The sequence below is a fragment of the Elaeis guineensis genome, chromosome 1 (genome assembly GCF_000442705.2).
Source record: "Elaeis guineensis isolate ETL-2024a chromosome 1, EG11, whole genome shotgun sequence".
Lineage (NCBI taxonomy): Eukaryota > Viridiplantae > Streptophyta > Magnoliopsida > Arecales > Arecaceae > Elaeis > Elaeis guineensis.
In genome coordinates, this window is record NC_025993.2 from 40,891,006 (window position 1) to 40,963,094 (window position 72,089).

A 72,089-nucleotide genomic window follows, 5' to 3' on the forward strand; every position below is an offset into this window, starting at 1 on the left:
TATGGAGATAACTGAGTCATTGCCTCCCATTAAGGTGTTTGATAATGAGTCCATTAACTCAATAATCATTGCAGACCCAAAGGCCTGGTGCTTGTTGACTAATGAAATTATCACTTATCATATGACGACTTGAAAGTGTCTCTCTAATGGTGGTTAGGTGAGCCAACCAAAGTTGGGCTTAATCATTCGATTGGTTAGATACACCAAGTATGATCATGTTAATGGTTGGACCTAACTGGATCCTTACAGTGGAGGCCAAAGCCTACTGATTAGGTTTCTGAAGCAAAATTAAAATTACTAGAAATTATTTAGAGAAATAATTGATTATGAACCTACCCTTAGATGCACATAGGTTGGCCAACCAAAGTTGGGCTTGTGTGCAGTCTAAGTGGATTCTAGTACCCACTAAGGAATTAGGGTAATTCCTCGAATTAGAGGTAGAGGCTACCAATTCGAATAAAATAGTGAGAGAAATCTTTTAATTAAAGTCCAAATCTTTAGGTTTAATGAATCAATTACTAATTAGGTTATGATTCTCCTTTGTGCAAATATGGCCACTTCCCTATCGCTCCGATCATTGTTGGACAATGATAAGTTGGTGGGACCCAACTTCGGTAGCTGGTACCGAAAGTTGAAGATAGTCCTGGAGCATGAACGGATCTTATATGTGATATGGATCCTGCACCTGAGGAGCCAGCTGTCAATGCACGTGGAACAGTCAGAGACACTTACCAGAAGTGGCTCAATGATCGAACCACGGTGTGCTGTATCATGCTGGCTGTCATGAGCGACGAGTTCAGTCGTAGATTCGAGATGGCTCAGCCAAAGGACATGCTTCAAGTGTTGGAGGATGCCTTTGGTACACCCGATGATGTGGAGAGGCACAAAACTAGTTGTGCCATCTTCAATGCCAAAATACGAGATGGTGCCTCTATCACTGATCATGTATTGTACATGATCGAGCTGATGGAACGATTGAGCAAGCTCGGCTTTCCCTTGCATGAGCAGCTTGGGAAAGATGCAATACTGAACTCGCTGCCCAAGTCTTATCTCCCATTCCTCACTCATTATAGAATGACAAAGCCTGAAGTAAACTACCATGGGTTACTGGGGTTGCTTTAGAACTTTGAGAAGGATCACTAACTTCACAAGGAGTCGGTGAACTTAGTGGGAGGTTCATCTTCCAGTTCTCGATCTTTTGAGAAAGGGAAGAAGAACAAGAAGAAGAAAGTGAAGAAGGTGCAAGTTCAGGCTGGGACATCAGTGCAGAGCCAGACCAAAAAGATCAAACCTGATAAGAGTCTATTCTACTGGCAAGCACCCTAGATTAGATAGTGTGTCAGATATCTACTTTTGGCACTGTAGGCTAGGTCATATAAACAAGAACAGAATAAACAGATTGACTCAAGAGGAAATCCTCGAAGTCAGTGATTGTGAATCACTTCTAACCTGTGAGTCCTGTCTTCTTGGTAAAATGACCAAGTCACCTTTTACTGAAAAAGGTGAGAGAGCTACTGAGCTCTTGGGCCTAGTACATACTGATGTATGCGGGCCCATGAGCACCAGTGCTAGAGGTGGATATTTCTACTTCATAACTTTCACGGATGACCTATCCCAATATGGATATGTCTATCTGATGAAACATAAGTCGAATTCATTTGAAATTTTCAAAAGATTCCAAAGTGAAGTAGAAAAACAAACTGGGAAGAGTATTAAAACTCTTCGATCTGATCGAGGAGGAGAATACCTTTCTAGTGAATTTCTCACATATCTAGGAGAGAATGGGATTCTCTCCCAATGGACTCCTCCAGGAACACCACAACATAATGGTGTGTCTGAAAGGAGGAATCGGACTCTGTTAGACATGGTCCGATCCATGATGGATTTTGCTAGCTTGCCGATATCCTTCTGGGGATATGCACTCGAATCGGCCTGTTATCTGTTAAATAGGATTCCAAGTAAGTCTGTAATTAAGACTCCATATGAGATATGGACAGGGCGTAAGCCAGTACTTTCACACCTTAGGGTCTGGGGGTGTCCGGCCTATGTCAAACGATTAGTCACAGACAAACTTGGACCTAGGTCTGACAAATGCTCATTCATAGGGTACCCCAAAGAGACAAAAGGATATTTTTTCTACCATGCTGATGAACAAAAGGTGTTCATCAGCCTTAAGGCAATCTTTTTAGAAAAGGAGTTCCTTGGTGAAGGAACCGTGCCTCTAAGGTTGAACTTGATGAAGTTCAATAGGTAGAAGGACCGACACCAATAGCTGAACCTGAGTCGGATATGATTAGATCAGATTCGGAGCCCAATGTACCTGTACTATTAAGGTGATCTGGTAGAGTACCGCATCAGTCGGACAGATACTACGGTTTCTTGGTCCGAGATGGTGATCCTATCGAACTTGATGAGAATAATAAGGATCCGATCACCTATATGGATGCAATGCAGAAACCTGATTCTAAGAAATGGCTTGAAGCCATGAAATCCGAAATGGAGTCCATGAAGGTCAACGATGTATGGATATTGGTTGATCCACCTGAAGGGGTTAAACCCATTGGGTGTAAATGGATCTTCAAAAGGAAGAGGGGTGCAGACGGAAAGGTGGAGACCTATAAAGCCCGTCTGGTCGCCAAGGGGTATCGTCAATGTTATGGTATTGACTATGACGAGATATTTTCTCCTGTGGCAATGCTCAAATCTATTCAGATAATGCTTGCAATAGCTGCCCATCTGGATTATGAGATCTGGCAGATAGATGTAAAGACAGCTTTCCTGAATGGAGAGCTAACTGAAGAGGTGTATATGATACAACCTGAGGAGTTTACATCCACAGATGAGTCCAAGGTGTGCAAGCTTCAGAGATCTATTTATGGACTGAAGCAAGCTTCTCAGAGTTGGAACATGCATTTTGATAAGGTGATCAAAACGTATGGCTTCATTAAGAATGGAGAAGAGCCCTGCATCTATAAATAGAAAAATGGTCCAGTTGTGGTATTTCTTGTCTTGTACGTGGATGACATTCTCTTAATCGAGAATGACATCCCCACACTACAGGGAATAAAAGTTTGGTTGTCATCACAGTTCTCCATGAAGGACTTGGGTGAAGCATCCTACATCCTAGGGATGAAGATCTATAGGGATAGATCTAAAAGGATGCTTGGGTTATCCCAGTCCATGTACATAGACACTGTGCTGAAGAGGTTCAGCATGGAGAATTCCAAGAAGGGCTATCTACCGATAGGCCATAAAATTTCTCTCTCTAAGAAGGATTGTCCGACAACTCCTAAAGAGAAAGAGCGTATGAGTAGAGTCCCATATGCTTCAGCCGTGGGATCTATCATGTACGCCATGACATGTACAAGACCAGATGTGGCATACTCACTAGGAGTAGTGAGTAGATACCAATCTGATCCTGGAGAAAATCACTGGAAAGTGGTTAAAGCCATCCTTAAGTATTTGAGAAATACTAAGGACCAATGGTTGGTTTATGGCGAGTCAGATCTGAAACTTGTGGGGTTCACAGACTCCAGCTTCCAATCTGACCATGATGACAGCAGGAGCGTGTCAGGTTATATCTTTACTCTGAATGATGGAGCCATCTACTGGAAGAGTTTCAAGCAGCATACTGTGGCAGACTCTGTTTGTGAAGCAGAGTACATCGCAGCATCGGATGCCGTGAAGGAAGCTGTGTGACTGAGGAAATTCATCAACGAGCTCGGAGTAGCACCCTCCCTCGATGGTCTGGTACTGCTCTACTGCGATAACACTGTTGCCATAACTCAGATGAAGGAACCCAAAGCACATCAGCGGATGAAGCACATCTTGTGCCGCTTCCACCTGGTCTAAGAGATCGTGGGTCGAGGTGACGTCGACCTTCAGAAGATCGACGGAAAGGAGAACCTGATCGACCCCTTCACTAAAGCCCTGGCAATAAAGGAGTTCGACAACCACAAGTCAAAGATGGGTATTAGATACTGTGCCGAGTGGCTTTAGGACAAGTGGGAGTTGTTGGAAAATATGTCCCAAAAAGCCAATCGTCAAGCTGTTGACGGTTGAGCAACCAAGTATTGTAATTGATTTGTTAATAAATAAAATATATTTGGTATTTTCATCATAAGCTTTCATCTTCTAATGAACTTCATTGTTATGATGAAGTCCTTAGGACTATTTAGATTCGATAAAGAGAGGATTTATCGATTAATCCTTAAAACTATTCACGACCAAATGATAGGCTGTTAATAAGGACGACAGCTTCTATCGAGCATTGGTCGCTATAGGCCATATGGGTTGGTTGTCCTCTTAACCAAAGAGTGTGGAGACACTGGTATGGTATACAGGTGAGATGTAAGGGTATATCATCATTGAACGTGACCAACTCCAGAGTATTCTGCTGTCGAGAATGTCTCTGATGGGATATAGGTATAAGTGTCCCTTAGACCTGAGATCGCCTCAGTGACTTGCAAGCAACTCACTGTGCTTTGGTACTGGACTAACTGAATTTTTAATTCAGAGACGGAAGGCTTCTGGGCACAGTCAAGTACTTGCAAAGTCAGAGTGTGATCGAGATGGGATTGACCACTCCAAGAGTTGGAGAAGAATGAGTCGCTGTATTTCAATTTAGCAAAATCTTGGCCAGGGTAATCCATCAGATGGATTTGATATTTTGAAATACAATGTGGACAACCTGATCAGAGTTGACAGTTGAACTCTGGGGTGTCCTATGATCATTTTGGTCAAGGGGATGAATTATATGAAAACTATATCCGCATGGGTTCTAAGGATGTTGTTCTACACATTCGACCTATCCGGTCGTCGGGTACCATTGCTAGATGATCACTTCGATTGGTACAAAAATTTATTCCTGTGCTACCAGCTTAGGTTCGGACCTATGAGGTCACACACATTAGAGTTCATGATCCGATCGGATGGTTGATCAACGATTAAGAATCGTTCTAGGGTTAAATGATCAATACGATTGACATTTAACCCAGTGCAAGTATTGCAGGAGGATCGATTAGCAATTCGATTGCTAATTGGCTTAATTTGATTAAGCCAATGGGCTGAGATTAATTCTAATTAAATATAATTTAATTAGATTTAGTTTGGGCTTGATTGGATCAAATTCAATTGGTTTATTGGATAAGCCAAGTGCAAGGAAAAACTAGTCCTAGTTCAACTAGGACTTGGGTCAATCTAATTTTTAATTTGATTAGAAAATTAAATCAGATTTAAATCTAATTTAATCTGATTAAATTAGATTCTTAATTGGGTTAAGATCTATTTTAATTAGATTGATCTAATTTTGGTTTGATTTGATTTGGGAAACCAAATTAAAACAAGTCATAAGATAGAATCCTAGTAAGACTAGGATTCCACCTTGCGCCACATAAGCCTTCCCCACGCCCTCTCTCTTATTCAATGCCAATCTCCACTTATTTTGTGCAACAAAAGCCCTCTCCCAGGTCTCTCCCACATTCACAAAAGGTTTCCTCTCTTCTTTCTTACATGGAAGGTGGTTTGGATCAAATAAAAAAGGAATAAGTTTGGATTTCGAATTCTATGAGATAGAGTTTTAGAAATCCAAAACTCTTTCAATTTTGCATCGAATTTATCTAAATTTTTTTTGGAATTTTCATAGCTTTTAGGATACACATTGTGCACCCTTTACTGATGATCCATGCATAAAAATAAGGAGGAGGTGCTCAAGAGTTGGGCGCCCCTTATCTTGCCATGTTTGGATAAGCCTTGACTAGGTATTTAACCTAGACAAGGACTCTATCATATCTCTCTATATAAGATGAGTTTCTTCATGAAATTTTTTATGAAGATAGAGATTTGAGAATTCTTTGTGCCATCCAAAAATTAGAGAGAAAGACCTTTGGGTCGTGGAGATATAAAAGACGCAAGTTAGGATGTCTAGAGAGAAAAACGTGAAGAAGAAGAGGGTCTTCTTCTAGGGTTTTTTGTTTTCATATCTTTCCTCCCTCCATCTTGAGTTTCCTGAGAGCATCTCAGATTTGAAACTCCTCCTTTTACTTTTTATCTTTGAAAGAGTCCAAATCAAGAAGAAGGAGGCACCTGATCAACCATCAAAGAAGGATCAGTGCAGTACTAGCATACTGTGCTGATTTCCTGAAGCAGGACTTCTGATCGAGATTCATGGGCTCGTGTGGACGACTCCTAGAGGCCAGATGCATGTGCGGCTTGTAACATCATCCTTAAGCCCGGATCAGCGTGGTTAGAGCGTCTAACTTGCAAGGTAATAGATCTGAACTATTGTTTAATACATACATTAGATGAGTATAGAAACATGTTGATATGATCAACATATAGTTTTTGCTATATTTATATATTTTAATTTCTGATTTAATGCTATGTAATAATCATGTAATAAGATCTTAGATCTAGGGATTCTCTAGTTTTAAAAAATAAATTTTGATTTATTTTAGTCTTCCGCTGTATGATCTTGAAAAAGTTTCAAGATCTAACCCTGAAACCCTAGATATGGTTCCTTCAACCAATCCAACATAACTCAAGAATACATACTGATACAGATATTCTACCATCAATGTATCCTCCCACTCTTAGGTCTAATCTTTCTCCAAAGATCAAAAATAAATGCTTAGTATTTCTCAAATACTTAAGGATATTTTTCACAGCAATCCAGTACTCTCAGCCTGGATTCGATAATTATTTGCTCGTGACTCTCACAGCAAGATATATGAAATTGAGTACATAGCATGGCATACACTTATGTCCTAGAAGATAACGGATCTCTCTTGGAGGTTTCTATGCTGAACCCTTTCAGTACCTTTTCTATGTACTTGTCTATGAAAAATCAAATATCCTTTAAGATCTATTTTATAGACCTTCATTCCTAGAATATAGGATGTTTGTACTAAGTCTTTGATGAAAATTCTATATGTAACTGCATCATAACCGATGTTAACCTCCCACTGACCTTCATGTAAACACATGATTCCTCCTCACTTTTGATAAAATCAAACAATTTGATTACATCATTAAAACAACTTAATTTGACTCTGAAACTTTTGCTTAAATCCATAAATAAATTTTTACAGTGTGATCTTTATCACTGGAAGTGAAATCCATAGGCCACTGCATATAGATACCTTCTCAAGATATCCATTCAGTCAGACTATTTACACTCCATTTCTCGGGGTCGATGTCCAACATTGTCTCATTGTAGATTTTAGGATCATCTTTATGTTCCCAATCTTTTTTAAGAAACACTTTCTCTTAATCTTCTATAAGAATACCAAGTTCCTTTCAGAAGGATGGAAGATCCTACTAAATCTACAAGGTAGAGGAGGTACTATATGTACTGGCTCATCATGAAAAAATTCTACAGGTCCTATGACTCATTCTTTAGAGACTCTCTCTTTGAGTTCATCCTCTCACTGTTTCTAAGAAAACAGTATGATTGGTCACAATCATATTGTGAACCACTGAAAAGAGTAAGTGGCATCCCAAACTTTTTAGGATATCCCATAAACGAGCTCTCAAGACCTATCCTCTAACTTGTTCACCATACCATATCTCATACGGTGTGATGGAACCAACTTTAGAGGGAATCTAATTTAAACTTTAGAAATTAAAGCTTATTCTTGAAGAAACAAAGGTTAAATCAGTGAAGTTCATAATGGACCGAACCATATTTAATATAGTGTCATTCCTCCTCATAGATACCCCATTGAACTGAGGTGTATTAGGAGGATTTCATTATGAAACTATATCATTTTCTAGAGATCATCGTGAAATTCTCTATTTGGTATTGCATCCTCAATCTGATCGAAATATCTTTAAGATTTTTTTTGATTTACTTCTCTACTTTATATCTAAATTCTTTGAACCTTTCAAAGGCTTCAAATTTATATCTCATATACATACCTATACCATGACTGATCATCAATAAAGATAATGAAATAGATATAACCTTCCTCGTATGACTCATCAAATGTGCCGCACACATCAAAGTATACTAGGATAAGTATCTCAGCAGTCTTATCCTTTTGTCCCATAAAGGATAGCATAGGTATTAATTTTCAAAGAGATGATTTACAGACTAGATATGATTCAATAGTCAATGAGCCCAAAAGCTCATATTTCTCCAATCGGTAAATTATTTCTTCTCCTATATGACCTAACCTGAAGAACCACCTATATACTTCAGGTTATTTGATTTCTAGACTTTTCAAAATTAATGGCATTCATTGTTTGCTCGAATATGTTCATATATGCATCACCATGTAAATATTAGAGAACTAAATTCAAAATGATAATCACCGAGGTTAGGTGCCCACGATCACAATGCAATTTTTGCACCATCGTTGACTCAAAAGAGTCACTTCACCTTCTCTCAGCCCTTTTCCTTTTCTTAGACACTATATTGAAGTGCGTAATATGCACTAGAGTCTGATACTCAACTGGAAGAAGAGGAAATCGTAAGATCAAATTTGAGTAATTCGACATATCTTCTAAAGGTGTCTATATTTCTTTAGGCTTTTCAGATATATACCTATGAACTTTTCAATATTCATTTAGTTACCAACATATTGACCAATTCAGTTAAGGTGCTTTAATGTTTATTCATATAATAGTTTCATAAACTACTCATTTGAATCAAAAATTATAGGATCAAATTTATTAGCAATTCCTTGTGCATGATCATGTCGAGCTTCTCAAGCTCTTCATTGTCTTTGATTATTGTCAAACAATAATTATGGACAAACTATCCATCACGCATCTCATTCACTATGCGATTTTGATTATTTCACAACTATTGCAAATGAATCAACATGTCGTTGGCAGTCTATATGTCCTTATGTACATATTGGAGTTCATCAACTATAGACTCCAATTTATAGCACCTAATCTAGTTGTTAATATCCAACCATTTGTCAAGTATAGCTCGTTGACTATTGCTTGGATAAGTTGATGACATTGAGTTAACCTGGTTAAGAATATGGTTTAATTTTTACAAAGCTAAGAACTATTCTTAGATTTCTGAGCCAGAATATGTAACTAGTTTTAGTTAAGTGGTTGATATCTAAGATTCGAGCTAGAGAATTGGAAGCTGACAGAATTAACTACAGAGAATAAAGATTTAATTAGATGATTGTACTTGTAAAAATTTATTTTAGAGACTTTAAAAATAAACAAAAGCTCCCACTAATTTTTTCAAGTCTCTCACACTCTTCAGGTGGAGAAACAAAAATCCTAACATGATGAATAGTTCTAGTGGATGCTGCGGTCTCATCGATGTACGGTACCTTACCTAACAGTTATTCGTAATATGTACACCAATGCATGGATAACTTTTTATCCAGATACTTCTCCAAGCATGTTGTAGCAACTTGATCTCTAAATCCTGTGGCCTCACCTAACAGTTATTGACATATTTCTTAGTTAAATCCAATTCACCATTCACCAGTGAGCGCAAAGCCACCATTGAGTTCCTCATCTAACAATTATTGAGCCCAACCTCATCTTTATCTCGAGATATCTAATACCATTAGAGTGGTTGTATCTTCCTGATGTAATCGAACCACTATTACCAGCCGAGAATGATCAACGTCGGAAAAGGCATCCGTATCTCTACAATAGTAGAAGACTAGTAGACTTAATATTTAGTGAGAAAATTTAAGTTTAGGTCTCTTCTAATAGTCACATACAACTGATATAGATGACTAATCTGATTTAAGTCAGTACATCATCTCATGTCTGACCAACCTAGTCGACATGAGTGAACTTGAGTCAATAAGTAACCTAATAAAAAATATAATCTTCCAAAATGGTCAGATAAGTGAAGATGAGTGAGAGTCCCCTCGTTGCTTTCCTTAGACATCAACGAATTGATCAAGTCAGACAACGAAACCAATTAAAGAACCACCATCTAAGACTTGCCTTAGACACTAAATTAGTTGATTAAAATCGATCAGATTAACTTATAAACCCAGACTCAAACCATTGAACCAAATTTGGAATTGATTTAATTAATTCACATCACATGTGAATCAATTTGACTAACTACAACTAAACTCAATTTTGAGCCCCTTTGATCTAATCCTAATCAACTTTTGATTAGGTCCGATCAACTGCTCAAAATCAAAAAGGATTTTAATCTGATCTAATCATGGATCCTGTTGGTGCAAAAATCCACCTACGTCAGAGAAGCTGGAGTCGAGGGAGTCACGGTTGCCGTCGGGACCTGCAAAAGAAGTCTAAACTGGATGTGGGGTTACTCCGGCAAGACCCTCCGACGCTCAAGTCAGTTCTCTGCCTCAACAAGAATGGAGTGCTCGAACGGAAATTTTAGCAGAGTTTCTAGGTAAAAATGAGAGCTTAGAGAATAACATATCTGGGGTCCCCTTTTATAGACGGGGGGAGCAGTGGATTGATAGAGACTATTTATGATCGCCTCGTCGTGGGCCGTATGGGGCCAGAAGGAATTTATCATGAAGAGTAATGGGGTGTAGTCATGGCTGTCACCATGGCTCGCCACGTGGAATCAGTTGCGGGAAGTGGAGCGGCGTCCGTTGTCGTGACTCATCAGGGAGTGGTGGAACCACATAGGATCCACCGCAGGGAGTGGAGCAAAATCGTGGCCGTTACTGTGGCCTATCAGGGAGTAATGGAGTCGCGTAGGATCCACCGCAGGGAGTGGAGCAGAGTCGTGGCCATTACTACGGCCTACCAGGGAGTAATGGAGCCACGTAGGATCCACCGCAGGGAGTGAAGCAGAGTCATGGCCATTACTACGGCCTGTCAGGGGGTCCAGACTTGTCGGCTGAAGTTTGGTTGGAGTCTGTAGCTGGAGTCAGAGGTGAAGTCCGGCTCCCGTAGGGGCTTGGACGAGGTCTTCCTGCAGTCGAAGTTGGGGACGAAGTCTGGCTCCCGTAGGAGTCCGGATGAAGTTTGTCTGCAGTCGGGGTTGGAGATAGAGTCTGGCTCCTGTGGAGTTCGGATGAAGTTTACCTGCAGTTGAAATTGGAGACGGAGTCCGGCTCCTGTAGGAGTCCGGATGAAGTTTACCTGTAGTTGAAGTTAGAGGCGAAATCTGGCTCTTGTAGGAGTCCGGACGGAGCTTACCAACGTTCGAAGTTGAGGACGAAGTCTGGCTCCCATAGGAGTCCGGACGGAGTCTTCTTTCGATCAAAGTCAAGGGCGAAGTCCGGCTCCCGTAGGAGTCCGGACGAAGTTTGCCTGCAGTCGAAGTTGGAGATGGAGTCTGGCTCCCGTAGGAGTCCAGACGAAGCTTGTCTGCAGTTGAAGTTGGAGACGGAGTTCGGCTCTCGTAGGAGTCCGGACGGAGCTTACCAGCATTCGAAGTCGAGGACGAAGTCTGGCTCCCGTAGGAGTCCGGACGGAGTCTTCTTTCGATCAAAGTCGAGGGCGAAGTCCGACTCCCGTAGGAGTCCGAACGAAGTTTGCCTACAGCCAAAGTTGGAGATGGAGTCTGGCTCCCGTAGGAGTCCGGATGAAGCTTGTCTGCAGTTGAAGTTGGAGATGGAGTCCGAATCCCATAGGAGTCCGGACGGAGCTTACCAGCGTTCGAAGTCGAGGATGAAGTCCGGCTCCCATAGGAGTCCGAACGGAGTCTTCTTTCGATCAAAATCGAGGGCGAAGTCCGGCTCCCGTAGGAGTCCGGACGAAGTTTGCCTGCAGCCGAAGTTGGAGATGGAGTCCAGCTCCTGTAGGAGTCCGGACGAAGCTTGCCTGCAGCCGAAGTTGGAGACGAAGTCTGGCTCCCGTAGGAGTCTGGATGAAGCTTTCCTGTAGAATCCCCGAGGGGTCACTCCGGACACGAACTTCGGCTGGGGGGGTTTTACACCCAACAGATCCTATTGTAATTTAATCTCTAGATCTAATTGGTTCAACCCATACCCAAGCTCATATTTTATGCAATAAAAATTTAGATCTTAAATTCATAATTTTTAGATCCTTTAATTTTAAATCTTAATTCTCAATGAAGTACATCATGGATATAGGTTCAGTTTAGATGTCAAAATAATTTTTAATCTAAACCAATTAATATTGTATCACATACAATTTTACTATCCGTAGACATGAGTCGACTCACCCTGGATCTCGAGTCAGCTCATCTAAGATCAACAGGAATTGTAAGCCTTGGCCTGCAGATTTGAGTCAACTCCAACAAGAATGAGTCAACTTTCTAGGGACTCGAGTCAACTCGAATAGAAATCGAGTCAGCTCGACAGACATGCCAGCTACAATTTCATATTTTGATATTTTTCTTACATCATTTAAAATTTTAATTTAGATGAGAAATAATTTTCAAATCTAAACAACTTTACCATGCAACAAAAAATAAAGATACTATGGTTTTAGATCTAGGGTTTGACTGAAAAGTAAGTTTTAGACCATTGAGTGTACAAACCATGTATCATATACATCATTTTTAGATCTAAAACTAATCAAAAATACATATCAATATATGCATAAACATCTAGATTTAAAACAAAACAAAATATATATCTAACATATGTATTAAAGGATCTATATTTAAAGCATGTTTCATATGCATGCAGTTTTAGATCTAAACTATAACCATATATCACACATATATATTAAGTTTCAGATCTAAAATCAATAAAACACATATCTCATATATGTAAAATTAGATCTAAAATAATGATTAAAATACTTTGAAAATAGCTTTTCAAAAATTGATTCACATCAGATTAGGACAACCTTTTCAATATAGGGGGTAAACCCTATATCAGGACAACCCTATATCAGTCTGATGTTAATTTTTAATTATTTTAATTTCAATCTAATATAATTAAACACATCTAATTTTAAATCTAAAAGATTGATTTAAAAATTTCAAAAATAATTTTTCAAAAACTATCAATATTGTGCTAGGACAATCTTTTCAATATAGGGGATTAACCCTATATTAAGACCATCTTATATCAGCATATTTAAATCACTCATACTTTCAGATCTAAATCAAAAATTGGATTATACATGTCAAAAAAAATCAGTGGCTCTGATACCACTGTTAGAAATTGGGTAGGTAGCATGTATAAATTTCAAAATAATTTTTGATCGTAGCAGAAAATAGATCTAGGTTAAACCCCTTTAACCCTACATGCAATAGATCTAATCTATACTACCCGAGCCCTTGGATCTATGACATGCACATAATCTAAAAAATAAAAGAAAAAATATTGAGATCGAATCTCAATATCCTTGCGTGGGTCGATCTACACTGCAGTCGATGATCGTAAATATGAATGTATTCCTTTAACTGCACACATGCCCGACCTCCACAGGTATCCACACGAAGACTTGTTCCAATCAGAGGTAGGTGTCTTCACCGAGATGCTAGCTCCCTTACATAAGACTTTTCTTTGATGATTAAGGTTGTTCTCTCACAAATCTCACAGACTCTCTTGAGAACTATGGAGAACGGGAGGAGGAAGAGAGAGGGCTAGTTTTTTTTCTTATTTTTCTCTTTTTTTTAAAGGCATCCAAGTATTGGACCCTTTTTATAAGAGGGGCTAGGGATTAGGGTTTGGAGGAGGGGGCGCCACCAAAAGTTTTCATAAAATCTCTGATTGGTTTCCTTCTTATCTCCTTATCTAGATTTGAATCAAATTCAAAACAAGAAAGAGAAAAGGATCAAGATTTTTCAAGAAATATCCTGCTTTATGCTTTTGATTTGAATCATATTCATATTAGGAAAGGATAAGGATCATGACTCATTATGAAACCACTTGCCTTATCCTTTTGATTTAAATCATATTCATATTAGGAAAGGATAAGGATCATGACTCAAACCAAATCATTGAGAAGTCCCAGGGTTTTGGGATTCTGGATTTCCTATTTTGTATCAAACCAAATCTTATCTGGTTTGGACCCAAAGGGAGAAGAGAACCTAACCAAATTAGAAACCCAATATCCTCAATTAAATCCCAATCTAATCAGAAATTGACTGAATCTAAGTTTTGATCAAATCAAAAATTAATCTTCCTCATAATTAGGCTTGATTCAATCAAATCCAATCTAACTCAAATTGAATCCAATTTAATTAGACCTAATCCAAATGTCAATGCTCAATCTAATTGAACCAATTAACAATCTAATTACTAATTAATCCTTCCATGATTTACTAATACTTAGTGAATTATCTAATTGCAATATTTATATAAAGTTAATCATCAATCATATTGATGATTTTATCCTTCTGTTGGTGCAAAAATCTGCCTGCGTCGGAGAAGCTGGAGTCAGAGGAGTCGCGGTCGTCACCGGGACCTGCAAAAGAAGTCTAAACCGGAGGTGGGGTTGCTCCGGCAAGACCCTCCGATGCTCAAGTCAGTTCTCTGCCTCAACAAGAATGGAGTGCTCGAACGAAAATTTTAGCAGAGTTTTGGGATAGAGATTAGAGCTTAGAGAATAACGTATCTAGGGTCCCCCTTTTATAGACGGAGGGAGCAACAGACTGATAGCGATGTTTGTAACCGTCTGGCAGTGGGCTGCCCATGGTCAGGAGGAGTTTGTTGCGAAGAGTAGTGGAGTGGAATCGTGGCTATCACCGAAAAATGCCATGTGGAGTCTGTCACGGGGAGTGGAGCGGCATCCGTTGTCGCGACTTGCCAGAGGATGGAGGAATCGTGCGGTATCCATCGCAGGAAGTGGAGTAGGATCGTGGCCATTATTGTGGTCTGCCAGGGAGTAATGGGGCCGCACGGAATCCATCACAAGAAGTGGAGCAAAGTTGTGGCCGTTACTGCGGCCCGCCAGGGAGTGATGGAGCCGCACAGAATCCATCGCAGGAACTGGAGCAGAGTCGTGACCGTTGCTGTGGCCTGCTAGAGGGTCCAGGCCTATCGGCCGAAGTTCGGTTGGAGTACGATCTCCGTAGAAATGCTGTGGCCTGCTAGAGGGTCCAGGCCTGTCGGTCGAAGTCCGACTGGAGTGTCTGGCGAAGAGAGGTAGTTACCCGTCCGAGAGGAGCTCAGAGTCTGGCTCTCATAGGAGTCTGGATGAAGTCTTCCTTCAGTCGAAGTTGGGGATGAGATCCGGCTCCCGTGGGAGTCCGGATGGAGTCTTCCCGTAGTTGGAGTCAGAGATGAGATCTGGCTCCCGTAGGAGCCCGGGCGAAGTCTACCTGCAATCAAAGTCAGGGGCGAAGTCCGACTCCCTTAAGAGTCCGGACGAAGTTTACCAGCAGTTGAGGTCGGGGATGGAGCCCGGCTCCCGTAGGAGTCCGGACGAAACCTTCCAGCAGTTGAGGTCGGGGACGAAGTCCGGACGGAGTCTTCCTGCGATCGGGGTCGGAGACGAGATCTGGCTCCCGTAGGAGTCCGAGCGAAGTCTACCTGCAATTAGAGTTGGGGGCGAAGTCCGGCTCCCGTAGGAGTCCGGACGAAGTCTACCTGCAATTGGAGTTGGGGGCGAAGTCTGGCTCCCGTAGGAGTTCGGATGAAGTCTACCTGCAATTGGAGTCGTGGGTGGAGTCCGGCTCCCGTAGGAGTCTGGACGAAGTCTGCCTGCAGCCGGAGTTGGGGACGAGGTCCGGCTCCTGTAGGAGTCCGGGCGAAGTCTTCCTGCGGCCGGAGTTGGGGATGAGGTCCGGCTCCCGTAGGAGTCCGGGCAGAGTCTACCTGCAATTGGAGTTGTGGGCGGAGTCCGGCTCTCGTAGGAGTCTGGATGAAGTCTGCCTACAGCCAGAGTTGGGGACGAGGTCCGACTCCCATAGGAGTCCGGGCGGAGTCTTCCTGCAGTCAGAGTTGGGGACGAGGTCCGGCTCCCGTAGGAGTCCGGGCAGAGTCTACCTACAATTGAAGTTGGGGGCGAAGTCCGGCTCCCGTAGGAGTCCGGACGAAGTCTACCTGCAATTGGAGTCGTGGGCGGAGTCCGGCTCCCGCAGGAGTCTGGACGAAGTCTGCCTGCAGCCGGAGTTGGGGCGAAGTCCGACGCCCGTAGGAGTCCGAACGAAGTCTACCTGCAATTGGAGTCGTGGGCGGAGTCTGGCTCCCATAAGAGTCCGGACAAAGTCTGCCTGCAGCCAGAGTTGGGGGCGAAGTCCGGCTCCCGTAGGAGTCCGGACGAAGTCTACCTACAATTGGAGTCATGGGCGGAGTCTGGCTCCCATAGGAGCCCGGATGAAGTCTGCCTGCAGCTGGAGTTGGGGGCGAAGTCCGGCTCCCGTAGGAGTCCGGACGAAGTCTACCTGCAATTAGAGTCGTGGGCGGAGTCCGGCTTCTATAGGAGTCCGGACGAAGTCTGCCTGCAGCCGGAGTTGGGGGCGAAGTCCGACTCTCGTAGGAGTCCGGACGAAGTCTACCTGCAATTGGAGTCGTGGGCGGAGTCCGGCTCCCGTAGGAGTCCGGACGAAGTCTGCCTGCAGCCGGAGTTGGGGATGAGGTCCGGCTCCCGTAGGAGTCCGGGCGAAGTCTAGAAGATGGTCGATCATCATGGAAATTTGGGTGGAGTCCGTCCATCGTGAAGAATTCGATCGACGCTGGTGGGGGCTTATCCGTCAGCAAAACTTGGGAGTGTTGCGGGGGCTCGGCCGCCCGGGAGGTTTGAAGAGACGTCGTCGGAGGTCGGAAGTCGGTTGGATCCCCAGAGGGTCACTCCTATCATGAACTTCGGCTGGGGGGTATTTTATACCCAACACCAGTCCCCTACTTTCGAGTTCGAATTTCGAATGAAGTACAGAGAAATTTTTGCGGCCGAAGTTGCCCCCTTGAATCCTGTGCACGATCGCCTCCAGATATTTTGGCATTAAATGCGCGCGTGCTGGAGTCTTTTCGAATCGGGGTGATTCGAAGGGACCTTTCAAAATTTCCACTGGTACGTTGGCCCAGGTATGGTGCAGTAATGGCTCTGTCAGCTGTCAGCCACTTTTAGCCGCCTGCCATGGCAAGTGGGACATGTGGCGAGCACGGGTCGGCCTGGGGGGATTCGCGATCATTATGGCACCGGATCCCAGGGTCTATTTAAACCCGTCCTTCCGCCTTTAGGGGCCCTATTCTGCCTGAAAGTTCTATCGGTGTCCGCCTTTTCTTCGAGAGCCCTGACCCTCCTTGGAGTCTACCTTGGCCCTAGGCATCCTTCGAGTCATCCCTGTCCTCGCACCTTCTGCATCCTTCGGAGCGACTTAGGTTAGTCCCGGAACTTTGTTCCCCTTCTTGCCATTTAGGGGCCTTTTCTCCACCATTTTTCTTCTGTCGTATTCCTCTGGTTTGGTCTCCCGCAACCCCTCGCCCCTTGTCCCACCTGATTCCTCCAGGATCTTTAGGGTCTTCATTTGAAATGTCTTCCGGCACCTCCGCCTCTAGTGGTTCCGGGAGTTCGTCCGCGTCAGCCCCCCAGGACCCCCACACTGTAAACGAACCTGCATCTGGGGTTGGGCCTCACCTGATTTTTGCACCGGGTGCCGTTCCCTGCTCTCTGACTCTGGATGAACTCCTACTGATAAGGGTTCAGTACGGAGTTCCTCCGGAGTACGATCTGGAGCTTCCTGGTCCCGCTGACCGAGCTAGCACCCCTCCTCCTGGCCACTTCTGCCTGTATCAGGAGGCCTTCTGTGCCGGACTCTGGCTTCCACTTTCGCCTTTTGTTGTCGCCCTCTTTCGTTTCTTAGATATTTCTTTAGCTTCAGTGGCGCCGAATTTCTTTAGGTTTTTGATAGGGTTCCTCTTCCTTTGCCACGTAGTCGAAGTTCAGCCATCCCTCTCTTTGTTTAGGCATTTCTACACCTTCAAGCGTCATCCCTCGGCAAAAGACTGGTGGTATTTCTCTCCCCAGTTTGGCAAGAAGGGGTTGCTGAAAGGTGCTCCCTCTTCAATCCACAACTAGAAGGGGAAGTACCTCTTCGTCCACTGCCCGACTTTGAGGCTGGGCCTACCCCCTTGAGGCTCTCTGAGGGACTCTGTCCGTCGGGCTCCCAGCCTGGGGGAGGATGACCTTCAAGCCGTCCGAAAGCTTCTTGGCTCTTCCGCTCCTTCCCTTCCCAACCTTCTGAAGGAGCAATTTTTGTTCAACATCGGCTTGAGTCCCCAAGATCCTGCGAGTATTCCATCTTTTCCTTCCTCTTCTTTTCTCCCGTCCTTCTTCTTTTTCTCTTCTTTTCTTCTCTCTTTTTTTTTTTTTTTTTTGCGTGTCACTTCTTCCTTTTTCACCCCATCAACGATTTTTGATTGATTTTTTTTTTTCAAGAATGGATGCCGAAGCAGCACGGATGCTCGCCAAGGGCCTCAAGGCCCACAAAAGAAAAGGCGCCGTGGCCTCCGGATCAGCAAAGAAGGCCAGAACAGAGGAGACGAGCTCGACCGCGCCTGCCCAGGCGGCTCCCGCGGTCGAGGTTCCCTCGGACGCCAAACCCCCAGCTCCTCGGGCCTCTTCAAGGAGTCTCCTCACTGAGGCTCCTGTTTCGGGGGTCCGTCCCGTGGAGGCGCCCGGGGTCGAGAGGGGGAGAAGAAGGAAGTCGGTGGTCCACAGGATAAGTGGCCATCGGGTTGCCATCAAAGAATCCCACGGTTCAGAAGAAGAGCCGGAGAATCCCTTCAATGACAGGGACCTGATCAAGCGGTTGATCGACGGCTGCATTCTGCCCGAAGTCGTTGAGAGGATTGATCGCGTCGATCTTGAGCAGCGGGTTTGGGACTCCCTAGGGTCCTTTCTCGAGGTAAACAAATCTTCATTTAATTGGCTTTTCGACCCTTGTTCTGATCCCCTAGCCGCCCTTGCAGATTGGGCACTAGCTCCTTGCCAATATCGAGGCGACGAACCAGCCTCAAAGAAAAGGCAGCCAAAGTAGTTACCCTCCAAGAGGCTCTGGAGAAAGAAAAGCAGGTCCGGGAGGAAGAGAAGCAGACCTCGGAGGAGACGGTGAGGAAGGCAGAGGCCGAGGTCGTAAATTTAGTGAAGCAGATCCCGGTCCTGGTCTCGGAGGCCAGGGTTCTTGCGGTGGAGGAGTTCAAGGCCTCTGCGGAGATGAGGGATCTGAACGTCAGGTTTGGCCAAGAAGCATTCATCAAGAGATTCGAGCTCTGCCAGGAAAAGGTGGCCAAGAAATTTTTCGAGCTCGATCTCAGCTTCTTGGGCGAGGAGTCTGAAGATGAGGCCAGTCCCTCTCCTGCTGCTACTGCTGCCGCAGCCCCCCTTCCAGGGACACCGAGCTCCCCAACTCCTACTGCAGAGGTCTGAGACCTCCGACCTTGTATATTTCTTTTACTACAATTTTTTCTTTCCTTTTTGTCTTTAAGAAACATTCAATCAATAAAGTTGAGTTTCACCTTGTGGACGGCTTTTCCACTCTTCTCCACTCTTCCTTCCTCCTCCTTTTTGTTTTTCTTTCTACAATGAGACATGCCTTGACGCTTTTGTCTCCCGATGGCAGTGTCCTACCGAAGTGCTTCCCCTGCCCCAAGGGATTCCACTGAAGTCCACGATCCAGCGCCTGAAGAAGGAAATTCTTCATTTGACGAAAAGGTCGAAGAAGATGGAAGGCGAGCTTCGCAGGTTGAGGGAGGGTCACTCTGAAGCCACTGCGGAGGTCACCCACTTTCGAAACCTCCACGTGAAGGGGATCATGGAGTACAGCCGGAGAAAGATGAACTTCAAGAGGGAGCTCGAGGAACACAGGAAGCACGCCAGCGATCGATCTTGGGCTCAAGCTGTCAAGATCAGTTCTCTTAGAGTGGAGCTGTCGGCTGCACAGAAGAGGATCAGCCAGTTGGAAGGAAGCTCATCCCGACTTTTGACTCGGGCCGACAGTGATCGGGAATGGTCGAAGAAGGTCTCCGACCTCCAGCAATAGCTCCAGGATGCCGAGATGAGCTATGATGCGTACCGGGCTGGCTGGCACAAGCAGGTGGATGAATACAAGGGGAGACTCAGGATGGCGACCGATGAGGTCGCCCGCCTCCAGAGGCAGCTAGCTGGAGGGGCTCAGCTTGCTCCCGCTCTGGATTCCAGTGAACTCCAATCCCTGAGAAGAACCGTAGAGGAACTATCTGTCGCCCTTGAGGAGGGGAAGGTCGAGCTGCAGCAATTGAAGATCCAGCTGGTATGCGAGCAGCAGGCCGTCAAGGATGCGGAGGCAAAATCTGAGATCCTGAGAAAAAGTCATCGAGAGGCGGAGAACGAAAGCCAGCGATTTCACCGAAGATACATGGAGATATTAATAAGAGAGAGGAAATTGAAAGCAGAAGTTAAAAGTTTAAGGCACTCCCTGACGAGGGTCGAAGCCGAAAGTTCGAGATCGGAGGAAGCCGGGCCCCCTTAGGGCTCTTTTTGTCCTTTGTTCCTCTAAGTGTCATCTTTTGTTGCTTGTCTGTTTGTCGTCATTGTTGTCGTTGTTGATTTTGTCATTTTTTTTTTCTTCTTCGGGCTCCCAGGCTCTGTAACGCATGTTTTACCAATGAAATGAAAAGGTCTTTGCTATCTTACCCGTATGTCATGTTGAACTGTCGTGTGCCGGACTTCTTTCATTTTTGTCCCGCGTTATGTCGATGTTGTTCCAGGATTCCTCGTTCATCTGTGCATTAGGTCGTCATCGCCGAGTTTCTGGTTCGGCGTCGACACCGTTTGGAGGTTTCTAGTTATCGCCGTGTCGGTTTGCCTTTCGTTTGCGACCTTAGATCTTACTCTCTCTTCCTCCCTCTTCATAGAGATGAGGTCCCTTGTGTTTTTAATGTAGTTCGGCCTCCATTTTTCATTGGGGTAGGGGGTCGCGGTGGCGTAGAGGGGTCGTCGCGAAAGTTTTCTTTTTCTTGCCGGGTCTCGAACGGCCGGACCTTAGTCGGCGTCGCGAAGAGGTTCTTCCCCTATTTATGATGTGGTCAATTTTAGCTCAGATTAGGATGAGACTCTCCTTCTGTTCCTAACGGGGCTGTTGGGGGCACATATGGATGCTGTATGGCCTCTCCTCCTACCCGATCTGAGTGTAACCAAGCCTTCAACTTTGCTCATGTTAGGGCGAGGTTCTCCTCCTGTCCCTAACATGGCTGTGGGGGCGCATATGGGTGCTATTTGGCCTCTCCCCCCATCCGGTCTAAGAGGAACCGGGCCTTCGACTTTGCTCATGTTAGGGTGAGGTTCTCCTCCTGTCCCTAACATGGCTGTGGGGGCACATATGGGCGCTGTTTGGCCTCTCCCCCCATCCGATCTAAAAAGAATCGGGCCTTCGACTTTGCTCATGTTAGGGCGAGGTTCTCCTCCTGTCCCTAACATGGCTGTGGGGGCGCATGTGGGCGTTGCAGGGCCTCTCCCCCCATCCGGTCTAAGGAGAATCGGGCCTTCGACTTTGCTCATGTTAGGGCGAGGTTCTCCTCCTGTCCCTAATATGGCTGTGGGGGTGCATGTGGGCATTACAGGGCCTCTCCCCCCATCCGGTCTAAGGAGAATCGGGCCTTTGACTTTTCTCACATTAGGGTTTGTTTTTGTGGCCCGAAGGGGTCGTCCCCTGTCGTTACAAGTCTGTGCCAAAAAGGAAAAGATATGTAGATCTGAAAGGAATCCTGATTTAAAATAGAGTCGTTCGTTATATATTTACAAGTTTTCAAATCCTAGCGCTGTGGAAGGTCTGCTCCCTGTCGGGGTCCTCTAGAGACGGAGTTGATGATCCCGATTGGAGGCCGATCTCCGGGCTGCTCTTCCCTCCTTGGTGGCTCAGGCTGCGGCAGGGCCCTTGGCCGATCTTCTCTACCCTCAGGCCGGCGTCGAATGAATCTGTCGAGTCGACCTCATCGGATGAGCTCCTCGATCTCATCTCAGAGCTGGATGCATTCCTCCATGTCGTGGCCGTGGTCACGATGGTAGAGGCAGAACTTGTTCAGATTGTGCTTTCCGGGGTGTGTGCGCATCCTCTCTGACCTAGGGAGCTGCTCTCTAACCTCCATCAGCACCTGGGTTTTTGATGCATTGAGGGGGGCATAGTTGCGAAATCTTCCTGGGGAAGAACCCTGCCGAGCCCGACGATCCAGGCTTCCCTGCCTGCGTGCTCGAGGAGGAGTCTGGACGCGCTTGTGCCCGAGAGGAGTTCGAGAATGTGGCCGAGCTTCTCTCGACCCTTTTTCGACTGCGGGCTTACTCGAGTCTCCCGCCTGCCGCTCTCTCACGGTCTCCTCATTCTTCATTTTGAAGGCTTCTTCCACTCGAGCGTACCCTTCGGTCTGAGCCAACAGGTCAGCAAAATCTCTGGGGTACTTCTTTTCCAGGGAGAATAAAAGGTCGTTCTTCTGAAGGCCGCCTTTCAGGGCGGCCATCGCTACCGATTGGTCCAAGTTCTGGACCTCCAATGCGGTGATATTGAAATGATTGATGTAGGCCCGAATGGACTCTCCCTCCCTTTGCTTGATGTTGATGAGGGACTCCAAACCCTTTCGGGGATGCCGACTGCTAACAAAATGAGCCACAAACTGGTGGCTCATCTGATCAAAGGAAAAGATGGTACCCGACTTCAGTGCCAAGTACCAGTTTCTCGTCGCTCCCTTCAAGGTGGATGGGAAGGCTCGACATAGAATGGCGTCGGATGTGCCATGAAGCAGCATCATTGTCCGGAAGGCCTCCAGGTGGTCAACCGGGTCCGAAGTTCCATCGTAGCTTTCGAATTGAGAGAGTTTGAAGTTTGGCGGGATCGGTTCCTGCATGATCATTTGAGAAAAGGGAGGGTCAGTACAAATGTCCTCACCATAAGCGGGGGGAGCGTGGTGGAGTTCCTCGATCCACCGGTTCATCTTCTGAAGCCTCCGGTCCAGAAAATTCTCTCGACTACGGGTCTCGAGGGTCTTCTGGCAGGATGGAGGTAGAGATCTTTCACGGGTGGAATCATGGTCTGATTGGGGCTTTCCACCCTTGAATTCATCTTTCCAGGAAAGACTGGGCGGCTGGCCCAAGTGGCCCGTCCCACCGCCAGATTTTGGAGTTCTGGCGACGCACTTTCCGGTCGCACTGATGCCTGCGGCTGCTGCTACTGTTGTATGGCCTGCACAGCTTCAGTGAGGTCTCTGACCTGCTGCACCAGTAGGTCGAATTGCTCCGTGCCAACCGTCGCTGCCGGAGGAGGGGGTAGAGGCTGGGAGACTGGAGGTGAGGCCGGAGCCTGAGATCTGGCCGCGGAGGTCATGGATCGCCGTGTGGATGCTTTGTGGGGAGGCATCGGGCGAAGATCAAGTGGGGGAAGGAGGAGTGGATGTCAGAAAAGATGACCGGAGGCGGTCCTGTTGAGCACTCCTTTAAGAACAAGGGTGCTACGAAGACACAGCCCCTCCTTATAGCGCCAATCCTGTTGGTGCAAAAATCCGCCTGCACCGGAGAAGCTGGAGTCAGAGGAGTCGCGGTCACCGCTGGGACCTGCAAAAGAAGTCTAAATCAGAGGTGGGGTTGCTCCGGCAAGACCCTTCGACGCTCAAGTCAGTTCTCTGCCTCAACAAGAATGGAGTGCTAGAACGAAAATTTTAGCAGAGTTTTGGGATAGAGATTAGAGCTTAGAGAATAACGTATCTGGGGTCCCCCTTTTATAGGCGGAGGGAGCAACAGACTGATAGTGATGTTTATAACCGTCTGGCAGTGGGCTGCCCATGGTCAGGAGGAGTTTGTTACGAAGAGTAGTAGAGTGGAATCGTGGCTATCATCGGGACATGCCACGTAGAGTCTGTCGTGGAGAGTGGAGCGGCGTCCGTTGTCACGACTTGCCAGAGAATGGAGGAATCGCACGGTATCCATCGCAGGAAGTGGAGCAGGATCGTGGTCATTATTGTGGTCTACCAGGGAGTGATGGAGCCACGCAAAATCCATCACAGGAAGTGGAGCAGAGTCGTGGCCGTTGCTGCAGCCCGCCAGGGAGTGATAGAGCCGCGTGGAATCCGTCGCAGGAAGTGGAGCAGAGTCGTGGCCGTTGCTATGGCCTGCTAGAGGGTCCAGGCCTATCGATCGAAGTCCGGTTGGAGTACAATCTCCGTAGAAATGCTGTAGCCTGCTAGAGGGTCCAGGCCTATCGATCAAAGTCCGGCTGGAGTGTCTGGCGGAGAGAGGTGGCTAGTTACCCGTCCGAGAGGAGCTCGGAGTCCGACTCTCATAGGAGTCCGAACGAAGTCTTCCTTCAGTCGAAGTCGGGGATGAGGTTCGGCTCCCGTGGAAGTCCGGATGGAGTCTTCCCGCAGCTGGAGTCAGAGACGAGATCTGGCTCCCGTAGGAGCTCGGGCGAAGTCTACCTGCAATCAAAGTCAGGGGTGAAGTCCGGCTCCTTTAGGAGTCCGGATGAAGTTTACCAGCAGTTGAGGTCGGGGATGGAGCCCGGCTCTCGTAGGAGTCCGGGCGAAGCCTTCCAGCAGTTGAGGTCGGGGATGAAGTCCGGACGGATTCTTCCTGCGGTCGGGGTCGGAGACGAGATATGGCTCCCGTAGGAGTCCGGGCGAAGTCTACCTGCAATTGAAGTTGGGGGCGAAGTCCGGCTCCCGTAGGAGTTCGGACGAAGTCTACCTGCAATTGGAGTTGGGGGCGAAGTCTGGCTCCCGTAGGAGTCCAGACGAAGTCTACCTGCAATTGGAGTCGTGGACGGAGTCCGGCTCCCGTAGGAGTCCGGACGAAGTCTGCCTACAGCCGGAGTTGGGGACGAGGTCCGGCTCCTGTAGGAGTCCGAGCGGAGTCTTCCTGCAGCCGGAGTTGGGGACGAGATCCGGCTCCCGTAGGAGTCCGGGTAGAGTCTACCTGCAATTGGAGTTGTGGGCGGAGTCCGGCTCCCGTAGGAGTCCGGACGAAGTCTACCTGCAGACGGAGTTGGGGACAAGGTTCGGCTCTCGTAGGAGTCCGGGCGGAGTCTTCCTGCAGCTGAAGTTGGGGACGAGGTCTGGCTCCCGTAGGAGTCCGGGCAGAGTCTACCTGCAATTGGAGTTGGGGGTGAAGTCTGGCTCCCGTAGGAGTCCGGACGAAGTCTACCTGCAATTGGAGTCGTGGGCGGAGTCCGGCTCCCGTAGGAGTCTGGACGAAGTCTGCCTGCAGCCAGAGTTGGGGGCGAAGTCCGGCTCCCGTAGGAGTTCAAACGAAGTCTACCTGCAATTGGAGTCGTGGGCGGAGTCCGGCTCCCATAGGAGTCCGGACGAAGTCTGCCTGCAGCCGGAGTTGGGGGCGAAGTCCGACTCCCGTAGGAGTCCGGATGAAGTCTACCTGCAATTGGAGTCGTGGGCGGAGTCCAGCTCCCGTAGGAGTCCGGACGAAGTCTGCCTGCAGCCAGAGTTGGGGGCGAAGTTCGGCTCCCATAGGAGTCCAGACGAAGTCTACCTGCAATTGGAGTCGTGGGCAGAGTCCGGCTTCCGTAGGAGTCCGGACGAAATCTGCCTACAGCCGGAGTTGGGGGCGAAGTCTGGCTCCCGTAGGAGTCCGGACGAAGTCTACCTGCAATTGGAGTCGTGGGCGGAGTCCAGCTCCCGTAGGAGTCCGGACGAAGTCTGCCTGCAGCCAGAGTTGGGGATGAGGTCCGGCTCCCGTAGGAGTTCGGGTGAAGTCTAGAAGATGGTCGATTATCGTGGAAATTTGGGTGGAGTCCGTCCGTCGTGAAGAATCCGGTCGACGCTGGTGGGGGCTTATCCGTCAGCGAAACTTGGGAGTGTTGCGGGGGCTCGACCACCCGGGAGGTTTGAAGAGACGTCGTCGGAGGTCGGAAGTCGGTTGGATTCCCGGAGGGTCACTCCTGTCATGAACTTCGGCTGGGGTGTATTTTATACCCAACACCTTCAATGATTCATAATCATCGATCAGCCATCTGATTGAACAAAAACCTCTTTCGTGTGTGACCCCATAGGTTCCATTTTGTCTGATAGTGAGATATATTATGATCTCCATCATAATATCATCGAAACTCTTTTTGATGAGTTGAAAAATTTCAACTCTATCCTTAGAGAGTTATCGATCATCAAGAGGACACCCGATGAGTCCCACAATCCACCAGTGACATCTACAAGTATGTAGTGACAATCCAGCAGAATGAAAGTATAAACCTCTAGGTGCAGTTACCATGTGATTCAGTCCTTCTATCATGAGTTCCGACTTGATGGAGGTCATAAAAAATTCATCAAATCCCATCGTCAGTCATATGCAAGATTGACTCGACTCGAGTTCACTTCTAAATCTCATAGAAACTCTTTTTAAGTATTCACTCTTACTTTAACTAAAGACTTCCTGAACTCAGTCTTGCGAATCACATAGGACTACTCTTTTTCTATCAAGATCGATAAATTTTATCTAGGTGCATCCTACTCCAAATAGCGAATCTAGACCTACAATAGCCAACATACACAGCAAGGATCCGAATGGCTAGGGACCAAGAGAATATGCAGTCAAACTAAATAGCCTCTGTTGCCCAGCTATGCAACCCAAGAGAGGGGGTGAATTGGGTTTCTAAAAATTTTAAGCCCAACAAATAACTTATGAAGAACAAAACAATAGCTTTAAATCAATATTAATTATCTAAAGTAGTATTGCAAGGATATAATAAAGAAATAAGATAAAGCGATAAAGCACACCACAAACACAAGGATTTATAGTGGTTCGGTGCTAACCTTGCACCTACATCCACTCCCCAAGATCCCACTTGGGAATTTCAATCCACTATCCTTTGTATTCAACCCGAATACAAAACGTCGGAAACTCCGACACTAGCTATCCCAAGCTAGAATACAAGATGTCGGAAACTCCGACCCTAGCTATCCCAAGCTAGAACACTTGTTTCTCGGGTACAAGCAAACCCAAAACACTCCGATTTCAGGTTCGGATCAACCTTTTCTTGTTTTGAAAATCCTCCAAAAACAAGAGCAAAAACTCACAAAGAGTAAGAATATTTAGAGCACAGATTAATACAATAACAGCTCCTTAAATGAGCAAATATAACAATAAAAGCTTTACTCAAATGAAGAACCCCTTTTTCAGATTTTCTCAAGATGAATGAACGGTTGAACGCTTGAAAAGAGGTTGATTGTTGATTGAAGATCTCTTGAAAGCTTTGAACGATCTCTAGATCAAGGTTGAAACGATAGGCGTGAAGAATTCTCTCCTTGAAAGATCTTCCTTTTCTCTTTCACAATCTCTCTGGTATATTGTGGATCCTCTCTCTTTTTCTCTATGGATATTTCGTTGATCTCAGGCTTTTTCTTGCAAATTTCGGATCCTCTCTTCTGTTCTTCTCTTTTTCCTCTCTTTTCTCTTCACATTTGATTTCACGTTTGATCCGCTATTTAATCTGCAATTTCTTTCATCATTTAAAGCATTTTGTAGCATTAGAAGCAAGAGAAAACAATTTAGGCAGATAAAGAGCCGTTAGAGGATTTTTAGGAAGCATAAATGGCAATTAAAACGGGCAAAAAAATAGTCGTTGCTGACATTTCCCGTCGCAGGGGTCGACTCATGAGTCGACTCATGCTTCAGGGGTCGACTCATGAGTCGACCTCTGTTGCAAAAACCAGAGAATGCTTTTCTGGAATTTCTTGGCTCAAATTAGCAGGGGTCGACTCATGAGTCGACTCATGCCTTGTGGGTCGACTCATGAGTCGACTCACAGGTCGTGCCAAGCCAGAAAACTAGCGTGCCAAGGAGAATTTTTGCGTGCCAATCAGCTCACAGTGCCATGAGTTGACTCATGAGTCGACTCATGCACTTCAAACCTTCATAACTTCAAAAATATAAGTCCAAACACAATGAAATTTTCACCAATAGATTTCAAATCATTTGTTCTACCAAATGATACTATCAAATCAGGATTTTAGTGAAATTATGATTTTGCTCTTGAAGAGCATAAGGACTTTTTCATTTTAAAATATTGTATCCCTTCAATCTGCTTTGTAATCATCAAAATCAATCTAGGAGCAACAATCTCCCCCTTTTTGATGATGACAAAATATATGAACAAAAATATTTATGTTAAAGCATTAATTTCAAAAGAATTCATTATAGGTGTATATGCTTGAAAAGAGTATGATTCTTTTGGCATGTAATATAAATGCAAAAATAGTTTGTCTATTTTCTTAAAGATTTGAAAAGGGTATTAGATCATTTTGAGTTCAAGATATATCAGAGCAAGAGAAGATAAATAACTTTTTCTATGTATCAGAGCAAAAATAATTTTTACAATGATATCAGAAAAGATTTTATAATGTATCAGAGCAAGAAAATTTTTAATGTATCAGAGAGAATTTCATACAATATCAGAGCAATTGTTATAATATTTTAGAGAAACCTTCACACTGTATCGGATCAAATGTTATCATGTATCAGATCAAGTTGAAAGAAATTGTAGGATGTATCAGAGTAAAATAAATTTCTTATTGATGTATCAAGGTGAGTAAAATTTCAAAAGCAAGTTTGAATATCAGAGCTTATATATAAAAAATACTTATTTGCATTGTACTCATGATTTTGCTTTTGATGGATGACCTTTTTTTTAAGTTCTGTCTGATACCAAATTTCGATACCAAATTTCTCAAAGTTTTGTTTAATCTTTCAATCCTTGTTTTTTTTAATTTCTCCAATATTTGTTTCCCAATATATATATATTTTTAATCTTCCAATTTTTATTTAATTTCTCAAGTTTGGTTTAATCTTTCAATTTTCTTTAATTTCTCCAATATTTGTTTTAATTTCTCCAATCTTTGTTTTTGTTTAATTTCTCCCCCTTTTTCTCATAATTTAGGATTTTGCTTTTTGTTTAATTTCTCCCCCTTTTTTAATTTCTCTCCCTTTTTCTTTCATAATTTATGGTTTTGCTTTTAATGAGTTGCTTGCTTTTTGTTTAATTGTTTACTTTCTCCCCCTTTTTGACATCATCAGACATAGTTAACTCTTTCTTTTCTTTTTCTGAAATATTCTTTAATTTCTTCCTCTTTAGAGTTTTTCACAGATGTTTTTCACAGATGTTTGCTCCCCCTTAATATAGCAATTATCAATAGCAAACAACAACAAGGAGAAGATAATATTTCAACAGATGTATCAGAGATTGAAATATAACCAAAATATAATCATTACAAAGATATAGGTAAAAGATGATTTCATTAATATCATAATTGTTTCAATACATAAAATTCAACCAGCTAAATGTCAATACATGGCCCCAAGGTATAGATCCTAGAACAAGATACTAACTCCTAGAACCTAGTAAAGATCAAGATAAGTCAATGATCAAGACAAATCATGGATCGGAGTCATCAGATATGGTATGAGAAGATGATGGATCAGAAGTGCGTCCTCTACCCCGTCTGCCTCTGCCACGAGTAGGAGAACGAGATGAACTGGGAGGCTGAGAACGCTGAGATACTAGGGCTGATACCATGAGTCTGATAGAATCAAGTATGTTCAGTGCTCTGGAAACAGATTGAAGTAGAGCAGTGAACTGAGTGGTAGCATGCTCACTCGATCCTCTGATCTCTTTCCTCAGTAGCTCATATCCACCTTCTAATGCTCCTCTGAGCCTTCCAGCCTCTGCAGTGAGGTCTGTGACCTCAATAGTAGACTCCTGTGGCTGGGGATGGGCCAATGCAAGGACTTGCCCCTGCAAGTCAAGAACTCTGCCAGTAAGTCTCCAGACTGTATCCTCAAGCTGCTGTATCCTGACGGACTGATCTGAAATCATCTGAAATACAGTGGAGATGTGGGGAGTAATGGTCTGATCAGAAGAAGTAGCTCCAGGTGCAAAAGAAGTACTACTTCACTGGCTAGACAACAAAGAAGCCACACACTGAGATATATGCTCGATCTGATCATCAGCCAGTCTGAACTCTGATGGAGGTGCTCTGCTCTCTGGCTGATACACTGGTGTGGGCATCCTAGTAAACTCAGAAGGGCTAGCCTCAGTATCAGGAATGAACTGGGTATCTGGTGAAGCTGCCCTGAAATCATGTACAGGAGAAGATGGACCTTCTTCATCTACTCTGCCTTCAGTTCTGTCTTCAGCTCTTTCCTCAGCTCTCTCCTCAGCTCTTTCTTCAGAGCCCTTGATCCAACCACCAACAGTCTTTGTAATTCCCATTCGGTGCAGGCTGTGTTGGTTGAAAGTGTCCACATGTGAGAGCTTGGTAGGTGTCTCCCCCTCACAGCTAACTCCAAACCTCCTAAAAACTCTAGTAAGGGCCATACCATAAGGCAAGTGTGCCTTGGATCTATTCAAAGTTTCTCTCATGGCCTCTATCATAAGTGCAGGGAGGTTTAGGGGGGTCTGAGTGATGATATGAAACATGACACATACATCTCTGCCAGATAGTAAGTCATGTCTACCACTCCTAGGAAAGAATAGTTTTGTCACAATCTGATGCAGGACCCTCATCTCAATGGACAGTAGCTTTGCTTCCAATCTGTTTAAACTTCCTGAAAAAGCTTCTCCTAAGATAATTCTGATCCCCTCTTCTTTAATTGGGAGTTCCATATATGAGTATCCTTCACTAGGCAACTGAAGTATTTCTCCCAATATCCGAGAATCCAAGCATATGTCAATCCCTTTAACAGTTGAAGTCACTGACCCGTTTCCATAATTTAGGTTCTGGTAGAACTCTCTGACTAGATCAACATAGGTGACTTCCTTAAGAGAGCAATGAAGTTCCCATCCTTGATTTTTGATCTTGGTAGCAAAAGTAAAGCCTTCTTTCTCAAAGAACCGAAAATCTATATTTTTCCCGGTTTCTACTTTTCTATCAGAAAGAGGATTTACACAGGGGCTTCTGGAGGATTGAGAGAAACCTTGAGCAGGTACTGAAACTGGATTGGGAACAGTGAAAGACTGAGCATGCCTTTTCTTTCGGACAATTTCCTCAGGCTCACGGATTGACTTTCTTCTTTGGGGAAGCTTCATTTTTGGAGCCATATCCACTATAGTAGTAGGCAAGGAGAATTGAATTGAGTGGAGGAGGGATCACAAGCGAGTAAAGAAGGATTTTGGTGGAGAAAAGAAGTGAATTTTGGAAGTTCGGTGAAGTGCTAGGGCACGTTCCAACCGCGCCAAGCAAAGCGAGAAAGCACTGAAATCTCTTTTCCAAAGAGGCGATTTTTGGTGGAGAGAAGGAGGTAGAATTGCCTCGAATTTGATCCTTGGATTTGGAGCAAAAGGAGTTGGAGAAGACGGCTTTTGGAAGAAGAACGATGGGAAGATGAGTCGTCTCACAAACAGGGTTCCCATTTAAAAAACAATGAGCCCGTGGAAAGTTTGTGGGATTTACAAGTTTGCCATTGAGTCGACTCATGGGGGTCGACTCATGAAGTTCAGAAAATCAGGAAAAATACAAATAAATTCCAGAAAAATTCAAAATTTTGGGAGAAGGAATTTTGCTCAATGATAAGTTTTTAGAGAGATAAAACTGAGCTTTTGGAACCAGGATAGTTGTTGGAAATTGAGCTCTAAGAATATTTGATAATAATTAAGAGAAGTTTAGGCAAATGGATCTATAATTCCTAGATTTCTCCTAATTTCACAGAATCTATCCTCACTAAGGGCCTTTGTAAAGATATCGGCTAATTGATTTTCAGTGCAAACATATTCAAGAATTATATTTTTGTTTTGAACATGTTCTCTTATAAAATAATGTCTTATTTCAATATGTTTAGATCTTGAGTGTTGTATTGGATTTTTAGATAGATTTATGGCACTTGTATTGTCACATTTTATTGGAGTTTCATTAAGTTTGATTCCAAAATCTTCGAGTTGTTGCTTAATCCACAAGATTTGAGCACAACAACTTTCGGCTGCAATGTATTCGGCCTCAGCCGTAGACAGTGCCACCGAATTTTGTTTCTTGCTAAACCATGAGATTAGGTTAACTCCAAGAAATTGGCAAGTTCCACTTGTGCTTTTTCTATCTAATTTACATCCAGCAAAATCAGCATCAGAATATCCTAACAAATTAATTTGTGAGTCCTTAGAGTACCATAACCCTATAGTTTGTGTACCATTTAAGTATCTAAGGATTCTTTTAACAGCATTCAAATGAGATTCCTTAGGATTAGATTGATATCTTGCACATAAGCAAACACTAAACATGATATCAGGCCTACTTGTAGTTAGATATAATAATGAGCCAATCATACCTCTGTAGTATTTTAAGTCTACGCTTTTACCTTCATCATCCTTGTCAAGCTTACTTGAGGGACTCATTGGTGTGCCAATAGGTTTGCAGTTCTCCATTCCAAATCTTTTGAGTAGTTCCTTGGTGTACTTGCTTTGGGTGATGGAGATTCCCTCTTTTGATTGTTTGATTTGGAGTCCGAGGAAGAAGGTGAGTTCTCCCATCATGCTCATCTCGAACTCTCCCTGCATAAGCTTAGCAAAGTCTTGACAAAGGGATTCATTAGTAGACCCAAAAATTATGTCATCAACATAAATTTGTATAATTAGCATATCATTTTGGTTTCTTCTAATAAATAGGGTTGTGTCTACATTGCCTCTTGAGAAACCATTATTTAGTAAAAATTTGCTTAGCCTCTCATACCATGCTCTAGGTGCTTGTTTTAGACCATATAAAGCTTTATTTAATCTAAAGACATGATTGGGAAAAGCATGATTTTCAAATTCAGGGGGTTGTTCTACATATACTTCTTCAGAAATATATCCATTTAAAAATGCACTTTTAACATCCATTTGAAATAGTTTGAATTTCATAAAGCAAGCATAAGCAAGTAGAAGTCTAATGGCTTCTAATCTAGCAATAGGTGCAAAGGTTTCATCAAAATCAATTCCTTCTTCTTGATTATATCCCTTAGTAACCAGTCTTGCTTTATTTCTAATTACATTTCCATGCTCATCTAACTTGTTTCTAAAGACCCATTTTGTGCCAATTATTGAATAATCTTTAGGTCTTTTCACTAAGGTCCAAACATTATTTCTTTCAAATTGACTGAGTTCTTCTTGCATAGCATTAATCCAGTTATGATCATTTTCAGCTTCTTCAAAAGTTTTAGGTTCAAGTTGAGATACAAAAGCACAATGATTAAGTACATCTCTAAGTGAAGAACGTGTTTTTACCCCATGCATAGGATCACCGATAATTAATTCCTTAGGGTGGTTGTGAACATACCTCCATTCCTTGGGTAAGTCATTTGTACCTTGAGGTTGTTCTTGAATTTCTTCACCTTTCTCATTTTGTTCATCTTCTTGATCCTTGTCTTTTGGAGTTGCTGAATCTTTCAGAGTGATCTCCTTCATACCTTCTATTAGTGGATCTGCATCATCAACACCCTCATTCTTCCTTGAAGGAAGATCTTTAGATTCATCAAAGACAACATGTATGGACTCCTCAACTACTAAGGTTCTTTTGTTGAACACTCTAAATGCTTTACTAGTGGAGGAGTAACCTAGAAGGATTGCTTCATCTGATTTTGCATCAAATTTACCAAGTTTTTCTTTTCCATTATTTAATACAAAACATCGGCAACCAAAAACATGAAAATAGGCAATATTTGGTTTTCTTCCTTTCCAAAGTTCATAGGAGGTTTTCTTTAAAAATTGTCTTATTAAAGCACGATTTAAAATGTAACATGCTGTGTTAATAGCTTCCGTCCAAAAATATTTTGGAAGGTTGCTTTCACAGAGCATGGTACGGGCCATTTCTTCTAAGGTTCTATTTTTCCTTTCAACTACCCCATTCTGTTGGGGTGTCCTAGGAGCAGAGAAGTTGTGGCCAATTCCATTTTCATCACAAAAATTTTCAAAGTCATGATTTTCAAATTCTATTCCATGATCACTTCTAATATTTTGAATTGAAAACCCTTTTTCATTAGTGACTTTTCGATGAAATTTCGTGAAAATTTGAAAAGTTTCATTTTTGTGAGCTAAAAAGAAAACCCAAGTAAAACGAGAGTAATCATCAATTATTACAAATTCATATCGTTTTCCTCCTAGACTAGTGGTTTTAGTTGGTCCAAATAAATCCATATGTAAGAGCTCTAAAGGTCTAGAAGTTGAAATAGTGTTTTTGGATTTAAATGATACTCTAGTTTGTTTACCTAATTGGCATGCATCACAAATTCTATCCTTTTCAAAATTCAATTTTGGCAAACCGAGAACTAAATCCTTTTTGATTAATTTTGAAAGAGAATGCATGCTAATATGTGCAAGTCTACGATGCCACAGCCAACTAGTCTCATTTATTTTAGCATTTAAGGAAACTAGGCATTGCATGTCTAATTTAGTTAAATCATTCAAGTATACCATATAAACATTGCCATGCCTATGTCCTATAAATTTAATGCCATCGTTAATAGGACTCGTCACAATGCATACAGTTGATTCAAAACTTACTTTATACCCTTTATCACAGAATTGACTAATGCTGAGTAAGTTATGCTTTAAACCTTTAACAAGTAAAACATTCTCAATGTATTTGGAGGGAGTGATACCAATGTTACCTATCCCGATGATCTTTCCTTTGCCATTATCTCCAAAGGTGACCATCCCTCCATCCTTAGCATCAAGCGTGATGAATTGTGATTCATCACCAGTCATGTGTCTCGAGCATCCGCTGTCAAGATACCATTTCCTGTTTCCTTCTTGGGATGCTAGACACACCTGCAAGCACAGATCAAGTTTCTGTCTTAGGTACCCAAGCTTTCTTGGATCTTTTCAGGTTAGTCAGAATGGTTCCTTTTGGAACCCATATTTTCTTTGTGTTTGCATATTTGTTAATAAGACATGTGTATGATTTATGTCCTATTCTTCCACATTTAAAACAAGTAATATTTGTAGGCTTTTTGCTTGAATAATTTGCATAAATATCCTTCAAAAATTTTTGTTTCTTCAGGGGTTTATAACCAAGTCCAGCCTTATCATATATAGCTTTCTGATTATCAAGGATCATATTTAGCTTGTTTGAACTTAAGGTGAACTTATCTACTATAGATTTCAGCCTGTTAATTTCATCCTTAAAGTTTTGATTTTCTTGAATCAATGTGAATTTTTCAATTGAAAGAATTTCAGCTTGTTTCACTAAGGACTGATTTTTCAATTTCAGCTCTTTGTTTTTCTTCCCTAGTTTCTTTAATTCATCAATTGAATCATAGAATGCTTCATGCAATTCTTCAAAAGTAAATTCACTAGTGGATTCAGAAGTTACCTCATTTTCATGTGCCATCAGGCACAGATTGGCTTGTTCGGTTGAGGTTTCCTCATCGGAGCTTGAGTCATCACTCGCACTCCAGGTCACCATCATTGCCTTCTTTTTGAATTTCTTTGGACCTTTCTTCAATTGAGGACATTCGGATCTGAAATGTTCTGGCTTCTTGCACTCGTAGCATATAGGGGGTTGATCTTTCTCCTTTTTTATGCTTTGATCTCCTTTTGTAAATTTCTTTCTCATCCCCTGTTTCCTTTTTCTTAGAAACTTCTTGAATTTTCGGGTGATGAGAGCCATCTCCTCATCCTGATCTTCATCTTCAGAGTCATCTGTTTCATAATCAGGTGAAGTTGTGGATTTGAGGGCAATGGTTCTTTTCTTTTTGATTTCATCCTCTTGATGTTGCATCATGCTAAGTTCATGAGTCATCAAGGATCCAAGGAGCTCTTCTAGAGGTAGAGTGTTCAAGTCCTTTGCTTTTTGGATGGCAGTCACCTTGGCTTCCCAAGTTCTTGGCAGTGACCTGAGAATCTTCCTTACAAGTTCACTGTTAGTATAAGATTTGCCAAGACTCTTTAAACCATTGATTATATCAGTAAAACGAGTAAACATAGCAGCTATGGACTCATCATGCTCTATTTTGAACAATTCATATTTATGTACAAGCATGTTTATTTTAGACTCTTTTACTTGATTTGTTCCCTCATGGGTGACTTCTAACCTATTCCATATTTTTTTAGCAGATGCACAAGTAGAAATGCGATTAAATTCACTAGCATCTAGTGCACAATAAAGAACATTCATAGCTTTGGCATTTAATTGTGCCAATTTCTTGTCAACCTCATCCCATTCTTTCTCGAATTTGGTTGACTCCTCACCATCTATAATCTTGGTGGGTGTGTGAGAACCATTCACTATGATACTCCACATATCATAGTCGAGTGCTTGTATGAAAATCTTTATCCGAGCTTTCCAATAGGTGTAATTAGACCCATTGAAAAGTGGAGGTCGGTTTGTTGATTGCCCCTCAGCTAGAGAAGTTCCAACATGGGTTGCCATAGATCTTTGGCTCTTTGATTGTTAGATCAAAGAAGGGCTAGAGCACTGGCTCTGATACCACTTGTTGCCCAGCTATGCAACCCAAGAGGGGGGGTGAATTGGGTTTCTAAAAATTTTAAGCCCAACAAATAACTTATGAAGAACAAAACAATGGCTTTAAATCAATATTAATTATCTAAAGTAGTATTGCAAGGATATAATAAAGAAATAAGATAAAGCGATAAAGCACACCACAAACACAAGGATTTATAGTGGTTCGGTGCTAACCTTGCACCTACATCCACTCCCCAAGATCCCACTTGGGAATTTCAATCCACTATCCTTTGTATTCAACCCGAATACAAAACGTCGGAAACTCCGACACTAGCTATCCCAAGCTAGAATACAAGACGTCGGAAACTCCGACCCTAGCTATCCCAAGCTAGAACACTTGTTTCTCGGGTACAAGCAAACCCAAAACACTCCGATTTCAGGTTCGGATCAACCTTTCCTTGTTTTGGAAATCCTTCAAAAACAAGAGCAAAAACTCACAAAGAGTAAGAATATTTAGAGCACAGATTAATACAATAACAGCTCCTTAAATGAGCAAATATAACAATAAAAGCTTTACTCAAATGAAGAACCCCTTTTTCAGATTTTCTCAAGATGAATGAACGGTTGAACGCTTGAGAAGAGGTTGATTGTTGATTGAAGATCTCTTGAAAGCTTTGAACGATCTCTAGATCAAGGTTGAAACGATAGGCGTGAAGAATTCTCTCCTTGAAAGATCTTCCTTTTCTCTTTCACAATCTCTCTGGTATATTGTGGATCCTCTCTCTTTTTCTCTATGGATATTTCGTTGATCTCAGGCTTTTTCTTGCAAATTTCAGATCCTCTCTTCTGTTCTTCTCTTTTTCCTCTCTTTTCTCTTCACATTTGATTTCACGTTTGATCCGCTATTTAATCTGCAATTTCTTTCATCATTTAAAGCATTTTGTAGCATTAGAAGCAAGAGAAAATAATTTAGGCAGATAAAGAGCCGTTAGAGGATTTTTAGGAAGCATAAATGGCAATTAAAACGGGCAAAAAAATAGCCGTTGCTGACATTTCCCGTCACAGGGGTCGACTCATGAGTCGACTCATGCTTCAGGGGTCGACTCATGAGTCGACCTCTGTTGCAAAAACTAGAGAATGCTTTTCTGGAATTTCTTGGCTCAAATTAGCAGGGGTCGACTCATGAGTCGACTCATGCCTTGTGGGTCGACTCATGAGTCGACTCACAGGTCGTGCCAAGCCAGAAAACTAGCGTGCCAAGGAGAATTTTTGCGTGCCAATCAGCTCACAGTGCCATGAGTTGACTCATGAGTCGACTCATGCACTTCAAACCTTCATAACTTCAAAAATATAAGTCCAAACACAATAAAATTTTCACCAATAGATTTCAAATCATTTGTTCTACCAAATGATACTATCAAATCAGGATTTTAGTGAAATTACAATTTTGCCCTTGAAAAGCATAAGGACTTTTTCATTTTAAAATATTGTATCCCTTCAATCTGCTTTGTAATCATCAAAATCAATCTAGGAGCAACAGCCTCGCTGTGAATAGCCAACACACCGCAGGTTAAAGGATCAATCACACCACTGTAGCATCGAGAAAATCACTAACGAGTGAGTAGATATCTAAGTGATTTTTCGTGTTGGTCATGTTCAGTGCAAGTTATTCTCTAACAACCACCTGCACTCTCACTCCAGTATCTCCACACTGCAGACTTAAGACCCATCTATCCAAAAAAAAGATGATCCATGCACCAATCTTAAATAGATTGATCACAATCCTCCGTGATGATCCTAGGATCGAGAATATTTAAAAATTAACTACTAATAATGTATGTCTCAAATTCTCAACATCTTGAGAATATACAAAATCATCTTAGTTAATTTTAAAGACAAATCATAGACATATGCAACATGATTGGTAATAAAAAAATGATCTGATAAGTATAAAAATATATCCTAAAGAAATATATGTATCAACCAAGATTGGCTTCTAGGACACACATCTAACAGGATCGACCCTATTGAATCAAGAGTCAACTCCTGAAGAGGGGTCGACTCTAGAAAAACTGAAAGTTGGCTTCTCACAGAACTATTTAAACTACTTTTCAATCCCCGAGTCGACTCCACTAAATTTTGAGTTGACTCCTTGGTACAGAACCAATTCAAAGGAGTTTCAAATTCAATGATAGATCAATTTGAAGATTAAATTAAAGATTGAGAAAGTTATTCAAATCAAATTTGAGGGAATTAAGGTTGATCAAATTTAGAGTATACAAATCAAATTAGGAGAACTCAAAATGGAAACTAATACATTTTAGGAGAATTTTAGTAATTCAAAGTTTTATGGGAAATATCAAAATTTAGCTCAATTTATCATTTTGCAATCAAAGTGATCTATGCATAGCCATTCAAATTTTAAGTTAAGTTTCACAAATAAGCATAATGTGAGAGACTAATACATTTTGCTGAATTCAAAACATTTAAACTCACAAGGCATTAGGTAATGCATAAGATAAAAGCCATAGTGATCAACACTCAAGCATTAGATAAATCATTAAACTACAAAATGTAATCATTTTAAGCACATCATCACAATCAATCTATTATACTAATTCTACTGAAGTATGAAAAGTATTTCAATCAAGCAATTATAATATGAAACCATATAAAAAGATCATTAAAATCAATCAAACAAATATTGATGGTATAATGAGAAAAGTTTAGATTTTACCAATATCATCACCCATCCAATTTCATTTTCAAGGCATCCATCCATAAAAAATTTTCTTTCTTCATTCCATTCAATCCTTGGTGTGCTAGTAAAATTATTTCATGATTTTTGATACCCAAGCTTTCTTGGGTCTGTAGGGGTTAGTGGTCAAGGTTTCTTTTGAAATTCAAATTTGTTTAACTAATGTATGGCCAATTTTTTTAAAGTTATATTCCAAAATTTTGTGGCCAAATTGATTGCATTTAAAGCATTTAATACAATGATTTTCAGATGAAGCTATTGCAATCAAATTTTTAGAATGTTATTATTTTCTTAGAGGATTAAATCAGTTTTTGTCTTATTGAAAATAGCCTTACTATTATTTACCATTAATTGTAGATTTTGAAAACTAAGAGTAAATTTTTCTGCTATTGGTTTTAAAATCTCAATCTCCTTTCTTAACTTTTTATTTTCTTTCACAAGCTCTTTCTTTTCTTTTTGAAGATTTTTTTTTTCTTTTAGGGTAGATTTCATATTTGCATTTTTTTCCTTCATTTCAATATTTTTTTTAGCCAATGATTTTTTAGATTTCAACCTTTTTTTCTTTTTATTAGCTAAGATATTCTTTTCTTTCAAGATATCTTCTTTTTCATTCAATAATTTATTCTTTTCATTTTTTAAAAGAAGATTTGACCTTTTTAGCTCTTTATTTTTCAGTCTTAACTTATTAAATACATCCATTAATTCATTGAAAGCATCAAATAATTCATCAAAAGTAAAATTAGAAAAATTTTCATGATTTATCTCATCCTCTATAGCCATGAGGCAAAGACTTGCATTCTCCTCTTCCTCATCCGAATTTGACATGTCACTATCTCTCCATAATGCTAGCATAGCTCTTTTCTTTTCTCTTTTAGGTGCTTGCTAGTAACTTTTCTTTTTCTTCATTCTCTTTCTTCTTCATATTTTTCTCCATGAAAAACTTTTTGAATTTTCTTATCAAAAGTGCCAAGTCCTCATCTTTATCACTTTCTTCTTTATCTTCATTTTCTTCATCTGACTCATCGCTTTCTTCATATTGTGTGGTGGATTTGAAGGCAATGGTTTTCATCTTCCTTGGCTCTTCTTCTTCTTTTTGAGCCATGTTTAGTTCATGGGTCATGAGTGAACCCATCAACTCTTCAAGAGATAGCTTTATGAGATCTTTTGCTTCTTGTATGGTCGTCACTTTTGCTTTCCATTCTCTTGGCAAAATCTCAATACCTTGCAAACAAGATCATAGTTAGAATAAGTTTTGCCAAGGTCATTTAAAGTATTTATAATATCAGTAAATTTGAAAAATATTTTAGAAATTGACTCATATTTTTTTATTTTAAATATGTCATATTTATGAACAAGTTGATTTTAGACTCTTTTACTTGGATTGTTCTCTCATGAATCACTTCCAATCTTTCTCAAATTTTCTTTGCTGATATACAAGTGGATATTCTATAAAATTTTGGTACATCAAGAAAGCAATAAAGAATATTAATAATTTTTGTATTTAATTGTACCATCTTTTTATCATATTCATTCCAATCCTTTTCGAGCTTGGAAAGAAGAACTCTATTAATATTAATTATGAGTGTGTGTGGTCCTCTAGTTATAATTCTCCACAAATCATAATCTAGAGATTATATGAAAATCTTCATTTTAATTTTCTAAAAAGAATAATAAAAAAAGGATGGCCTAGAGGTGGATTGTCCTTCGGTGAATATAAAATCACTTGGGATGGCCATTATCTTTAGCTCTTGACCATTAGATCAACAAATAATTACAAAACACCTGCTCTGATACCACTTATTGTCCAGAGGTAGTAACCCAAGAGGAAAGATGAATTGAGTTCTTTTAAAAAATTCAGTTAAATTAAACCTTAAGGCAAATATGTGCTTTAATCTAAACTAAGATGTGAGATTGAGATGTAAACAAGATGATTAGTAACGAATTTAAAATATAAACGATGATAAGCTAGAGTAAAAATAAATTTAAGCAAGGATTAAAAGGATGCAAGGTATATAAACGAAGTAATGAGTGCAAGAAAGATAAATTAAAAAGAGCACAACACAAATACACTAAATTTTATAGTGGTTCAGAGCAAGCCGCTCCTACGTTCACTCTCCAAGCTTCTCTAAAAAATTCTACTATAATCATCTGACTATAGTGTATTTATTTTATTGAGCTCACAAACAAACCTAATTAATTTTTTTGAAATCATCAATCACAACCCTACACTGTTAGTTTTTCGGGCTTACTAACAACCCAATTGATTTTAACCTAAGTCAACCAATTAAAACCTTTACAATATCTAATTACAGACTTGGACTGGCCTAATCCTCAAGTTTTTTTCCTCCAAAGAAACTTATAAAGAAATTACAAAACAATATATGAAAATTTAGATACAAAACAGGAAAACAAAAAAACCTCTTTTGAGGCGTGAGGAAGAGGCTGCATGCTTGGCTGTTTTGAAGTTTGAACACTCTTCCTTAAAGGCTGAGAGGATGAAGAAAAATTTTTGAAGATCTCTCTTGAATGCTCTCTGAATTTGAAGCCCACACTCCTCTCTTTTCTCTTCTTTTTTTGGATTTACAAAGAAGCCCACACTTTTAATAATTTTTCTTTGATAATCTATTTTTTTACATTTTTTTTTTTTGATTCTCCATCTTTTAATAGGCTTGATAATGGTTGAAGATTGAGATTGGACAATTAGAGGGCTTGAAGTAGCCGTTGGAGATGAAATAGAGCTGTTGGGGACAAACTGAAAACTAGTCGTTAAAGTCTGTCCCATGGCTCGAGTCAACTCGATTGTCTTCGAGTCGACTCCTGTCACTCTCGAGTCGACTCGAAATCCTGTTGAATCGGCTCAGCCATAAGATCTGAAAAACAACTTTCTATTCTTGAGGAGTTGATTCGGATTCTGCTCGAGTTGATTTGGCCCTCGTGCCAGTGCTTCTCTCGTGTCAGAGTCGATTCCAATTTTTTTGTGGTCGACTCCAATTTATCTGAAATTTAAAAATATTTATTTTAAGCTTTCTTTCAGCGAATGGATCGATTCTTTTTGCTTTGGAGCCGACGGTACCAAATCTGATTTTTTTTCTTTGAAACTTTTGACTTGATGATTTTTGTAAAGATTTTTTTTTTGAATTATTCCTTCACCTTAAACATCTGAAAAGATCTGCAACCACTCTTAAAATACTTAATAAATCAAAAGCTTCAGATTCCTGATCAGCAATTGCCATAGATGGACTGACCTTCTTACACGTCACCTTAATCGGGGTCCTTGTAATATCGGCATCCTGTACTTCGACATTGCAGCATTTGGGCAGACTAGGAACCACCCATTGCCCTTTTGAACCAGGACTAGGTCACGACAAGAATTGACCATAGAAGATGCCAAACCATCATGCCGCTGAGATTGGAATGCTCCATCAGCTCCCAACTAACCGCCCTTGGTTTTATCAGAGTCCAACGAGATCAAATCCATTGAAGGCGGCTTCTGAAGTAGGCCTTGCAGCACCTGGGCTACGAGCCCGTTTTGACTTATTAGAAGTCATCTCGACCATGCAAGAGTCCACCGGTTCTACACCATCTCCAAGCTCCCGAGTTCCTCCCATCGTGATCGATTCGGTTCAGAGAGCAGCTGAAAACTGAATCCAGAGACCGCGACGAGCCACCTTCGACAGTTTCTCCCAACCGTCTGACCTCATAGGAAAACTCGGAGAGCTCACACGAACTCGGCCGGGTTGGCGAGCCACTCGAACAGGAAACTCGATCGGCGTCCTCTCCGTTTGATGCAGCATCGATGACTAGGTAACCTCAGCCTGGTTGAAATCATCCACGAACCAAATGGCGACCGTCGACAAGTATCCCTTTCGCCTGGAACACTCGATGACTCTTGATGTTTGCCGGAGTTCTCCGCCGCCGCCATCTGGACGAAGTTCTCCGACTGCAAGGGCCTCGCATCCGCTCTCGCTGATGGCTCCAAATCAGGATTTCCCCAAAAAAAAAAAAAGGAAAACCCTTCGTTGACCCTCGGATCGAAACACCTGGCTTCAAGAAATCCATAGGGTCGATCTCCACTTTGATTCTTGCAAAGCCAAATTTTTGGAGATTACCAGTGAAACCATCAAATCCCACAGGTTTCCCAGCCACTGATGCAATGGAGAGTATCATTTCCTTCTTCCAAAACTCCATCGGCAGCTGCGGCAGCCGGATCCAAATCACCGTCTTCTTCACCAAGTTCACCCCTGGGATAAAATCCGGGATCCATGGAAGATGGAACCATCGCCAGCAATTGTTCTGCAACCTTCCATGAACCACTGGAGAGTACCGTCTCTTTCTCCTTCTCTGATGAAAACCAAAGAATATTATGGTCATCAGCAATGGAAAACACTTCAATATCCGTTTGCAATTTGTGTTTCCCTTTCAATTCCCGAGCAATCCAATCGACCAAGGCATCTAGAGATCACCGCCGGAGTCTCTCATTCTTTCCTTGAAGTACCCAGCTGATCAGTCGGAAATTCTAAAACATCCGTAAAATACTTTTGAGGATTCTCCATCTCTTCCTCAGATAACATTGGGGGATTCCATGGCGTCCGCCGGGGCTGACCCCCCACCACATTCGCCTATGATTGACCTTGCTCCGTCGCCTCATGAGGATCGCGACCATCACAAGCAACGGTGGTCTCCTTCGTACCACGTTCTGCCAATGCCACCGGAGGAGGAGCATGAAATTTGATGCACTGCCCCAGAGGGCGACTCTTTTCGCCAACTGGCGCCGCTATTCCTCTCTTTTCTCTCCGTTAATTTTCAAACATACATAATTGCAAAGGCAAATGCGCCACAAGATTCCCGTTTTTCATGCTTGCCGGTCACCCAACAGGTTGTTTTTCCCCGCAAATAAATTCCAAAATAAGGAACAAGCAAGAGATTTATTCAACGATTACCACATTTTATTCACCTATACTCGGCATAATTTTACTTTTGATTAATGGGTAACTAACCGTAGAATTGAATCAATTAAATAAATCTATTCGACTGGGAGGGTCAAATAATAACTATATTCTGCTTCTGAGATAGCTCTAATCCATCTCCTACTGCGAAAAATACTTACTACTATTCTTCATTCATTCCAAATAATCCAAGCTATTCAAAGGTTTATTCAGAATCTCCAACCAAATATAATTACATATTATTTATTATTATAAAAACAGATAAAGTTGACAGTGAGAATTACTGAAAAAATAAAATATATTCAAATTTTCCTTGTTCAGATTTTTCATATGCTTTAACCAAACGCTCAATAACTTCAACCATAGAGAATTAAGCTTTTCAAAAGATTTAATCAGGTGACTTCTAGCATTTATTCGTCTCCCTGCATCATGAAACGCTATCATCATATCTATGTTTTAGATGAGACAAGTACATGTATTAGCTCTAGGGATAAGCCAACCCGTCAGACATTAACCATACTAAACTGACCGTATTCAGATGCCCAACAAAAGTTTCATATAATCCAGCTAAAACTTCGTCCGTAACAGTTAGTTCACAAGATGGGGGCCGCTACTTTTGAATGGGAGAACACAGGAGTAAGTAACATACTTGACACTATCCAGAAGCACAACAACAAAGATTCGAGAAAGAGACTTTGGTGAGATCTTGGCATCGCCATCCCCATCACCAGCCTCCCTAGGATCAGCCAGCACAGAGACCACCATCGAAGTAACATATTTGTTATCATGCAAGTTGCTGCTTTCAGAAGGCTCCGCAAAACGTTCTGTATCATTGAGAGTAGTTCCAGGGAGTGGAATTGGCTCAGGATACATTACCCTCCTATTCTTCATCTTCCTTGGATAAGCAGATGGAGGAAGCTTCTCGGTAGCATTAGCAACAGAAGTATTAACAATTTTTGTGGCAGGAATGATGCCACCTGGAGCAGAGGCTGGTGAGACATCGAACTGGAATACTTCAGTGCACATGCCAGAACTTAGAATTGGACCTGCCAAAAGATACAGTCACGACATTAAGAACTCTGGCAAGTTACCGCAATATCATATACATGAGCAGCAGTATGCTAGTCAAAAAATAAAAATTCAACAGCAGGGTAGTCTCCCCATGAAGCAATCAAGTTTTTCAAATACATCATTCACAATGGGAATGCAATGAAGCCTACAAAATTAACTATATTTTTCAGGAAAAAAATAAAAGCCTGCACATGCATCCATACATGCGGGGACATGAACATATGTGGCACAGACATGGTATGTCTACATGTGAAAGTGTATGAAGCAGGCAAGGGTCTGGGAACATAGTTCTGGGTATGTGCGTGCTTTTGCAAGAGAGCATCTGTGTGTCTGTACATATGCATGTACACATCTATCTGTAATGTCTGTTTGCATGCAGATATTTGCCTCCGTGAGGTCATGTTTAATATCTCCAACAGAAAAGGGAGCCATGATAATACTAAATACAAAGACAGAGACAATGCTAAATGTGCTTAATTGTGGTCATGTTGCATCAACTAAACTAGATGGACTGATTTACCACCTGAACTACTCATATTTGATAATTTAAAAATAATGCTCTACATGGATTTAGATAGATGGCCACAATAAGTTGAAAAACATGAAATGCTCAAGTCTAAGATTATTTGTTAGATCTTCTCGAAACGATGAAGAATTTTAATGTAATACATATCAAGCTTCAGAATTGATGAATAAAGTTCTGAACTACATGAATAGATTGACAATAAGCATATAATTAGCATAGTTTATAAAGTTCTGAACTACATGAATACATGTCTCAGTACAATTTTTCCGCCAATTTTGGGAATCCTTTATGTACTGAACATGTTTAAGGTAACAAATACTCCAACAGATTATATTCTTAAGTAATATCAGCATATGCATATCAACAGCACAATTACATAATTGACTTCCAATATTCATATCCTGAAGGAATTTGAAAATATATACTTACTTCATAATTTATGAATTAGTAACAAAACTTAGTATAATAATCTATAAGCGAGACCTTACAGAACCTATCTATTTTTCCCAGGAATAAACAAAATCAACAATAATGTAAACCTTATCCTCAAGTAAGAACCATTAATAACTTTGCTATAAACAATTTTGAAACATGCAGTACAATCGTCTGTTTAGAATTTAATATTATGCCATGATCATCTATTTAATCTTAAAGAACTTTTTTAATACTTTTATTGGCTAAACAATGAAACCAATTAAATACATCCTACATATTGGATTGCACTTCAATTCTTAGGAATATGCTGGTTGACACCAACACTCAAATTCATATCCCAGGAGCTCAGAAAATTTCCATTTATAATTGCCTAGGTAGATATCAAAGAAGAAAGAATCACACTTCAATCACACCATGTGTTGCATCAAATACTGGTCACTGATATTTGTAGGATACTTGTCAAATACCTTCTCTCCCCCCCCCCCCCCCCTCTCTCTCTCTCTCTCTCTCTCTCCGAATCTTTACCTTTTAATGGTGGCATGTTAATTTTAGAGTTTATTATGTCAATTGTATTGCATAAAGTATACATTGTGGATTATAGATTTAAATGACGACCAAATGATGGTGCTTATGGACGTTGATGTATAAACTATGGACTATGTTATGAAAAACCATAATCCTTTTTAGATGATATTTAACATATATAATTAAATATCTCTAATTAGTGTCCAAGACATGCTGTATTAAATTTTTTCAAGATTTGCTGTATCAATGCATCCATGTCGTGGTATCTGCATCCTATATCCGCATCTACTGGCTAATCAAAGAACATTTACAGCAATTCTTATTGAGGATAAACTAACACCAAAATGAGGATGTGGCAGACTTGTAGTTACCTCAGAAGCATTTCTTCACTCAACTCCAATTGAAAAAACAAAATTAACAGTAGAATTCAGTTTGGAAATATATGAGGTACTGCTACCAACACATTTGAAGGTTTAGCAGCCTCCTTCAAGAAGGCTTCCACTTCTTAAACTAATTTACTCAATGTGCAATCCCATTGCAGGAAGATTATAAATGATGATGATCAGTGTCACACATGCAAAAGCAGCTAGAAGCATCCACCAAAAGGTTCCAAACCAGGAACACTAATAATTAACCAAGGGCACCGCAATGTATATATGGTCCAATGATTGTTCCACATCATCACAAAGCATCATGTAAGTCCTCATGCATAAAAAAATATTTACCACTAAAGGCAGTGTAATTAAAAATGAAACTAAACTTCTCATGAGGTAATCCATTCCATACAAGATGCAGACATTAGTTACAACCAAGGGAAACTTACTAAGGAATAGAATATGGACTTCTCAAAAGAATAAAAAAAGAATGAAGGACACCTATAATTTGGAAGCAAATCTGCTTATCACTTCTCATTTATAAGCACTCACCAACTTCTAAATTCATAGATAGCCCTCTCAACTGTGGAAGATATTTTACATTGATTATCTTCATATATTGTACATCATTCAACAAAAAACTAATCCAATTACACTTTCGATCATCTATGTCAGTATCTCAATTATTATATAAAATCATCAAACTGAATCCTCATCCTTAACCTTTGTGATACTATAATTTCAGCATTTTCTTCTGAAAAGCTTATTTCTATTGTCTTAAATAAGTGTATGCACACACACTAACCCCCACCGCTCCGTAGAAACACCCCACCAAGAAATAAGAGAAAAATAAACAAGGGGGAGGGTAAAAAAACATCATTCTCATCATCCTAAACTAATAAGAGAACACCATTTTTGGACTCAATTTGCTTCATCGTATAAAATAAAAGAAACCCTCTATTCCTTGGGGATTTGATGTAGAAGATTACACATAGCCCACCTTTCCTCCTTGTTCACCATCACTTCTGCTTTAATACATAAATAAACTCTCATGAATAGTACATAGATAAACTCTTATGAACCACATTTCATGGTTGCAGAAGCAAGAAAGAGAAGGACCTCAGTTGCACAAACATCCTATTTTGGTGTCATGTCCTCCCAATAACTCACTCAACTCCTAGTACCAAAAACTTGTAAGCTTTCTAATACTCATACCATTAGCTATCCTTAGTGTAATTTAATCCAGATCAAACAAGTAATTTGCGGCTACATAATTCGCATCACTAAATCTAAAACAAATAACCTTGTCAATAAAATGCTATCAAAGTACCATTTAGAATTGCATGTCAAGAATACCAACATTTTATTTAAGTACATTGCCTCCTCATTCCAGCACCCAAAACTGCCCTTGTTTAATACAAGGTAATGCCTGCTACCATGTAATATATCACACTCTAAGTAACCAACACCAATTGCTTTTTGCAATTTCTCTAGACTGTACATGCATGGCAAGCTGATAGAAGAACTCTAGCTAAGTTATAGCAAGAATTATCAACAATGCAAACACAACCTAACCATGTATTCCCTCAAATCATATCTTCAAAGGTATCCCCACCAAAAATTTATCCTTCTTATGCAAAGACTCACTAAATAGCTTCTAAAGCCTCATGACCAGATGAAAATAGACATCATTAGGTGTCGAATAAAGATGACAAAATGAAAATTGGACAAGCATTACAAGTTCTACAAATGCAGCAATGCCAGACAAGCATATGCATAAACAAGCAGCTACCATGCCTACCTGCAATTCCTTCACGGAACCATTGTTGCAAAGGCCCATCAACTGGAATTGACTTTGAATTGTCCCCAAATAGATCTTCGGAATCAGAAGCAAGTGCTCTCTGATGCTCAGCTGAGCTCCTATATGAGTTAGAATGTCGATCCACCTCCCTTCCACTTTTAGGAAGGGCCAAAACCGAAGCCACATTATTAGGGATAGCCGGACCTGTCTCTTTACCTTCTTTAGCTGATGATTGCTTCGCCTGGTCTATAGATTTTGTTTGTGCCATGGCCTTCTCACTAGCAAGAACAGAATGGATTATCAAATTTCCATTAATCTTCACATGCTTTCCATTTCTTGGAACATACAGCAATGCAGGAAGAGTCTCGCTCAAGTTCAGTTTCACTTTGAAGACAGACCCATCCGCTCCAGTCTCGCATCTCCTACCAGCGCACCTACCAATGCCTCCTTCACCAAAACTCATTTTTCCATCATGTAATCCAATTTCATCAGTGCTATTCAGACCCCTACCATGGCCACTGACACTCAAAATTCTACCTTTAGATTGTCCAAAGATCCCACCTTTCACGGCAGCTAATCCACCAGATACTTCATCTCTACGCCCTACAAACCCAAGATTTACTCCTGGAACTACACTTCTGAAAAACAGCATAGCCAACAACAGCCCCAAAAGGCTCACGCTCGCAACCTTCTTGGTCTTGCTCTCGTTCTTCTTGCTCTCAGATTTCTTGGCCCTCGGAGCTGAGGTGGGCTGCTGGGGCTTTAGTTTAGGTATAGGAACCAAAGGAACCTGAGACCCTTGGGGCCTCAGGGAATACCCTGGGATCCACGGGAAGTGCATGGGCACTATCTGTGGAGGAGGGTAAACACCCGGCGGAGCGCAATTCCCGCCGCTTCCACCCAATTGTTGCCGTAAGCTCGCATTCTCTGCCATGATGTACGAGATCTTGGTGTTCAATTCATGGATCGTGGAGTGCATGGACTTTACCTTTTCCTCCAGCTCCTCAACGTAATGCTTCTTCCGCAGCCTCGATAGCTGGGCGCTCTCCCGATTCCTCATCAGCCTCGCCTTCCTCTTCTCATCCTCCTCCTCACTCCCCGCATTAAAAACACCCGCGGAGTTCCCCTCCTCAGACCGCCGATACTTGCTGCTCCTAGGGTTAGGGTTAGAATTAGTGTGAGCGCATCCGTCCTCTCTGTCCGTCTTCCTCTTGAGGTTCCACCCGCTCTTCTCTTCCTCCAACTTCGCCTCCTGACTGGTGACACCGGAAGAGTTGCCGGAATCGGGGGAGGAGGGGCCACTATTCCGGGAAAGATCGGAGCTTTGATGGGGATAGGAGGAGGAGAAGCCGGATCCGTCGTTGGCATTGGGTCCCGGGGATCCATCGCTGGAAGGAGGGAACGGCTGGTCCTCCGGCGACTGGAGCAGATCCTCGATGGGGAAATCGATGCTGATGTCGAAGTCGTCGAAAAGGAAATCGGCCTCCAAGTCGGCGGGGAGGGGAAGATCGTCGAGAGAGAGGTCGGGATCGAATAATGGCCCATTAGAGGCATGGATCGAGGAGGGATTGGGATCGAGGAGGGACGGATCCGCCATGGCTTGGGGTTTCAGCCAGAAAAAGGAGGGAGATTTGGTTGGGTTTAGGAGGAAGTTGAAACGGAAAAGAGTCCGCTTTCGGTTGACGTGCGTTGTACGCACGACGCCGATTCGTGAACCTTCCTGGTTTGGCTTTTATTGGCTCCATTCCCCTTTTTGGTTAACAGCGTGCAAAGGTTGGACAACCGTTCCATGCATCCAAACGAATTCCGTCGAGGCATGGGATGGTTGGACCTGGAAAATCTGACTGGTGGTGAAAAGTATGGATTCCCCCTCGGAATCTCTAATCTACCGTATCAGAAGAAGTCTATACAGATATACACTGCATGGTAGCAAAACTGGCATGCATAGTATAATTTTTCCAAAAATAAAAAAGATAAATATAATTGACTATAAAATATACTTACTAATAATAAAATATGAAATGGTTGAAATAATTAAACAAAAGGCTAAAAGAACATATAGGTTAACAAAAAAAAAAAGATAAAAAAAATTTGATGGCAATATATTTGATTATATGAAGTTTTTAGATACATATACTTTTCATTTTAAATAGGCTGAAGGGAGAAAAGATACCATTTGGAAGGGAGGCCGATGAAAAAGCTAAAGAAAAAGAAGTCGTAGGTGTGATAAAAAAAAGATTTGATGTGTAGGTTCAATCATATCAAATTATCTCATATATATCTATCATGAGAATAATCAATAATCAATTTTGAAATTAGCTAGCAATTGTATTTCATATTACCAAAAGATTTCAATCTTTGGATGTGTGTTTTAGATCTTATAAATTTAATATTACCTAAAGAAAAAAAAAAATTGGAAGGGCATTGAAACAAAGTATACATTTGATTCCAATTAAATCCTTACATTTGTGTCTGAAAGAATAATGTCCAACAAGCCAATCGTACTTTATATTGCAATAGGATTTCTTTTGATCTTTCTACTCATGTACATAATATTTTTATGAATAAATAAAAACTTTATGTTTCATCATATACTGCATCTTATAGTTATTAAGATTATGATGAGCCTCATAGATTAGGACAATGGTTTTAAAATCATAATAAGATCATGTCAGTGAGACTTAAAATCTAAAAATTCTGATCTAAAATATTTTCAATTGTTGGTATATTGAGTCGGAGATCAATGTTTAATATTTTCAAAAAAACTGACATATCCTTTGTATACTCAATGGAGAAGGTGGTTGATCTCACAATCACTTGTATGGAGACACTGATACAAAGATGTGGATGCTCATTAGAGAATGAATTCACTGAATTGACCCATCAATAAGAACATCTTGTGGAGTCTTACTTACATGTTAAAAGATGGTTCTCTAAGTGAGAGCAGTGTACCTGATCTTTAGACCTGAGACCACCATGGTATCTTATGCACGTGAATTCATATTTTGGTTCATACTCATTCATGACTAAAGTTATATACAAGATATTCTGGAAATAGTGGATTGTGTATGAAAGTTGTGAGTAGGTCAATAATAAATCGATCACTCCTAGTAAGAGAAAGTCACATCCTACATACTTTAATCGTATGATGATTAAAGAAGTCTTTGATTAAAATAGAATAAAAATTAGAAAGAGTTTCTAATATTTTTGTTATAGCCCAAACCAAGCCCACTAAAGCCCATTAAACAAAAAAAAAAAAAAAAAAAGAAAACAGAGCAGGAAGACTCCCGATCGGAGTCTTCCTCTTCTCCGATCAAGAATCGGAGTCCTAGGGCCATTGAAAGACCCTAGGACGAGCTCTATAAGAACCCTTCCCCTCTCCTCTATGGGTAGACCCTTCCGTCGTCGTCGATTGCCGGAGATTTTTCTCCGATTTTCCCGTTTGAAGCCGTGACTCCTCGACCCGTGTTCGCCGCGATTTCTCGCCGGTGGTGGTCACCGGAGGTTGTGGTAAGGTCTCCCTCCTCTCCCTCTCTTCTCTCCCTTCTTTCCCGTGCCTGTGTGCACGATGGCCGGCGACGGGTGTCGCCGGATTTAGTTGGAGAAAGAAACCCCCCCTGTAAGCCGCCTCTTTCCTCTGATTTTCCGGCACCGACGGTCACGCCGACCGCCGGCCCTGGTCTCTCCGAACCCGGGAGAGTCGGCCGTTGCCGCCGGCCACCTCCGGCCATAAGATGGCCGTGATCGATCGATCAAGGCACGGGGACCTCTAGGTCCCCTGTTTCGGCCCAATGAAAGCCCGGGAAGAAAAGAAGAAGAAGAAGAAGGAAAAGAAAAAGAAAAAGAAAAAAAAAAAAGAAAAGAAAAAGAAGAAAAAGAAAAGAAAAAAAAAAGAAAAGGAAAAAGAAAAAGAAAAAAAAAAAAAGAAAGAAGAAAAATAAAATAATAATAATATAATAATAATAAATAGGATTTTCTCTTCTCTCTCTTCCATGAAGAAAAAGAAAAAAAAAAAAGAGAGAGAAAGAAAGAAAAGAAGAAAGAGAAAAATAAAATTAATTAATAAATAATGAGATAAATAATAAAATATGAGAAAGAGAGTTTCTCTCTCTTCCCTCTCTCTCTTCAGCTTGAATTAGTATTTTTCTCTCTCTAGAATTGGATTTTCTCTCTCTACTTTCTCTCTCTAGAATTCTCTCTCTAGATTATCTCTCCTAAGATTTCTAGAATTTTGAGAAGAATGATGATGAATTTAAATGATCCTCGTGATGGATTTTTGATCCGTGATCGTCGGACGGTACACCGACATCCACTTTGATCAGATCAAGTATTTTTAGATTTTATTTCTCATGATCTTATTTAATTATCCACATGATAATTTTAACATGATTTGATATGATCAATCAGAATTTGTTGAATCATATTGTCTGAAGAATTCAAGATGGATTTTCTCTCTCTAGAATTTTCTCTCTCTAGAATTTTCTCTCTCTAAAATATTCTCTCTCTTGATTGATTCTCTCTCTAAAAAAAAAGTTAGTGAATGAAGAAATTTCTTTTAATAAGTCTGATCTGATTCTAATGAAGAACCTTGATCCATGATTGTCAGACAACGTACTGGCACCCACTCTAATCAGACCATGAATCTTTAGATTTGATCATCCATGATTTCCGATCTAGCCATGACTTGATTTGATCACATTGATTTCACCAATCGAGATATTGGACCCATCGTAATATTGGATTGTGTCACCTGATCAATTCGAATTGTACCTCATGAATTCTCTCTCCTCTGATTTTCTCTCTCCACTTGATTTTATGAAATCGATGAAGAAACCTTGGTCCTATCACTTCGAATCCGATTTGATCTGATAGTCAAACTTTGGATCGTTTAGGTCTTAATTAGATTTTGATTAGATGAAATTAGATGATCGGACCCAATCTAAACCGTTGAAATATAGAATTCGTATTCTTTCTAATTATTCAAATTGATTCTGTATAGGATTGTGGATGTTTGATCATGGGATATCGCGATATGATCTACGAACAGAATTTTTGGAAGAAAATTTATAGAATTTTATGGATTTATTGGAATGCGTTCGAGGTAAGTAATGTTTCACCTTTTCTAGATTCATCGGCAAATTATAGTGTATTCTTCTAATATGATTTGTGAAACGATGCATGAATTGGATGAATGGTATTTTTGTTATGAAAATATCTTATTTGAAATGTTATGATGAAGCATGATTGAATATATTGATTTCATGATGCATTATATTGATTGATTTCGATACTACATGATTATATGTTTTATTATCGAAATTAGAATATGAAACATGATTTATGAAGAATTATGATATAAGAAACAATAAGAATTGACAACCTGACTATGTTGAGGACCCCGCCAATGGGGGCATATACGTTGGCAATTGACTGTCCTGAGGATTTGTGTCGCCAGTAAGACCAGCGACATGTCGCCAGATAGACCAGCGACAAAACCGTCAGTTAGACCAGCGGTTCCAAAGGACTTGGCTGCCAGATGATTCGCAGCCCACCGCAAGCAGATACGCGGTATTATGACCCTGCCACAGGGATAATGTGGTCATAGCTCATGGTTGACGAAAAGAAATTGAAGAACAAAAGAAATTGAAATCCCGAAAGAAACTTGAAATTTCGAAAAAGAAATAAATTTGGCATGAATTATATTGCATAATTGAAATTGATTTCGAATTGATGAACTCTATATGCTTATTTTCTATAAATGATTATTTACTTATATGCCTGATGAAATCTGTTGAGAAGTGATCGTTGCTTACTGGACTGTCTAGCTCATTACCTCTTATTTTACTGTTTTTACAGATGTTGAGGAATTAAGATGATACAAGATATGAATGGAAGAGTGATCAGAAGCAGAATCATTATACTTTTATTTAGGTTGAAAGTCTTATTGAAATTGGTGTAAGACCTATGAATCATTGTTGAATTTATTAAGATATTAAAGAAAAAATTTAGATCGTTATATTTTGGATTTAAATTATTGACTAATTATTCCGCTGTTGTTTTAGGATAGTATGATAAGATGCCTTGCATGCTTATGGGAAGAGTTTTCTATGAGTATGCGGCGGTTGCCATGACCCTCGATTCACAATCTCGGGTCGGGGGCGTGACAATTAAAGTGGTATCAGAGCATAAGTGGATGAATTATGAAACATAGAATCAGATATAGAATGGGTGTAAGTGGATAGACACCAAGGACATTATAGTGTAGATCTTTGATGATTGTAGTTGGAGAAATATTTATAAATTTTGATTAAATATTGAGATTTTGTTTGAAAGGATCACAATAGATTATAACATATAGAATTTGAAATATGATGGATGATCTATTGATCATGATATGATTAGTTAGATCTTGATCGAAAGTAATCACAAAAGGATTGATATAAAATTGTATTGTGCATTATGGTTATTAAATTGATCATTGATTATTCAAGTGAATCGTAAGTTCAAATTCGATGTGAGAATAATACTATGATATTACTTCTAGTTGAGCAGTTGACTATTATTGGCAAGATAAAGATTTGATAATAAAATATTATTCCAGAATGGGCTAAGAAAAATTTTTTATGATACTTGATTGGAATATTTATCGAAATTGAATTTGATATGTGGATTATATATAAAGTGGCATATTGGGATGAATGTATATTTGGAGATATTGCAAAGAAACTTATTTCTTATTGATGAAATCGATTATGAGGTTGTAGAATATTCATCATACTGGAATCTTTAATCATCATCCTTAGATCTAAATAATGGATCTTATTATGTCTCTTAGAGACTACATGATGTGTATGAAATTTTAATTTAAAGACTTCATATCTAAGTTGATCAAGAGATTTTCTGATATTATTGTTGAGGTTGTTAATGAAAAATTGATATCTTCAGATTAAGATAAAAGATCTGATTTATATTTATCTCAGATTAAGAGATCCATGTGAATTTACAATTTAGAAAATTGGGATTTAGGAATTGATATGGAGTTCCTTTGCTTTTGTTAACGAGGTCCCTAATTGAATCTATTATTAAATGGAGATTTGATTTTTGAAGCTTGTATGATTATTATGAAAGGATATTTGATAGATATTGAAGATCCTGATGATAAAAATTTTAGAAAAGAAAATATTAATGATTTGAAATTCATATATATTCAGATTATGTCCAAATTTGATGGAGCATCGAAGAATTTTCTCGTTGATTTGACTTATAAAGATTTTTTTGGTTTGAAAATTATCGAATTGAATTGATATGAGAATTGAGATTTGATTCATATTGATTATAGTAAATCTATATGATGGTTTAAATATGATATTGGACTCAAGGGTTAATCAAGATTATTGTACACCAGTAAAAGTATGAATGAGAATCGGAAGTTAATCTTTGACTTCAATTGAAATTTGAAATTTTAGATCTTTTCTATTGATAAGGTAAAGAAATAATTTGATCCAACTTTTTTTTGGTGAACCTAAGAAATTTTGATTGTTAGATCAGAGTGCGCAGCGGAAGCATGGTAATCTGAACTACTTTGAGTAAGTCAGGAATGTTGATTCTCTGAGTCAAAGAATTATAATAAATGATATAGTTTGATATAAAAAAAAAAAAATTTAGATATCCTAATGTGACTTTTAAAAGTAGTGCTTCCACCTACTATGCTACAAAAAATAATTAGCATCCTAATTCTAGGATGAGTGGACCTTTGATTTTTGATTTTAGATTTAGAATATTTAGAGATAAATTTTCTCTATTCTAGAATTAAATTTTATAATTCTTTATTTATTAAGAAGAATTTGAGATTGTTTATCGAATGATGATTTTGATCTTAGATTAGTATACTCAAATAATTATCTCCAGGGTATAATGAAATTTGAAGTTAGAACTCTTTTGATTATTATTATTTCTCAGACTGAATGAAAAAGATTGAGGTTATCTGTTGATATTGACGATTGTTCTACAAAAGATAGAATGGAGTTATTCATAATTTGATAATGAATCGATTAATTAAGAGTTGTTAATGTTTAGATAAAGAAAATTGATATACTTACTTAGAATAGAGACATTGATTTTGATTATAAGAAAAATATAGTTTTGATTTAGATCAATTTTTGAGTTATTGATTTTTATTATGGAATGACTTAATGATAAAATTTGCTTCAAGAATTAGAATATTTAAGAGTTTGAGGGTTTGAGTAAGAGAACTTCAATGACTAGAAAATAGTGATATTGATTTCAATCAACAATGGTGATATTGATCTTTATGAAATGACTTAATGATGAATGAAGTTCTTATGCAAGAATAGAGACATTGATCTTTTTCTATTCACAAGAGATAGATTTGATTTTAATTTGAGTCATGAGATATTGAATATTAATTTTTACAAAAAATGAGATCATAATTTTGAAATCTTGAAATATTGAAAATCTTTGAGATGTTGATCTTGATGAATAAGAAAATGAATAGTTCCGTATCAGATTGATATTAATGTATTGACTTTTTCCTTATGAAATGATTTAAGAATGAATTTGTATTAAGAATTAGAATTTTGAAATATTTGAGGATGAGATTCAAGTAAGAAACTATGAAGACTCAAGCAAAAATATCCCCAGCTCTTCGAGACTACAGGTATGAAAATTTCGAAGACGAAATTTCTTTTTAGGAGTGAAGAATGTTATAGCCCAAACCAAGCCCACTAAAGCCCATTAAACAAAAAAAAAAAAAAAAAAAGAAAACAGAGCAGGAAGACTCCCGATCGGAGTCTTCCTCTTCTCCGATCAAGAATCGGAGTCCTAGGGCCATTGAAAGACCCTAGGATGAGCTCTATAAGAACCCTTCCCCTCTCCTCTATGGGTAGACCCTTCCGTCGTCGTCGATTGCCGGAGATTTTTCTCCGATTTTCCCGTTTGAAGCCGTGACTCCTCGACCCGTGTTCGCCGCGATTTCTCGCCGGTGGTGGTCACCGGAGGTTGTGGTAAGGTCTCCCTCCTCTCCCTCTCTTCTCTCCCTTCTTTCCCGTGCCTGTGTGCACGATGGCCGGCGACGGGTGTCGCCGGATTTAGTTGGAGAAAGAAACCCCCCCTGTAAGCCGCCTCTTTCCTCTGATTTTTCGGCGCCGACGGTCACGCCGACCGCCGGCCCTGGTCTCTCTGAACCCGGGAGAGTCGGCCGTTGCCGCCGGCCACCTCCGGCCATAAGATGGCCGTGATCGATCGATCAAGGCACGGGGACCTCTAGGTCCCCTGTTTCGGCCCAATGAAAGTCCGGGAAGAAAAGAAGAAGAAGAAGAAGGAAAAGAAAAAGAAAAAGAAAAAAAAAAAAAAAAGAAAAGAAAAAGAAGAAAAAGAAAAGAAAAAAAAAAGAAAAGGAAAAAGAAAAAGAAAAAAAAAAAAGAAAGAAGAAAAATAAAATAATAATAATATAATAATAATAAATAGGATTTTCTCTTCTCTCTCTTCCATGAAGAAAAAGAAAAAAAAAAGAGAGAGAAAGAAAGAAAAGAAGAAAGAGAAAAATAAAATTAATTAATAAATAATGAGATAAATAATAAAATATGAGAAAGAGAGTTTCTCTCTCTTCCCTCTCTCTCTTCAGCTTGAATTAGTATTTTTCTCTCTCTAGAATTGGATTTTCTCTCTCTACTTTCTCTCTCTAGAATTCTCTCTCTAGATTATCTCTCTTAAGATTTCTAAAATTTTGAGAAGAATGATGATGAATTTAAATGATCCTCATGATGGATTTTTGATCCGTGATCGTCGAACGGTACACCGACATCCACTTTGATCAGATCAAGTATTTTTAGATTTTATTTCTCATGATCTTATTTAATTATCCACATGATAATTTTAACATGATTTGATATGATCAATCAGAATTTGTTGAATCATATTGTCTGAAGAATTCAAGATGGATTTTCTCTCTCTAGAATTTTCTCTCTCTAGAATTTTCTCTCTCTAAAATATTCTCTCTCTTGATTGATTCTCTCTCTAAAAAAAAAGTTAGTGAATGAAGAAATTTCTTTTAATAAGTCTGATCTGATTCTAATGAAGAACCTTGATCCATGATTGTCAGACAACGTACTGGCACCCACTCTAATCAGACCATGAATCTTTAGATTTGATCATCCATGATTTCCGATCTAGCCATGACTTGATTTGATCACATTGATTTCACCAATCGAGATATTGGACCCATCGTAATATTGGATTGTGTCACCTGATCAATTCGAATTGTACCTCATGAATTCTCTCTCCTCTGATTTTCTCTCTCCACTTGATTTTATGAAATCGATGAAGAAACCTTGGTCCTATCACTTCGAATCCGATTTGATCTGATAGTCAAACTTTGGATCGTTTAGGTCTTAATTAGATTTTGATTAGATGAAATTAGATGATCGGACCCAATCTAAACCGTTGAAATATAGAATTCGTATTCTTTCTAATTATTCAAATTGATTCTGTATAGGATTGTGGATGTTTGATCATGGGATATCGCGATATGATCTACGAACAGAATTTTTGGAAGAAAATTTATAGAATTTTATGGATTTATTGGAATGCGTTCGAGGTAAGTAATGTTTCACCTTTTCTAGATTCATCGGCAAATTATAGTGTATTCTTCTAATATGATTTGTGAAACGATGCATGAATTGGATGAATGGTATTTTTGTTATGAAAATATCTTATTTGAAATGTTATGATGAAGCATGATTGAATATATTGATTTCATGATGCATTATATTAATTGATTTCGATACTACATGATTATATGTTTTATTATCGAAATTAGAATATGAAACATGATTTATGAAGAATTATGATATAAGAAACAATAAGAATTGACAACCTGACTATGTTGAGGACCCCGCCAACGGGGGCATATACGTTGGCAATTGACTGTCCTGAGGATTTGTGTCGCCAGTAAGACCAGCGACATGTCGCCAGATAGACCAGCGACAAAACCGCCAGTTAGACCAGCGGTTCCAAAGGACTTGGCTGCCAGATGATTCGCAGCCCACCGCAAGCAGATACGCGGTATTATGACCCTGCCACAGGGATAATGTGGTCATAGCTCATGGTTGACGAAAAGAAATTGAAGAACAAAAGAAATTGAAATCCCGAAAGAAACTTGAAATTTCGAAAAAGAAATAAATTTGGCATGAATTATATTGCATAATTGAAATTGATTTCGAATTGATGAACTCTATATGCTTATTTTCTATAAATGATTATTTACTTATATGCCTGATGAAATCTGTTGAGAAGTGATCGTTGCTTACTGGGCTGTCTAGCTCATTACCTCTTATTTTACTGTTTTTACAGATGTTGAGGAATTAAGATGATACAAGATATGAATGGAAGAGTGATCAGAAGCAGAATCATTATACTTTTATTTAGGTTGAAAGTCTTATTGAAATTGGTGTAAGACCTATGAATCATTGTTGAATTTATTAAGATATTAAAGAAAAAATTTAGATCGTTATATTTTGGATTTAAATTATTGACTAATTATTCCGCTGTTGTTTTAGGATAGTATGATAAGATGCCTTGCATGCTTATGGGAAGAGTTTTCTATGAGTATGCGGCGGTTGCCATGACCCTCGATTCACAATCTCGGGTCGGGGGCGTGACAATTTTATTAATCGAATTATCATTATAAGATTGAGATATGAATATGTAATTAGATTTGACATATATCTATACTCATAAACATATTCGGGATGCAGGATGATTGAAGGATTGAATTGTACGGTAACCACTGAAGGGTATATTTGATATTTTCATCAAATTTCATATCTTTTGGATAGACATAATATGTTGCTAGATGTCAATCTTATCATGTAGATTTAATCAAATTAAAGAGTTTAATTCGATCATCAATTAGAAAGAATTCTAATTGTTAAACTTGGATTAGTATGGTTTGCACCTAAATCGATTAGAAAAATTTTAATCAAATCAGGTCAACTTACATCCAGATCTACTACTGACTAGATATGGAACCCAATAGATCATACACAAAAGAAACCGATCAAGGTTCTAATTGGATTAGATCATATTTGTAGGATGAACATGCTAGCACATATTGCAAACCCTAGCTCCTAATTCGAATCAGATTCGATTTTGGTTCTTGATTTGGGCTGATCTAATTAATTTAATCTTTTGATTAGATCATGTCCTAATTTAGGTTAGCCAAGAGTTGGCACCTAATTAGCTTCTTCTAAATTTATTTGAACCCAATTAGATTGGGTTAGTTCCTATCTCTTGGCACCATAATCAGATAAGGACTAAAGAGTCCAAGTAGTTACGGTATCTTAAATTGTTGCACATCAAAGCAATTCTCCCTTAGTTCCATACCCCATATGCTGAATGGTGCCTTGTTTTGTAGCCATTAGATGTGTTGGGATGTGTAGACGATTTCATGCATGTATTTTGAAATTTTTTTGAAAAAATTACAGTGAAAGATAACTAGATTAATCAAATTAATCTAACATACATATAATCTAATCATCAAATCAACCTACTTTAGGATCTATGATATGTTATGTTGCATATAAAATCTGAAATAATCTGAAGATAAAATCAGCATACATGCATATGAGCAGTAGATCATATCTACTTCTAATCTGAGTTCAGAACTCGATACCTGATCACGGATCGACGATCTTCACTACTGAGAGATATGGTGGGGAGGATCTTTGTTGGTTGCTCATAGCCGCACATGCATTTGATCTTTATGAAAAATTCACTCAAAATCCTAATCTGATCGATCTTCTCGGGAGTGCTAGCTTGCGCGAAGACCTTCTTCTTGGCTAATCTGGATCCTTTCTTCAAATGTCTGAAATCTTTTCAGAGGTTGAAGATGGACTTCTGGAGGAGATGAAGAGGTGAAAGAAAGATAAAAAAAAATATATATTTTTTAATTTATTTCCTCCTCCCAAACTCTTAGAATCAAAAATCTGAAATTCAGATTTTTGCGTACACCCTAAGAGAGAGGACCCTCCTCTCTTTTTTTCACATCATGAACTATGTCCAAACTTCTACCATGTGAAGAGTTCTCTTCTGGTATCTTGCACACACAAAATAAACCACAAAAGCTTCTTTTATAAGTATGTAAGGAGGTGGGGTGAAGAGTCTTAGTGATCCTAGACTCTTACAAGATTCCACCTCCCTTCATAATTCTACATCCCAAAATATGCCAAAAAATATGGAACACTCCTTTTCATATTTTTTTATAATAAATTAGTTCTCTAGCTAATCTCTCACAAAAAATCTCTTCAAAATGTCACACATATAAAGAGAAAAAAATTTATTATCATGGAGAGGTTGATCTGAATGAGAATAGATTCTCTTGATAAGAAATATTTTAAAATCTAATTTTAGAATTTTTTTATCAAAACTAAATTAGATTTGAATGTGAGATAGACAAGAGAAAGTACTCTTTGATGTGAAAAAATCTCACACAAAATAATTTTGTGTGTAGAGATATATGGCGTGCAATCTGGGTTGGCACAGGGAGAAGAGTCCTATTCCAATAAGGACTCTAAGTTTTTTTATTTGAATTCAAACCAAATCACATCTGATTTAGCCCAAATAAAATATATAAAACTTAATCTAATTTGACTCATAAATTTTTAATCAAATTTTAATCAAATTAAAAATTAATTGAATCAAAGTCCTGATCAAATCAGGGATAATTCTCTCTTAACAATTAGGTCATCTCATAACCTAATCGGATCAAATCTAATTGAATCCAATTCAACTAGATTTTATTTAATCCTCTTTGCTCAATCAAATTGAACTAATCAGCAATCTAATTACTAATTAATTCTTTATTAATTTACTAACACTTGATGAATTAATTTATTACAACTTTTACATAAGGTTAATCATCAATCGAATTGATGATTAAACCTTTGAATGATTCTCAATCATTGATCAATCACATGATCAGTCAGAAATTTTTTTTGAGTATGACCCCATAGTTCGAACTTAAGCCGATAGCACAAGAACACCTTTTTGAACTAATTGATGCAACCATCTAGCAATGATGATCCGACGTTCGGATAGGTTGAATAATGGCGAAACAACATTCAAGAACCTATTGACGTATGATTATCGTATAATTCATCCCTTTGACCCTAATGCTCGAGGATAACCTAAGATTTAACTGTCAATCCTAAATAAGTCATCCATATTATATTTTAATCTTTTTCAAATCTATCACATGGATTATCCGGACCCAGATTTTGTTAAATTGAAATACACTGATGCATATCTCCTACTAATTCGAAGGGGTCAATCCCATTTTGACTCATGCATCAATTTGACAAGTACTTGACTATACCCAAAAATCTTCCATCACTGAATTAAAAACTCAGTTAGTCCAACACCAAAGTACAGTGAGTGCTTGTAAGTCACTATGGTGATCTCAGGTCGGAGGGACACTTATACCCATACCCTTCGCGAGCTACCCTTGACAGCAGAGTGCTCCGCAGTTGGTCACATTCAGTAACAATGTACTTCTATATCTCACCTGCATGTCATATTAATATCTCTATGCCATTTGGTTATAAGGACAACCAACGTATATGGCACACAACGACTTATACTTGATATCATTATTGTCCTAGTAATAGTATATCGTTTGATCGCGAACCAATTTAAAGACTATGCGATAAATCCTCCTTTATCGATCAAAGTAGTCCTAAGAACTTCATCACAATATAAGAGTTCGTTAGAAGATGTATTCTTATAATAAAAAATATCAAATAATTTTTATTATTTATTAATTTATATATATTTATAATTAGCATAATAGTCAAACGATTGGCTTTAGGACACAATTTCCAATAATTTTCACTTGGACTAAAGTCAATCAGTATAGTATCACATACCCATCTTCGATTTATCATCTCAGAACTCCTAGATATCGAGGCTTTAGTAACATGGATTGGTCACATTCTCCTTTTTGTCGATCTTCTAAACATTGACGTCACCTTAATAGATTTTTCTGAATAAGGTGGTAGCGATGCAGAATGCCTGGTAAGCTAATAGGACTTCGACTCCTTGGCATGAGCTATGGCTCCGATGCTGTACAATACAGCATGACCATTATCGAAGGGTGCCACTCCTTGCTTGCCAGTGAACCTGTACAATCACATAGCTTTCTTGCAAGCATCGAATGTTGCAATGTATTTTGCCTCGCAATTTGAATTTGGCTATATTTTTTTGCTTGAAACCTTTCCAGTAAATTACTCCATTATTTAGGATAAAGATGTATTCCGACATATTCTTGTTATTATTATGTCCAACTAAAAATTGAAGTCATACTCCATAAATTTTAAGTCAGATTCTCTATAACCGAATCACCGATCCTTAGTATTTCTCAAATACTTAAGAATGACGTTCCAGTAATTCTCATCCGGATCTTGCAGGTATTCACTCACTACCTTAGTAAGTATACCATATCCAGTTCTCATACATGATGTACGTGATAGAATAAATTCTACTCATAAACATCCTATGTATGTTGGACTTGGAAAACTCAAGCAGTCTCTTATATCTATCTCTATAGAACTTCATCTCTAGGATGAGAAATGCTTTTCCCAAGTCCTTTATAGAGAATTATGATTATAGCGAAACCTTTATTTCCTATAATGTAAGGAATGTCATTCTCAATTAAGAGAGTTTCATTCACATACAGGATAAGAAATATGCTCATAGAACTATTAATCCATTTATATTTGTAGGGTTCTTCTTCATTCTCAACGAAGCCATGCATTTTGAACACTTATCAAATTGCACGTTTCAACTCCAAAATATTTAGCATTGCCACAAGAGAAAATATCTTATTATGGTCAATACCATAATGTTGATAATATTCTTAGGCAACCAGACAAGTTTTGTAGATCTTCACCTTCTCATCTATGCTACTCTGATCCTATTGGAGATCACTTACACTCTATGGACATTATCCCTTCGAGTGGATCAATGAGTGTCCATACACCATTGACCTTCATAGACTCTATTTTGAATCTATGGCTCTAAGCCATTATTCAGAGTCGAACCTCTGCATGGCATCCATGTAGGTGATCAGATCCTTGTTGTTCTCATCGAATTCAACAAATTCACATCTCGGACCTAGATACCGAAGTATCTATCTGACGGATGCGGTACTCTACCGAATCTCTTTAATGGTGCCTTTACAATGGATTCTGAATTTGATCTAATCAAATCCAGTTCTATGATTTCACTAGATTATGTTGGTTCTTCTATCTGTTGAACTTTATAAGTTCCATATTAAAGGCATCAATACCTTCACCAAGGTACTCCCTTTCTAAAAGGAATACCGAACAACTTTTGTTCTTTAGCAAGGTAGAAGTTATATCTTCTAGATTCTTTGAGGTTATCCTACAAAATAATATATATAGGATTAGGATCCAAGCTAATCGATTTGTAAATTCTCGACATAAACTAAATACTTCCAAACCTTAAGGTAAGAGAATATCGGCTTACGCCTAGTCCATATCTCATATGGAATTATTGCGACTAATTAATTCAGAATCCAGTTTAGAACATAACAAGCAGTCTTAAGAGTATAACCTTAAAAGGAGACTGGTAGACTTTTAAACTCCATCATGGATCGAACTATGTCCAACAAAGTTGTTTCTAATAAGAGAGAATCCTTATTCTCTTTTAGATATATCAAAACTTACTTGAAATGCATTCTCCTCTTCGATCTAATCGAAGAATTTTAATGCTCTTTCAAGTTTATTTTTCTATCTTATTATGGACTTATTTGAACATTTCAAATCATCCAAATTTATGGCAAACATGTTTGTAGATCTAATACATCAGTATGTATTAGATTCAGAATATCATTGGTTCGTTCATCTTTTCCACCAAAAGGTGACTTGGTCATCTTATCAAGGAGATAGGATTGACAGGTTGACAATGATTCACAATCATTGACTTCGAGAATTATCTCCTGTTGATCTTATTCTTGTTTAATGATCAAGCCTAAATTGTCAAAGGTAGGCTTTCATGACATTATCTACTTTAAGAAATTTGTTTGATTGTGTACAATACACTAATAGGCTATGACTATTCACAAATATCATTTCTTAGTTGTCCACATGATTTTGACATCATTCATAATGAAATCAAAAAAATCATTAGATAATAATGACAATCACTAAAATGACATTGTTAGAATTGAATATAGGTTTGAGAATTTTTAAAACTAGGATTGGAACATAACTTCCAACTCTAATGTTCAGAAATCCCTTGCAGTTTTCAAACTTTCTACTAATCTGAGTCGTTGCAACAATTCGCATGGACTTTCGATATCCAATATCTAGGTAATTGTGTTACAGATAGAGAAATCACAAGGTGTTATCATATAAATACTTTATTCAGTAATCTTTTGCTAATTTTTCTTCCTTAATCTGTTTGGATCAAGAGACTCTGCCAGACCAGATTAACCTTAGACTCTTTTGTTAGTTTGGACTCATTAGCCCAGGCACGACTCTTTTGCACCTTCTTTTTTTTTCTTTCTTAAAGAATTATTGCCTCACTGAAGACATATCTTCAAAGGTGCGAAAGAACTCCTTCAACATTTAAAAAATTTTCTCTCACTGAGCATCAATGAATTTATAACTAAATTCATGTTCTTTACTTTTAAAAATATTATATGGTGATACGATCATGTAGCCACTTCTAATAAGTACCTTTGATCGCATCACATATTTTGGATGTGAAAACTTTAAGTGCTGGATCCATAATCATATTTAGGATCTATTCGTGCTCTAGAACTATTTACAACTTTCGATACCATCTATCAATTTTGGATCTTATAAATAAGTCACTGTCAAATAGTGAATGGAGCAACAGACATCTAACCATAACTGAAGAAAAAATACAAGACCTCTATGTTTATGAATTGATTAAGCCTAAAGATTTAGACTTTAATCTAAAGGTTCTCTCACTATTTTAGTCGAATTGGTAGTCTCTACCTCCAATCCGAGGAATTATCTTAATTTCTTAGCGGATACTAGAATCCACACAGACTGAATACAAGTCTGAGGATGGCTCGATCAACCCATATGCATCTATAGATAGATTCTCAATCAATTATTTTTTTAAATAATTTTTAGTAATTAATTTTATCTCAAATTTTATTTTAGTAGGTGATGGGCCTCCACTGAAAGTTTTGGTTATGTCAAACCATTAACATGAACCTACTCAGTGTTTCTAACTAAGAATGATCAGATTCAAGGATGGTTCGGTCAACCTAACCATCATCAGATAGTATAACAGGATCATCACATGATGAATGATAATTCCATCATTCAAAGAGAACACCAGATGGATGGCGCCTGCAATGTCAATCAGAAATAATGGACCCATTATCATTCACCTTAATGGGAGGCTATGATCTAGTTATCTCCATAACTAGCTCATTTTAAGAACCTAATAATTTAGAAGATTTTAATCAATTTAAAAAAGAGATGAGAAGAGATTAACCAATAAACCACAATCCTTCCACTGACTTCACCAAGTCATTGAATTGGATTAGGGTCATACTGGTTGAACTAGCACCTAAATCAGTCACACTGATCAACCTTAATGGCATGGGTCAACTCGAATTACTTAGCGATCTAATCAAGATATAATCCATCAAATTGATCAGGTAAGTGAGATCGATGGGAGGGTCTGTTAAGCTTGCCTTAAACATCATCGAAATAGCCAGATAAGCCACTCCCAATTAAAAACCATCAGTCGAAATGCCAAACTTACCTTAGACACCAATTGGTTAATTTATTTCAATTTGACCAACCTAATGATTCGGGTTCAACCACTGAGCCATAATCAAAGTCCATTTGGTCTAATCAAAGACATGGACTTGACCATCTACAACTATTGTATTGGTTCTAGAGAAATTTTGATTTTAATCTAATTCAATATTTGATTAGATTAAATTAATTTTAGTTAGTCCATTAACTCTTTGATTCTAACTTTAGGTCTAACCCAATTAAGAGGATCTGATTTAAGCTAATCCATGCCCCCATATTTTATGTGAATGTCATTAGATCTTAAATCATAATTCTAGATCTAATTGATTCTATACTTAATTCTCAATTAAGTTTCACATCAACATGGTTAAGATTTTGAAAATAATTTTCACATGTAAAATATAAAATTTTTTAGATAAAATCTAAATTTTTTATGATTTTAAATTAAAATAATTTTTATTAAATAAGATTAGATGTAACTAATTTCTTCACAACTTGCATCACATACAACAATACCTAGGGTTTCAAGATCTAGGGTTTTGCAAGAAAGTAAGTTTTCTCCTTTGCTTTCTTTTGCATGGAATCTAATCACATGGCACCCCTACACGTCATAAGAGCACCCCATCAAATAGAAAAAGAGAACCTTTAAACCCTTGTTGCTCCTATGACCGGACGGCTTGATGATCAACCCAATCCAAGTACTTGCTAATCGGATCTTCTAATCTAATCACATATCATATATGTATGAATTTAGATCTAATCTAAATTATATCAGATCTCATTATAATCTTAGATCATATCTAAATTAGATCATAAATATTACATGCATGATATAAAATCAAATTTTATCAAGAATTCGCATAAACTAAGATAACCTTTTCATTGTAAGGGGTAAACCCTACAGCAGAACAACCTTATATCAATTTGTGCGATCAATCATTAATTAAATTTAGATCAAAATATCATATATCAATCTAAATAAAATTAAAATTCAAATTTAATATACACATAAATCATGTCATAACGAACTTAGGCTCTAATACCACTGTTAGGATGCGTAGGCGATTTCATGCATGTATTTTGAAATTTTTTTGAAAAAATTATAGTGAAAGATAACTAGATTAATCAAATCAATCTAACATACATATAATCTAATCATCAAATCAACCTACTCTAAGATCTATGATATGTTATGTTGCATATAAAATCTGAAATAATCTGAAGATAAAATCAGCATGCATGCATATGAGCAATAGATCACATCTACTTCTAATCTGAGTTTAGAACTCCATACCTGATCACAGATCGATGATCTCTGCTATTGAGAGACATGGTGGAGAGAATCCTTGCTGGTTACTTACAGTTGCACATGCATCCAGCCTCTATAGAAAATTTACTCGAAGTCTCGATCTGATCGATCATCTCGGGAGTGCTAGCTCGCATGAAGATCTTTTTCTTGATTGATCTAGATCCTTTTTTTAAATCTCTGAAATCTTTCTAGAGATTGAAGATGGACTTCTAGAGGAGATGAAGAGATAAAAAAAAGATAAAGAAGAAAATATTTTTTTTAAATTTATTTCCTCCTCCCAAACTCTTAGAACTAAAAATCAGAAATTTAGATTTTTGCAAACATCCCAAGAGAGAGGACCCTCCTCTCTATTTTTTACACCATGAACTATGTCCAAACTTCTACCATGTGAAGAGCTCTCTTCTAGTATCTTGCACACATAAAAAAAACCATAAAAGCTCCTTTTATAGGTATATAAGGAGGTGGGGTGAAGAGTCTTAGTGATCCTGGACTCTTACAGGATTCCACCTTCCTTCATAATTCTATATCTCAAAACATACCAAAAAAATATGGGACACCATTTATCATATTTTTTTATGATAAATTAATTCTCCAATTAATCTCTCATAAAAAATCTCCTCAAAATATTGTACATATAAAGAGAAAAAAATTTATTAGAGTGGAGAGGTTGATCTAGATGAGAACAAAATTTTCTAATAAGGAATATTTTAAAATCTAATTTTAGAATCTTTCTTTTATCAAAATCAAATAAAATTTAGATGTAAGATAGATAAGAGAAAAAACTCTTTGGTGTGAAAAAATCTCATACAAAACAATTTTGTGTGTGGAGATATATGGCATGCAATCTAGGTTGGCGTAGGGAGAAAAGCCCTATTCCAATAAGGACTCTAAGTTTCCTTATTTGAATCCAAACCAAATCACATCTGATTTAGTCCAAATAAAATATATAAAACTCAATCTAATTAGACTCATAAATTTTTAATCAAATTAAAAATTGATTGAATCAAAATTTTGATCAAATCAGAGATAATTCTTTCTTAGTGATTAGGTCATCTCATAACCTAATCGGATCAAATCTAATTGAATCTAATTTAACTAGATTTTATTTAATCCTCTTTACTCAATTAAATTAAACTAATTAATAATTTAATTACTAATTAATCCTCTATTGATTCACTAACACTTGATGAATTAATTTATTATAACTTTTGCATAAGGTGAATCATCAATCGAATTGACGATTAAGCCCTTGAAAGATTCTCAATCGTTGATCAACTACATGATTAGTCAGAAATTTTTTTTGAGTATGATCCCGTAGGTTCGAATCTAAGTCAGTAGTATAAGAATATCTTTTTGAAGTAATCGATGTAACCATCTAGCAATGATAATCCGACGTCCGGATAGGTCGAAGATGGTGAAGCAACATTCAAGAACCTATTAGTATATGGTTATCGTATAATTCATCTTTTTGATCCTAATATTCGAGGATGACCTAAGATTTAACTATCAATCCTAGATAAGTCATCCACATTATATTTTAATCTTTTTCAAATCCATCACATAGATTATCTGGGTCTAGATTTTACTAAATTAAAATACACTGATGCATATCTCCTACTAATTTGGAGGGATCAATCCCATCTTGACTCACACACCGATTTGACAAGTATTTGACTATATCCAAAAATCTTTCATCATTGAATTAAAAATTCAGTTAGTCCGACACCAAAGTACAGTGAGTTGCTTGCAAGTCACTATGGTGATCTCAGATCGGAGGGACACTTATACCCATACCCTTCGTAAGCTATCCTTGACAGTAGAGTGCTCCGTAGTTAGTCACATTCAGTGACGATATACTCCTACATCTCACCTGCATGCCATATCAGTATTTTTATACTATTTGGTTATGAGGACAACCAATGTATATGGCACACAACGACCTCCACTTGATATCGCTATCATCCTAGTAATAGTGTATTGTTTGGTCGCGAACCAATTTAAGGACTACGTGATAAATCTTTCTTTATCGATCAAAGCAGTCCTAAAGACTTCATCACAATATAGAAGTTCATTAAAAGATATATTCTTATGATAAAAAATATCAAATAACTTTTATTATTTATCAATTTATATATATTTATAATTAGCACCATCGTCAAACGATTAGCTTTAGGACACAATTTCCAACAGGATGGCCCTTGAATGAAGATCCAACAATGCATAAGGTTGGTGCCCCTTGAGATGGCTTGCACCTCTCCAGAGAAATACCAAGAGAAAAGATGCCAATTCAAAGAAGCGCCCCTCTGAAGAGTCCTTCTGAGAGAAGGCTTCTCTTCATTTAAATTCTCCAGTGGTTATTCTTGATAGGGCATGAGAATTCAAATAAAGGCATGAGAACTAATAGATGGGCGTGAGAAGTTGTTGAAAGGTATGAATGAAGGGATTTGTTCCGATGGAAAAGTATCCCCATGCCAACTATAGATAGATGGCGTGCCTGGGGTTCTTCATTCCATCCGTTCTCTTCTTTCTTACCACTCTCTCTCCAAGGTTGTCCAAATAGTTTCCTTCTTTCCTTTGTTAAGACAGTTTTCTTGGATAGGATAAGTTTGATTTTAGAACAAGGGCTTAAGAAGAGAATTAGAAAAGACAAGGAGAAAAGAAAGAAAGAGAGAGGGAAGCCAAGAGAATTCGTTGGAGAAGAATTCAACAAGAAGAATCAAATTAAGTAGCTAGAGTCTTGAGCCTAGTTGCTGTGTGGATGACTATTAGAAGGCGAACACTTGGGCACTTAGTGGAAGAAATTTTGGATTTATCATGACAGGTATTCTTCTATTCTTATTTTAATTTGGTATGTTTGATTGCATACCATCAATGTGGTCTTAAAATTAGGGTTTGATATAATGGTATTTCATAATAAAAATTTTGAAATCCGTGCTTCAGCTATGCCATCAAAATCCTACAATGTCTAGATATAATAATACAAATATGGGATAATTTAAGAAAATATGGATTAATTAGCTAGAGTAGAAATAGTATAGGGCAATCAAATTTGAGATAAATCAGATAATTCATTGAATTGGACTAATGGGGTAAGTAGTTAGGAAATTTATAAGGAAATACATAACAATTGAAAAACACAAATTCTTACTCTTCTCAAGCAATAGTTCTATGGAGAAATAGCACAATGTATACAATTCTAATATTTCTTTTTTATCAAACTTTAATAAACACTATGTACTAATTACTTAGGAAACAAATATTGATATAGTATATCTATTTTTAAATTACTTTTGTGATTTGAAGGGAGGATGATTGAAAAAGAT

General features: G+C 39.2%; 1 protein-coding gene across 1 annotated transcript; it reads right to left on the bottom strand.

The window, feature by feature from the left end:
* Nucleotides 1–44,422: 44,422 nt before the first annotated feature.
* Nucleotides 44,423–50,325, bottom strand: LOC105035446 (bZIP transcription factor 39). Its single transcript, XM_010911003.4, has 2 exons — nt 48,616–50,325; nt 44,423–44,929 (listed from the first exon to the last, which is right to left on the bottom strand). Exons 1-2 carry the CDS (start codon nt 50,210–50,212, stop codon nt 44,472–44,474), a joined length of 2,055 nt encoding a protein of 684 aa, XP_010909305.1. The 5' UTR covers nt 50,213–50,325; the 3' UTR covers nt 44,423–44,471.
* Nucleotides 50,326–72,089: the final 21,764 nt, after the last annotated feature.

Bases quoted from the DNA above. Each gene is read 5' to 3' on its own strand.
- LOC105035446 (XM_010911003.4), bottom strand. From the start codon at position 50,212: ATGGCGGATCCGTCCCTCCTCGATCCCAATCCCTCCTCGATCCATGCC. The intron at 44,930-48,615 runs GTAGGCATGGTA...ATCTTTTGGCAG, and splicing joins GTTCCGTGAAGGAATTGCAG to GTCCAATTCTAAGTTCTGGC.